This window comes from Nicotiana sylvestris, chromosome 11 (genome assembly GCF_000393655.2).
Source record: "Nicotiana sylvestris chromosome 11, ASM39365v2, whole genome shotgun sequence".
NCBI classification, from domain to species: Eukaryota; Viridiplantae; Streptophyta; class Magnoliopsida; order Solanales; family Solanaceae; genus Nicotiana; species Nicotiana sylvestris.
Window position 1 is genome coordinate 122540423 of NC_091067.1, and position 72089 is coordinate 122612511.

Below are 72089 nucleotides of genomic sequence, written 5' to 3' on the forward strand. Positions count from 1 at the left end.
CCCTGGAACTTTTACGGCAAACAAGAAGAGAAAGGCTGCCTCTTCTGTTCGTATGGTGACTCCTCTTACAAGAGGAAGAGCTACAAGGAGTCAGAAGAAGCAGAGTGAGGCTGAAATTGGAAAGGCCCTGGAACAGAGTAAAAGAAAAGTTGTTGTAAAGGGAAAGAAGAAAGTGAGTGAGCCTGTTGAGGCAACTGACATTGAGGAGATGGATTTGGTCCTTCGGGATGAAGACAAGAGAGGAGGTGGAGGATGTGACTCCAAAGACAAAGAAAAGAGAGACTTCTAAGAAGCAGTCACCTTCAAAGACTGTTGATGCAGAGCCTTCTACCTTGGCAAAAAGAACCAGGTCTGCAAGAAAGTCTAGGAAAGTGCAAATAGTAGAGGAATAGGAAAATGAAGATCAGGATAAGTTGGTCAAGTTTTGGAAAAGAACTATCTTGAAGGGTAAACTCCTCAGGGACTTGCAGGAGGAATGCATGGTGATGCTGCTGGAAAAAGTACAACTATAGGGTTGGAAGGACATGGTCCTTTAGATGGATGGAAAGCTTTCTAGAACTGAGATTATGGAGTTGATGGCAAACTGTAAGATAAAAAATGGCCGAGTCACCAGTGTGGTGAAAGGGGTGACTGTAAGCTTTGATGCCAAGGAATTGGGAGAGATTCTGGGAGTACCTGCTGAAGGGTATAATGATTACAAAAAGTTAAAATGATCAAGCCTAGAAAACCTCCCCACCTCACTTGTCATTACAAGGAAGTTTGCTGACAATGAGGAAGAGATTCAGCCCAAGGCTATTTACAAAAGTGAGATGAGGCATGCCTACAAAGTGTTGTTTGAATTTATTAACAAGGTCGTGTTGCCCAGGCAGGAAAGAAGGCACATTGCCACCTTCATGGACAGTCATTATGGAATGCCTAGATAGTGGGAGGCATATCAATTGGCATGGGTTTATCATCCAGCTTCTTGATAGGGTTCTAACTGGAACCAAAACGCAATCCATACCCTATGATTTCATTCTCACGGTTGTACTTGCTCGCTTTTACGGCTGTACTTGCTCTCTTCAAGGTACCCTTGAAGAAATGGGATGTTAGTACAAGCAAAGATCACTTTGGGGCCAACACCTTGACTGCATGTGACTATGAAGTCCACACTTCTCCCAAAGAACCTGGTTCATCCAAGAAGGTGCCTATGAACAACAAAGAGAGAGCCTTGGTGCAAGATAATAGGGCTAAGGATGCTGAGATTGAGAGGCTGAAGAAGAGGCTGGCTGAAGTAGACACTGAGAGGGATACTCTCAGGGCTGATATTGCAAAGGAGAATGAGAAGAATGAAGGTATTCTTCATGATATGTTAAATCTACTTCAGGCCAGAAACCGAGAACCTGGTCCTTCCCAGCCTTGAAACCTTCCTAGCCTAGTTAGACAAACCAATGACCCAGATGTAATTTTTTTGTTCTTTTTGCTCATGATCAAGTATCTTTATTTTAATTTATGCTTTGTTGATGACTAGTATCAATGATAATCAAATGTTTCTTTGCTCTAACTGTTTGTTGATGCTTTTTAGATTGCTAATATCATTAGATTGATAAATGATGCTTGACTTCATGATTGCATTTGAAGTATCCCAAGTCGCCATGAGTGATATCTGTTAAAATCTAGTTATCTAACATAATTATGCAACTTTTAGATGATGCCAAAAGGGGGAAGATAGGTTGTGCTTTTTACTTTGGACTGTGATGTTTATAACCTAATGAACCTGGTCCTTGATGATTTGTGACTTTAAAATGAAAAGTGTTCTAACATTGTGTTGGTGTTGAGCTGAGTTGAAACAGGTCTTATGCTTATGAAAAGCACAGAGTTAGTCATCATCAAAAAGGGAGAATGTGTCGGCCTAAGTAAAGTTTGTTTTGAAGATTGACAAAGGAACTTAAGCATGAACCAGGTCCATACACAATGTACACAGACACGACAGATTCGAGCACAAGGAATGCACGTAAATGAGATAAGCTTAAGTGGTTATATCTGATATCTCCTGAACGAAAAGGTTGCATAAGTGATAAGGAGAAGGACTCCTTACTCGAAGAGAACACTATCCTAGATAAGGAAGGAGTTAGAAGTTGAAGATAACTAGAACTCTTCCACCAATGAAGAGTAAAGCATTAGACTTCTAGTTATTTCCTACTCTACTAACTCTATAGTTTTCAGGATGTTCTTATTTTACAGGTACAGACAAACGCTTAAGTTAAACGAGAGTTGAGAGAAAAATAGCAACATATTTTGCAAGCAATACAAGTGTAATTCAAGTGTGCGAACCTGAAGCTACATGAACCAGATAGAAGAACTAGTTCCAAATGTCTATCTTTTATTCTAGTTTCAGTGTAGTAGGGCTTTTGAATTGTACCTTTCAGCTTTATCTAAAAATAATTGTACTAGGTACTTTGAGTGTAGTATTCAAATTAGAGTTAACTTGAAGTTGTCGCAATAGCTAGAGGCTGGTTGCCACAAAGGGTTAGAGGTAATCCTTAGGTTTACAAAGAGTTTTGTAAATGTTGTTTTTGGCTCAGTGATTTAGTGAAGTGTTGGAAAAAATACTACTGGGTAGTAGGTCGTGATTTTTTTTACCTTTTGAGCCAAGTGTTTGCCATGTAAAAATACTTGTGTTCTTTACTTAATACCAATCTAGGTATTACATTTCTAAATACCAAATACCATACCTAATACCAATTTTTTTAAGAACTTAAATCAAATATCATACCAGATACCGAAATATCAAATGTCAAATATCACAATTTTCGGTTTCGATATAATAATTTGATATTTACCATGCACAGCCTGAATGAGAACTATAAGATAATGACTTAGTTGGATAATTTAGGTTCATACAACGGAGTGTCTTCCTCCCGTCAAAAGAGACCTTAAAATGGCTTCACAAACTATACTATCATAGGTCAATAGATGTCCCCCATCTGGAACTTCATGATATTGAATCCAAGTTAACCTTTCTGCTACGTGCCTTTATAGTTTCAAATTTATAAATTTATCTTCACAGCCTTGCCAAATATGAACACAAGTCTGACCATTTTCAAGAAAAGGATTGGTAATTAGCTCCAAAGGATCAAAATCCCACCGACTAAAAGCCACAAGGAAATCACTGCAAAGGTTGTCGAAAATACTTTTATTCCTTAGTTTTTCCTGTACATGGCAAGTAATTAAGAGCGGAAGTCAGTAACTGTATTATTTTTAGCTAATTCACTTTCTTTTTAGGCTTCATGAAATAGAGGGCTTAAAATGGCTTCACAAACTATACTAATACTTGTACTCCACTACATTATTGACCCCACTTTGTACTTTTCTAAGTCAAACATCAATTCACACACATTGAAACCTTCGGCACATGCATATACTACACAAGATTGACACTATTTTCTTATTAGTACGTTTCAAAAAGATTATTATTTTTTAATATTTTATTAATAGAAAGCATTTGTAGCCACAGAAATGCTATGGTAGATTTAATCCTAATCTTATATATATTTGTTAAGATTAGAGATCGAGCAACAATGGTGAATCTATGTTATTACAGAAAGAAAATGAGAGAAGAACTTTGGGGAAATTTTCTGTATTCAACAATAATCCTCCGTCCTTGTCTAGAATGTTTCCATGCCTATATATACAATGGGCCTTGCATTTTTTTCTACTACAAAAGAATATAGGAAATAATTACAATGGGTTGTGGCTCAATACACTACTGACCAATAAACTACAAATGTATTACAACCAAAAATTAAATGTCCAAATGTATCATGTAACTCCAATACCCCCCTCAAGTTGGAGGGTGGGCACACTCCCAACTTTCTGGATAATAGGCGATGCTGCAAACCTGTCAATGACTTAGTAAAAATATCAGCCATTTGTGAAGAGGTGGGAACACGAGATAGAGAAATAAGTCCATTAGCCAACTTGGTGCGTATGAAGTAACAATCTACTTCGATATGTTTAGTACGCTCATGAAAAACAGGATTTTTGGCTATATGAATGGCAGCTTGGCTGTCACACAATAGTGGAATAGGAGTAGTAAAAGGCACACCCACATCATCCAACAAACGAACAAGCCAAGATAACTCTGCAACCACCTTACTCATGGCGCGATATTCAGCTTCAGCGGAAGATAAAGAAATAATTGGCTGCTTTTTAGACTTTCAACTAATGAGACTACCCCCTAAATGAATACAAAATCCAGAAACAGACCTTCTGGAAGTAGGGCAAGTAGCCCAATCACTGTCACAGCTATCCAACAAGGAGAAATTAGAAGAATTGTCAAGAAAGGCCGCATGATCAAGCGTACCCTTCAAATATCTCAAAACATATAGAGCACCAGACATGTATGGAATTCTAGAAGCCTGGAGGAACTGGCTAAGGTGATGGACAGTGAAGCATAGATCAGGACTAGTGTGAGTTAAATAATTCAACTTCCCAACTAAACTCCTATATTTATCAGGTTCGGGCAACAAATCCCCAACATCAGCATGTAGTTTAAGTGAAATGTCTAAAGGAGCAACAACCTCAAAAACATCAGAATGATGATATTCAGTAAGCAAATTATTTATGAACTTTTTTTGATGCAAAATAATGCCTGAGGAATGATGAATAACCTCAATACCCAAAAAGAGTCCCAAATCCTTAATTCTGAATTGGGTATCCAAAAATGACTTAAGAGCTGAAATCTCAGACAAATCATTTCTAGTAAGGATGATGTCATCCACATAAACAGCAAGAAAAACAGTAGAAGATGGAGACTTCTTAACAAATAATGAATAGTCATTCAATGAGTGAATATACCCTCTAAAGCAAAGAGTTTGTGATAACTTTGCATACCACTATCGAGAAGCATGTCTAAGACCATAAAGGGATTTCTGAAGTTTGCATACCAAGGGGGCAGAACTAGAAGAAGTTGAGGGAACAGAAAGCCCTGGGGGAATTTTCATATAGACCTCTTCATTTAGGTCACCATGCAGGAAGGCATTGTTAACGTCTAGTTGAAATAAAGGCCAGTCTTTCTTAAGTGCAACAACAATCAAGCATCTGACAGTGCACATCTTGACAACAGGTGAGAAGGTTTCATTGAAATCAATCCCTTGTACCTGAGTGTCCCCTCTAACTACCAATCTAGCCTTAAACCGTTCCACACTACCATTTGCTTTATATTTAATTTTATACACCTATTTACAACCTATGGGTTTCTTGCCAAAGGGTAATTCAACAATCTGCCAAGTCTTATTTGCCTCCAAGGCTTCAAACTTTTTGGCCATAGCTTCTTGCCAAGTGGGGCTGACAGCAGCCTAAGTGTAAGAATGAGGTTCTATTGGTGCATGTTGTGTAGCAGAAAAGAATGAAGGATGGAAGAGGAAAGGGAAGATGGGAGTTGTACAACATAGTCCTTCAAGTGAGATGGTATATGGTGGGTTCTAAAACTTTTTCTAATCACAAGATATGGATGAGGTTGAGGTTCTGAATCATGTATTGGGAAGGTGGGATGAACAAAATCATGTCCAGGTGGTGAAGAAGGATTAGGAGCAGGTGAGTCAGATGGGATGGAGACAGTTGGAGAGGAAGGTCCAGGTGAATTGGAACTATGCAAATCAAAATGTGTATCAAAGGAGTACATGGAAAAGGATGAAGTTGGAGTAGAAGAAGAAGAAGAAGAAGAAGAAGAAGAAGAAGAAGAAGTAGAGTGTATCAATTGATAGGGGAATACAGATCCATGAAAAATGACATCTCTGGGGTACAAAACTGACTTTGTATTTAAGTTGAAGAGTTTGTAACCCTTTTTAGCATAGAGATATCCAATGAACACATAAGGAGAAGCTATTGGCTGAAACTTGTCCCTATTACATTTAGGTACAGTAGCATAACATAGACATCCAAAAGGTTTTAGGTGAGAGTAAGAAGGTGGACTACCATAAAAAAGTTCAAATGGTGTCTTGTTGTGTAAAACTGAAGAGAGAAACCTATTGATAAGGTAAGTTGCTGTTAAAATACAATCACCCAAAATTTGGTAGTAAGTTTGGATTGAAACAATAAGGCTCTTGAAGTTTAAAGTAGATGCTTGTGTTTTCTTTCTACCACCCCGTTCTATTGTGGGGTGTGAGGGCAAGTTATTTGGTGGATTATTCCAGTGTCAGAAAAGAACTGAAGAGCTGAATTAGAAGATCCAAGCTCTAAGGCATTATCACTTCTAATGACTTTTATAGGAAGTTGAAATTGTGTTCTAACCAATGCTATAAATGCTTTAATTAAGCTAAAAGCATAACTTTTGGAGTGCAGCAAATGTGTCTAGGTTGCCCTAGTGTAATCATCAACTATGGTCATAAAGTATCCCAGAATATGATTGAGTGTGGTAGGAATCCCAAGTATCTACATGTATAAGCTAAAACAGTGCAGTAGAATGAGTAGAGCTGTTTGTAAATGACAGTCTGGGTTGTCTTGCTAAAGGGAAAATAGGACAAATAAAGGACTGATTTGTTAATAAAGAAGAAGAAATAGAAGGTATATTTTTTATTTGCGCAAAAGGAACATGACCTAGTCTATGGTGACAAAGAACATCATTTTTATTTATATGTTGGTTACTATTACAATTTGGTAATGAAACAGGATCATGAAGAGAATTCAGAACATCTACATGTGCATTCAAAGGAAAATCATGTACTTCAGCTATTGTATTAAAACTAGAAGCAGATGAATCAGAAACAACATAAAGAGGAATAGAGTGTTTAGTGTTGTCCATGACATTTTGGGAAACAGATTCAGGAGAAGTAGGTGTGTTGAAGTAAAATTTGTATAGTCCATTGTTCATTCTACCAAGCTCCAGAAGTTTCTTCATAGAATGGGCCTGTAGAAGTATACAAGAAGTGAATATGAATAAATCATAACATATGAATTGATCAATTAGTTTACTTACTAAAATCAAATTATAGTGGAAAGTAGGTGTGTATAAAACATGATGAAGAGTGAAGGAAAGTAACAAAGTAAGAGATCCCGTACAAGTGACCTTCACTTTGTAACCATTAGGCAAAGAAACTAGATAAGGGATAGGTAGAGGAGTAATATGAAAAGAAGGTTTTTATTTGAAGTCATATGGTCAGTGGCCCCAGAATCCACTATCCATATCCTTCCAGCTACATTAGTCAACATGCGCACATTAGAAGTACCATTCAGACACACCGGTAAGGAAGAAGAACTACCAGCAAAGTTTGTAGAACCTATGATGACAGGTTGAGATGATGACTCATTGAGACCAGATTGTTGAAGGAGGCTCATCAGTTGAGTATACTGTTCTTTGGTTAAACCAGGTATTAATGAATCCTCAGCATGTGAAGGAGTATGATCAGAAGCACCAGGAGGCTGCCCTTCAACAGTAGCAGCAGTACCAAACTTTTCACCTCTTGTAAACTTAAAATTCTGAGGAAACCCATGCAACTTGTAACATTTTTCAATTACATGGCCAGGCTTCTTGCAGTACTTGCAAAACAGTGAAGCCTTGCTGTGATCAGGAATGACCCTTTGATTATACTGATCAAATTTCAATTTCTGAGGATATTGTTGCTGAGAAGAAAATTGAGGAGAAAACTTATTGGAATTTGCATGGAAAGAGGCTGATTCAGAATAATCTTGTGGATTTGGAAGGACTTGTCTTTGTTTCTCAATCTTTTAGGAGTATATTGTAAACATTATCAAGGGAAGGCAAAGGGTGCATCATTAATATATTGCTTCTAACTCCTACATAGACTTCATTTAGGACCATTAGAAACTGATGAACTTTATCTTCTTCCTTTTCTTTCTGGAGACCTTCTTTAGCAACACAAGCACAAGCATTAGCATGACTACTGCGCATAATCTCCAGTTCATCCCAAAGTTTTTTAAGCTTATTAAAGTAAGAAGCAATATCTAGGAATCCTTGATAAGTGGAGGAGAGCTCTCTTTTAATCTCAAAAACTTTAGTTCCACTAATAGTCCCATATCTATTGTTTAATTATTTCCAAATACTCTCAGCTGTTTCTGAGAATTATACACTCTCAGCAATGTCTGGGTATAATGAATTGGTCAACCATGATATAACCATGTTGTTACACCTATCCCATTGTCTATATTGAGGAGAGGTTTCAGCAAGTTTAATGCACGGGCCATCTATGAACCCTGTTTTGTTTTTAGCAGACAGAGAAACTATCATATTCTGCTTCTATCCCCCAAAACCTGTCCAAGAGAACGGAACACTAACAAGAGACACTCCCGGCACATCGGAAGGAAGTAAAAATAAAGGACTAGTAGGTTCAGGAATGTAAGGACCAGTATTTGAACTGGAATCACCCATGATTGTCAACAAAAATGCTAAGAAACAACTGATCTCCAAAAAATCTTAAAACAGAATCAGCGAATATAAAAAAATAGGAAAAAGTGTACCAAACTTCTTCGCGTTTTGAAGAAGTAAAAGGCCTTGAAGATAAAACGCACAAAATTGCTGAGAACTGAAAACCCTAGCTTCGAAGAAAATCCTCCAAAAACTCAGATTGAAGAAAGAATAGCACAAATTGACGTCGATGATATTCCAATGAAAGCGAGCAAAGAAACCTGTAGAAGAGAGAAAAAATCGAAGGTCTGACCGCTAATACCATATGAAGAAAGTTCAGTAGCTAATGAAATGAGATCTCCAAAATCAACACAGCTAAGATTATGTGGTGAAGGATCGACGATTTCATGGCTCTGATACCATGTTATGATCAGAGATCGAGCAACAATAGTGAATCTATGTTAGGGTTTACAGAGAGAAAATGAGAGAAGAACTTTGGGGCAAATTTCTGTATTCAATAATAATCCTCCGTCCTTGTCTAGAATGTTCCCATGCCTATATATACAATGGGCATTGCCTTATTTTCTACTACAAAAGAATACAGGGAAATAATTACAATGGGTCGTGGCCCAATACACTACTGACCAATAAACTACAAATGTATTACAACCAAAAATTAAATGTCCAAATTTATCATGTAACTCCAATATTAATAAATAAATAAATAATCGGACGTGCATTTTTCTAATATCTGATTTCTAACTATAGCTTTTTATGTATCTATGACCACTTTGGTACTAAAAGTTGATAAAATTCAACCATCAGGAGCACACATTTTGGAACAAAGAAAAGTAACAGCATTAAACTTGAATTAACTTTACCGGGGTAAAAAATTGAAATTCTGGTGCATTATTCTTCAGAAGCTCTAAATCCTTTGCATAATAGTAGGTAGGTTTCGAGTCATTTGTAGAGGGAGAAGAGGATGATTTTCGAATCACCCACCAATGTAGTAATGTCGTAGGAACATTTCTAGCAAGCCATGTCATCCACCCATAATCTTTCTTCCTTTGATCATCCTCTGTCAGATTTTCAGAAATGGATGGCCATTGGTAATTCACAATGGGGACAACAAACGCTACGCCTGCTATCTTGTAACCTTATAAAGATCAAAATGAAAACAAATTAAAAGAAAAAAAAATTGGTTAAAGATAAAATCAAGGGCCCGGGGTAGCAGTATCCAAGGGTATGGCTTAGTGGTAAATGAAGCGAGTGAAAATCATGAAAAATTAGAGTCCATGTCTCAAAATAGTCAAGGCACGTATAAGCTACCCCGTGTACCGTTATTAAGAAATCAAAGGGAACAATATAACAAAACTCCCAGCTTTTAGGATCAATGTACAAACAGTAGAGCACATAGGAATAGTCACAAAACAAACTAAAGATTAATTAAGAATTAATGCAAAAAATTTGATCTTACCTGAGGGGGATGTGTTTGATACAACTCCAAGTTGGGTAAGATCCCATGGAGTTACTAATAATATAGAATTTTGATCCTAAATGTAAGTGATCAGTCAATTCCTCAATGTCAGATGCTTCACTCCTTAGGGATCGTTTCGGATTTGGATCACTTTCCCCATATCCAGCTCTATCATATTGAACTATATATATCCCCATCTTGTTCATCATTTCCTGTTCATTATTTCAAGAATCAACAACTACATTGTAACTCGTCGTTCAAAACATATTAGACTTGTTAAAACTAATTTCGTATTGGGCTAGTTTTGGTTTTGTTTCGTATTTGAACCTATTGATCCTAAATCTTAAATTTGCCTATGACTCCAGCCAGCCAGTGGCTGAGCCACCTTATAGCAAGGAATGTCAACTAACACCCCTTCGCGGAAAAGATACATTGTGTAGGTAGGTAACTTTTTTTATATATCGATATATACTATATATTGACTCTCCTTGATCTTTTTGTATAGTTACTCTTATATATTTTTTGACACCCCTTAATGAAAAATCCTGGCTCTGTTGCGACCAGCCAGGAGTAAAGGAACAAAGATGATTAGTTAAATTATGGAGGAAGATACCTACCTGTGGTGCAAGAAAACCCGATTCTTTTGAGCTGTTGAAGCCATGAACAAATATAATTCTGTAATTAGACTTCTCCTTGGGAACACCTGTCTCTTTGTAAGCTAAGTTTCTTCCATCACTAAGTCTGATCTTAGTTGAATATGTGAATTCAGGCTTATCCATTCTGGTTAAGGAAATTTTTTGGAGAGAAAAGATTGATGTTAAATTTAGCTGTGTATTCTTCTTTCTTGGGATCTACACACAGTTCTTAATTACTTCTAACTGAAAAAAGAAAGAAGAATTTCTTCGTCAACTCTTCCTTTTCAAACTTTAAGTAACCTTTCCGATGAGATTCTATTAACGTGTAGATCAATCAAAATCAATTTTTAAAATAATATACATAAAAGAGAAGTAGCTGATTTTCTTTGAAGTTGGAAAAGAATAAACTAAGCTCGCATTTGGCTATAAAATTTGGGAGCTTTATTTCAAATTTTGTTTTCAAATATCTGTTTGTTATAGATTTTTACCTCTTTTTAGCAGATTTTAAAAACAAAATCTTCAAATCCCAAAAATAGCTCTAGAGTAGTTTTTGAAGTTTTCTACTCACAAAACTTCAAAGTTTTTTCAAGTAAAATGCATGTACAAACACAATTTCAACTTTCAATCAAAAACCATTTTGAAGATTTCATTCATTGTTCGTCTCAACATGGATGAAGTTGTTTGTTCTTTGCAGTCATATGTATAACTTGATTTGAATCCTTCTTCAATTGTATTAGGTTTTTGAGTTGTAATTTCGCTCTGTTGAGAAGTATAAATGTTTAAACCTGTGAAACTTTTATACTTTCAAGTCAAAGGTGACTTGAAAGTGTGTGACAATCATGGGATCATTAGAGCAAAGGCTTAGGGTTAAGTCTTAGATTGCAAGTGTTGTAATCTGAATCTTTTTTGGCTCATGTGTTTTAGTGCGGTTTAGAGTTAAATCCTACGTGATAGATTGTGGTTTTTGCTATCTTTTGAGTTAGGTGATATTTTATGTAAATATTTCTGTGTTTTTGGTTTATCCACATCTTAGTTTACTGCACTTAAACTGCATAAAGTTAAAGAATGAAGCTCTTAATGCAAACTTTGGGAACACTCAAATTAACATTAGTGTAGCAAAAAGAAATTACATATTATTGGTAATAAAAATAGCTTATCACCTAGTAATATGAGCTATGAAAGAATCCATCTCTATTGGACAATCCCCTCCTTCCATCATGGACTGTCTGACTTTTTTACCCAGTTCGATCACTCTCACCCTCATCTTATTTCCTTCGGGCGAATCCATCAATTTTCTTACAGTAGTCTCAATAATTGTAGATGTAATTAACTCATCGCGTCGTTCCCAATCCTTTACAGGGATGCCAATTTTGAGCACCTTTGTGACAAGCATTGAGATCCTCGGATGGTCAAAAAGCATGGGCCATGTAGCTAATGGAACTCTCGTGGTAATGCTCTCTACGATAGAATTCCACCCAGAGTGACTCAGGAAGCCTCATATCGATGAGTGTCCTAAGATTTCCAATTGGGGTGCCTAATATTTCACCACAATTCCTCTTCCTTCTACTCTCTCTTCGTAACCTTGGGGAATTTGGACTTGTTCATCTTCTCTTAAGAAAGCATCTCTAACTACCCAAATGAACTTTTGTTGACTCTTTTCCAACCCTATAGCCAGCTCTTTCATTTGCTCAGTAGATAATGAACTTGTTGTTCCAAATGAAACATATATATATTACCGAGTTTGGTTCTTGTTTATCTAGCCATTTCAAACACGTGTGACGATTAATGTTTTGATCATCGTTTTTTGACTCTTGCTCAACAGGATGTAATGGACCAATAGCCCATTGTTTGCCCCTTCCTAGTAACCTATTGAACTTTGCAAGAAGATCAAGATAAGGTCCCTCAACAGCCTTGCACGTAGCGTATAGGTTTCCAGAGCAAAAATTGTTATGCCTATATTGCATTTTAATGAAATCAAGAAACTGAAGTATGAAACTATTTTCAAGGGATGGAAGATCGTCGAGAAATTTACACCCATTTGGGAGTAGAAATCTCCCAACAAATGAAGGGAGATGGAGTCGTGTTGGCCCAAGAACAGGTGAAGTTTTGAAGTATGACAAATGAACTCAGTCATGGACTAGGTCCATCATGTGAAGCACAGTCATAATTAACCTATACATGTGAGATGCACGTCAAGGAGATAAGTCTCACTGATCAAGCAGCAATATCTCCCGATCTAATCGAAAAGGTTGCATATTGGATAAGGGGAGAAAATCTCCTTATATGAAGAGAATACAATCCGGATAAAGAGAGTGTTAGAGTTTGATATCGTCAAGGACTCAACTACGATAGAAGAACAGAAATTGAATCACAATCAAACTCTAATTACTAACTTATTAAATGACAGTGATTGATCTCTTTTACATAGATTGCACATACGCCGAAGTCAAACTAAATTGAAAGCAAAAAAGCAAGGCGGTTTTGCAAGTAGTTTATGTGAGATTTGAGTGTGCACTCCTGAAGCTACTTGAACGAGATAGAAGAACCAGTTCTATTGTGTTTTTTCTTATTCTAGTTCAATTGTAGTAGGTGATTTAATGTTGTACCTTTCCATATTTCATAGAAGCAATTGAATTAGGTACTCTGAGAGTTCAAGTTATAGGCTAACTTGAAGTTGTCGCAACAGTTAGAGGCTGGTTGTTACAACGGGATTAGAGGTAATCCTTAGGTTTATAAAGAGATTTGTAAATGCTGTTATGGCTCAGTGATTTAGTGAAGTATTGGGGAAAATCCTACTGAGTAGTAGGTCGTGATTTTTTCACCTTTTGAGTCGGGTGTTTTCCACGTAAAAATCTTTGTGTTCTTTATTTTATGTACTTTTAATTCCGCAAACAGTAGTAGTTAGAATACCTAGAAGAACCTAGTTCTTCTAGATCGAAAATTGGGCACCACACAAATCACCCCCCCCTTGTGTGGTATTGACGCTTAAAACATTAATTGGTATATGAGCAGGTTATCCTTGAAGAGGCTAATACCTTAGGAAAATATCAACATGAGTGCACCACCTGGGAACTGGGAAGGGCAATCCACTGCTAGGCCTCCACTTTTCAATGGTCAGTACTATTCTTGGTGGAAGAACAGGATGAGGGATCACATCATAGGAGAAGACTATGAGCTCTGGGACATAGTCAATGATGGTCCTCTAGCAACTACAAAGAAGAATGTTGAAGGAGTGGATGTGCCTAAGACAAGGGCTGACTGCACTGCTGAAGACCTGAAGAAGTGGGAGAAAAATGCCAAGGCCAAGAAATGGCTTGTGTGTAGACTAGGTCCAGATGAGTGCAGTAGAATTCAAATATGTACTACTGCTAAGGAAATCTGGGACACTCTGCAAGTGGCTTATGAAGGAACACCTCAAGTGAAGAGGTCCAGAGGAACACTGTTGTACTCCCAGCATGAGAACTTCACCATGAAGGAAGGAGAAACCATCCAAGAGATGTATACAAGGTTCACCACACTGACAAATGAACTTACATCTCTTGGAAGGATTATTCTCTAAGAAGACAAAGTTGAGAAGATTTTTGACCAGGGTTCTGTCAGTCTCTTGGGAAAGCAAAATTACTGCTATTCAGGAATCAAAGAACATTGCTACCCTCAAGCAGGATGAACTAATAGGAAACCTTACTACCTATGAATTGAGAAGGCACACCATGAAAATGGATGCACCCAAGAAGGAAAGAAGCCTGGCTCTCAGAATTGCTGAAGGTTCAGATCTGGAGGATGATGAAATGGATATGATTACTAGAAATTTCAAAAATTACTTGATGAGAGGAAAGAGTTCTTCAAGAGGTGCAACCTTCAACAAACCAAGAGCTCTTGAGAAATAGACCAATGATGGCTGCTACAAGTGTGGTAAGACTGATCACATGATTAAGAACTGCCCTCAATGGGAAATTGAGTGGAAGAAGGAAAGGGCTGAATGAAGGAACAGAAAGAAGGAACGGGTTCAACCAAAAAGGAACAAAGGATCAACAAATGCTATGGTTGTTGCTTAGAGAGAAACATCAGATGAGGAATCAGAAGATGAAGTTGGAGATGAATAAGCTCTTATGGCCATAAGAGAATCAGATGATGATAAAGAGGTAAGTATTCTTCATCTCAAATACAAGATTAAATTCCTGTCTAAAGAAAGGTTGTCTAAGCTATTGCAGGATTTCATTGATGAGTTTGAGATAATTAACAATGAAAATGAAAAGCTGTCTAGGGAATGTATGATCCTAAAAGCCAAGTGCAAAAATCTAGAGTCTATGGCTAATGAGAGTGAAAGTGAAAATACTGAGTTGAAGAACCAGGTTCTTGAACTTGACACTAGTGTCCTAGAACTTAGGTCTGAGAACTTAAAATTGAAACTAGGAACAGGAAAGAAGATAGTTGATCACACTCATCTCACCCTAGAAGAAAACTTAGGAAAAATGAAGGATGAGCTATACAGGAAAGATGAGCAGATAAGAGTACTACAAGAAGATCTAGGGAAGGTAAAACATAAACTAGACAGAACTTGAAAATGGAGCAAGGTTTCTTATGCACTCTCCTGGCTACACGAACATCACAGTAGCAACAAAAGAGGACTTGGTTATGGAACTCAAGCACCTAAGTGAGATCCTAAAAGCAAGTACCTCACTCTTCCTGAAAATAAAATTTGCACACATTGTGGCAAGACTGGCCATTACAAAAATGAATGTAATGCAAAAGAAAAGGCTAGTCAAAAGAACAAAACCTTTGTTCAAGAAAAAATAGGCTGCCTGGGTGGACTAGAAGGAATCTGATTTATCCCTTTGCCCATAGAAAGGGACCCAAACTAGTTTGGGTTCCTAAGACTAACCCCTGATTTCTTTTTGCAGGTCCAAGTGAAGGCAAGCAGCCAAATATGGTACATGGATAGTGGCTGCTTAAAACATATGACTGGAAGCAAGAACCAGTTCCTTTCACTTAAGAACTTAAAGGGAGACAATGTCTCCTTTGGAAATGGGAAGAAATGTGAGATCATTGGGATTGGAAAGGTAGGTAAGACAGACTCTCACTCCATTGAGAATGTCTACTTGATAGATGGATTGAAATATAGCCTTATCAATGTGTCACAACTGTGTGACAGAGATAACCTTGTAGCATTCACCTCTACTAATGCTTTGTGATTAATCTTACCACTAACAAGATTGTTTTGCAGGGAAAAAGAGTTAACAATATTTACATTGTAGATTTGTCCACTCTCTCAAAAAATGAACTAACCTACCTAAGTGTGCTGGATAATGATCCCCTCCTGTGGAACAAAAGACTTGGTCATGGCAGTCTGAATCAGCTAAACAAATTGGTCTCTAAGGACTTCGTGATAGGGTTACCTAACATCAAGTTCAAGGAAGACAAAGTTTGTGAGGCTTGTTCAAGGGGGAAGCAGGTAAGATCATCCTTCAAAAGCAAGAAAATGGTAAGCACAACCAAGTCGTTGGAACTGGTCCATATGGATCTATGTGGTCCAATGAGAACCATGAGTAGAGGTGGAAAGAAGTATGTAATGGTACTTGTTGATGACTATTCTAGATTTACCTGGGTACTGTTTCTAACATCTAAAGATGAAGCATTTGACATGTTTACTGCCTTTGTTCGAAAAACTCAGAAACAATTAGGAAATCAACTTGCATCAATTAGGTCTGATCACGGAACTGAATTTGAGAATGCTAAATTTGCTGAATTATGTGATGAAAATGGCATAGATCATAACTTCTCTGCCCCTAGGACACCTCAACAAAATGGAGTAGTTGAAAGAAAGAATAGGACTCTTGAAGACATGGTTAGGACTATGCTTCTTTCTAGTAAATTGCCCCATAGCTTCTGGGCAGAGGCTGTAAACACTGCATGTTACATTATCAATAGATGCATGACTAGACCTCTTATAGAGAAGACTCCCTATGAGTTACTTAAAGGGAGAAAACCAAATATATCCCATTTTAGGGCATTTGGTTGCAAGTGTTTTGTGCACAATAATGGAAAAGACTCCCTAGGTAATTTTGATCCCAGAAGTGATGAGGGAGTATTCTTGGGATATTCTTCACATAGCAAAGCATATAAAGTGTTCAATAAAATAAATTTGTGTGTAGAAGAAAGTGTACATGTAGTATTTGATGAAACTAACATTCTTTTTGAGAGACAGGAACACGAAGATGAAGCCATTGGATTGGTAAAGGATTTGACTAAAGCCTCAGCACAAGTCAAAGTGGCACCAAAAGAAGGAACAGGTGATGGAACAGGTTTTTCCATCAAGGGCAACCTGACAAGGGGAACTAGTCAAGGAGGAATTGAAATAAATCCCCTAAAAGAACTTGTTCATGACCCTGTTCCTCAGCAACAGAACATGGGAGAAAAATCTAACAGAAACCAGTTGGTTGTAAAACCTCACAAGTATCAAAGTTCTTATCCTATTGAGAACATTATCATTGATCAAACATCTGGAGTAAATACTAGATAACAATTAAAGAATTTGTGTGCTTTTGATGCCTTTTTATCTCTTACTGAGCCTAAAAATATTGTTGAGGCTTTGCAAGATGCAGATTGGGTAATTGCAATGCAAGATGAACTCAATTAGTTTGAGAGAAGTCAAGTTTGGCATCTAGTTCCAAGACCCAAGGACAGATCAGTCATTGGTACAAAATGGGTCTTCAGAAACAAACTCGATGAAGATGGAACAGTTACAAGAAACAAGGCAAGACTGGTAGTCCAAGGTTACAGCTAAGAGGAGGGCATAGACTATGATGAGACCTTTGCTCCAGTTGCAAGACTAGAGGCAATCAGACTCTTCATAGTCTTTGCAGCACACATGGAATTCACTCTTCATCAAATGGATGTCAAAAGTGCCTTCCTGAATGGCTACCTGAAAGAAGAAGTGTTTGTGAAACAACCTCCAGGGTTTGAGAGCAAGGAATATCCTGAGCATGTGTACAAGTTAGACAAGGCTCTCCATGGATTCAAGTAGGGCCCAAGAGCATGGTATGAACGATTGTCCAAATTTTTGCTGGAGCATGGTTACAAAAGAGGTAAAATTGATAGTACCTTAATCTTGAGGGAAAAAGGTAAGGATCTCCCTTTTGTACAAATATATGTTGATGACAATCTTTGGGGCCACTACTGATAAGCTAGGTAAGGACTTTGCAAAATTAATGGGGAGTGAGTTTGAAATAAGCATGATGGGTGAGCTTAACTTTTTCTTAGGCTTACAGATCAAACAAAGTCCAAATGGAATCATAATCCATCAGCAAAAGTATGCAAAGGAGCTAATCAAAAAGTTTAAAATGGAAGAATCTAAAGAAATAGACACACCCATTGCAACTTCCACTAAATTAGATATTGATGAACCTGGTTCATCAGTTGATCAAAAGTTGTATAGGGTATGATTGGTTCACTCTTGTATCTTACTACTAGTTTTGTGTTCGCTTTCAGGCAAATCCTAAAGAGTCTCACCTGATTGTTGTCAAAAGGATACTAAGATACTTAAAAGGCACCACTGATCTGTGTTTTTGGTATCCCAAAGGTAGCTGATAAGTTAGAATTTTAAAGTGTTTATGTCCCTACTTGCCTATGCTTCGAGTATAAATTGATACAAAAATAGTCCCAAAATGCTCACAAGTTGTGCTTAATTGTAGGGTTGATTGACAAAGTGACGAGATGTCAAAAATCGACTCAAAAAAGGAGTGAAACCTGCTCAAGTATCAAAGAGGTTCAGATACTGGACATTTTTCCATCCTAAGGTCACGCGGTCGCGGTAGGATTCATGCGGCCCGCAGAGAAGCTTCGCGGCTGCACTTCTTCTCTGTGTGGTCCGCGTTCATAGGGTTCAGCAAAGGGGCATTTGTCCTCATGCGGTCCGAGGTCACGTCTGCACGGACCGCGCCAGTTATCGCGGCCGCGGTACACTCCCACGCAGTCTGCATCCCCCAGGTCAAGTCATCAAACAACTGAAACCCAAGAGCCAGTACGGTCGCGGTCCGTTTTGTACGGCCCGCACTGACCCCACAGGGTTATTTTTGTCCAGTTTTTCCAGTTTAGTATAAATAGAACATTTTACTATTTTATTTAGGGAGGAGGTCAGATCTGAAAACAGGAGAATAGCTACGCTTGGTGTTGTAGCCATTTTTGGCATATTTTCTTCCCATTAACAATAGATTATTGTAGTTTCTTCTTAGTAATTAATTAATATGTGTAGTTCTTCATCTATTTCTTCAGTTTCTTCTTTAATTATGTGTAGCTAAACCTATTAGCTAGGGTTGTGGCTCAACCCTAGTGTGGGTAATTGATGGGTGTTGCCATCTAGGGTTAGATTGACTATGAGTGTTTGTTATTTGGGTTGATTTTATGATTTAATTTAGAATTTGTGGTTGCAAACACTGATTCAAGCTTTGTGGGTTTAACTCTTCTTGAGAAAGAGAGTTTATGACCTCAAAATTGACCCAACAAGGAATTGGGATGGACTCATGAGAAATGATAGTCCCAATTAACGGGTTAAATCTCGAGAGAGTAATCACCCTACTTGAACCCTAGTTGCTTGGTCTAATTTGCCAACCCAATTGGTCTCGAGAGAGTCAATTGGGTAAAATCATTCTCTCTACCGAGAGGTGTGAGAGTGGCTAAAATTTGTGCAACGGTTATAACATAACTCCCAAACAAGTCAATCGAACCTAAGTAACATCTACCTGTCAATTAGCCACCAAGGTAATGCCACAACCCTAGTGCTCTTCCTTCCCATTAATTACAACTTAGCAATATTCTCCTAGCATAATCTAGCTTTAATCCGTAGTTTTATAATATTAGTTATAAATACAAAAACTCACAAGATGATTGAAGTGACATTAGAAGCACAACCACAACTCTAGGCTAGACAGAAAATACAACTCCACTACTAGCTCCTTGTGGAAATTGGATCCCGGGCCTCTATTCGGGTAAAAGCTATTGCGATCCGCTCTTCCTACCATAGTGTAGTGTCGAGTCGGCAGCGATCAACTTTTTGGCGCCGTTGCCGGGGAGCTTATGGTGTTGATTATCTATTTAGTTAGTTTTGTGTTGTACTTCTCTTTCCTTCTTGTTTACTAATTTCATTTGTGTCGATCAATCAGGTACAATGGCTCTTAATGCAAATGACCCTCTCGGCAATGTGATAGCGGGGGAGGAGGTAGAAGATCTAGAACCAGATGAGGTCTTATCTCAACTTCCACGGAGAGGCCGACATGTCAATGTAAATGCAAATGAGAACAACAATATTCTAGACCCTTCTCCGCCACCACCGAGAGTGGCTCCCAGAGTTTTACCAAATTAAGGATACGCCAGTGCTATTGTTACTCCCCGAATCTGGGCGGGGAACTTCCAAATCACAAATGTTATGCTGACCTTGCTCGAGAAAAGAGGGTATTTCACGGGTGCCTCCGATTAAAATGCCTACAAACACTTGAAGGGGTTCGTGGATACATGCTGGGGTAGCAAGAAGACCAACGTGTCCGAGGATGCATTGAGGTTGAGGCTTTTCCCGTTCTCTCTTCGGGGTAAAGCATTGGATTGGTTAGAAAGGCTCCCCAATCATTCTATTACAACATGGGATGAATTGGCGAACAAATTTATTTCCAAGTTCTTTTCTCCAAGTCACATGGAAGCTCTTCGGGATGAAATTCTAGCTTTCAAGCAAGAGTCAACGGAACCTTTGCACGAGATATGGGAAAGATATAGAACAATGGTTAAAGAGTGCCCTAATAACAACATGACCGAGGCTATGATTCAGCAAACCTTTTATCGGGACATCAACACCACGAATCAATGCATTCTGAACCAATTGGCTGGAGGGAACTTTATGAAACTTTCTTACCAAGAGGCATGTGATGTACTTGATGAAATGGTCGACACCTCTTCGGCATGGCAAAGCCAAGCAAATGTGCCCCAAGGTGACCCCACGGTCATCTATTTGCACAAGGAATTGCACGATCATGGCCAATCCATCGCCGAGCTTACAATAACTATGAATCAATTAGCAAAGGCGCAATTGCAACAAGTCTAAAACCCGCGCCAAGTCAATGCAATGGAAGGTGTTTCTATGTTGAAAAGGAGACAAAGAGGAAAACAACCTCAAGGTAATTGTGAACAATATGACAACAACAATGATGGTGGTGGTTATTCAAATGAGTGATATGATGATCAAAGTGAAGAGGTCCAATATGTCAACAACTACCAAGGGAATAGAGGTAACTCGTCCAACCAACAATGGCGTCCTCAAGGAAATTGGGGCAATCAACAACAAGGCGGAGGTAATTGGAATAACAACAACCAAAACAACAATTGGGGTAATCAAAGCAACCAAGGAAATTGGAATGGGAGTAACAATAATTGGGGCAACAACAACAATCAAGGTGGGTGGAACAATAGCGGGAACCAAGGCAACCGGGGGCAAGTCTTTCAAAGGCCCCCCCATGTACCAACAACCGAACAATCCACCCCCATTTCCTTCTTAAGGTTCGAGTTCATCCGGAAGTGATATGGGGAGAATTGAAAGCATGTTCGAGCAAATGATGAAAAAGAACCAAGATTTCGAGGCCCAATTAGCTTCTCATAACACATCCATCCGGAATTTAGAGGTGCAATTAGGCCAAATCTCTCAAGCATTGAATACTCGTCCCAAGGGTGAGCTACCAAGTGACATGGTGGTGAATCCGAAGGGTGGGAATAATAATCATGTGATGGCGATTACAACAAGAAGTGGGAGAGGCGGTGATGTGAATGCCTCAATACAAAAGCAAGTTATGGATGAAGATGTTGAGTTGCGGGATGATGATGTACCTTTGATTGTTGATGATGTGGTTAATCAAAATGCAAACAATGATATGTGGATTGATATTAATGATGAGGCCGAGGTAGAGACTCAAGATGTCGTGAACCCATCTAGGGAACACGTGATTGACATGCCCGAACCGGTTGTACAAAAGCCAAGGCACCTTTGCCTAGGCCACCTCCACCTTATCCTCAATGGTTAGCAAAGAAAAAGAGTGACAATCAATTCAAAAAATTCATTGACATGATTAAGAGCCTCACAATCAATGTCCATTTGGTTGAGGCACTTAAGCAAATGCTGGGGTATGCGAAGTTCATGAAAGATCTGGTTACAAAGAAAAGGTCGATGGAGTGTGAAATAATTAAGATGACCCATCAACTGAGTGTCATAGTGCATTCAATGGCACCCAAGCTTGAGGATCTCGGAGCTTTTACTATCCTTTGTACCATCGGAAGTGCGGATTTTGCAAAGGCCCTTTGTGACTTGGGGGCTAGTATTAATTTGATGTCGTACATGGTCTTCAAGACTTTGGAAATTGGGCAACCTCGACCTACCTCAATAAGACTTCAAATGGCAGATCGATCGATGAAGCGACCCTTGGGCATAATCGATGATGTTCTTGTCCGTGTTGATAAATTCATATTACCGGCCGACTTTGTCATATTAGATTGTGAGGTGGATTTTGAAGTGCCGATTATTATTGGAAGACCTTTCCTAGCTACGGGGAAGGCATTAGTTGATGTTGAAGCGGGTGAGTTGACATTCCGAGTGGTAGATAAGAAGGTGGTATTCCATGTTTGCAAATCAATGATACAACCAAATAGCACGGAGGTGTGTTCTTTTGTGGACATTGTCATAGCCGTGATAGTGGATGACACAAGTTCCATGATCAATGTTGAAGAGCCTCTTGAGGTCGTGGTTCTTAACATAGATGTCAATGATGATGCTAGTAGAGTGGAGTGCGTGAATGCATTGCATGGTATGGGTTCATATTCTTATGAGCTTAGAAGTCTATCTTTGGATCTTGAAAATCGCAAAACTCTACCAACAAAGCCATCGATTGAGGAGCCACCAGTGTTGGAGTTGAAGCCACTTCCTCCACACCTCAGGTATGAATTCTTGGGTTCAAATTCTGCTTTACCTGTCATTCTTTCTTCTTTCCTTACTAACATGCAGGTTAAGGCCACCATGGCAGTTTTTCAAAGGCAAAAGAGGGCAATCGGATGGACTCTAGCTGATATTCGGGGTATAAGCCCTGCCTGTTGCATGTATAAAATCATATTGGAGGAGGATGCGAGGCCTTCACTTGAGCATCAAAGAAGACTAAATGAGGTTATGCAAGAAGTAGTAAAGAAAGAGGTTATAAAGTGGCTTGATGCAGGTGTGGTTTATCCCATTTCTGACAGTTCATGGACTTCTCCAGTGCAATGTGTACCGAAAAAAGGTGGAATGACTGTGGTGACCAACGACAACAATGAGTTTATTCCGACTCGGATAGTGACGGGTTGGAGAGTTTGCATGGATTACCGGAAGCTGAACAAGGTGACTAGAAAAGATCATTTCTCATTGCCTTTCCTTGACCAAATGCTTGATCGTCTTGCGGGCCGGGCTTTCTATTATTTTTTGGATGGTTACTCGGGGTACAATCAAATTCTCATTTCCCTGGAGGACCAAGAGAAGACGATTTTCACATGTCCTTATGGCACATTCGCTTTCTCCAAAATGCCATTTGGATTATGTAATGCTCCGGCGACCTTCCAACGTTGCATAATGGCTATTTTCACCGACATGGTGGAGGATATCTTGGAGATATTCATGGATGATTTTAGCGTGGTTGGGGATTCTTTTGAGGAGTGCTTGGTAAACTTGGATAGAGTGTTGGCCCGGTGTGAAGATACCAACCTTGTTCTAAACTGGGAAAAGTGCCATTTTATGGTAAAAGAGGGTATAGTGTTGGGTCACAAGATCTCGAAGCGAGGAATTGAAGTTGATAAGGCCAAGATCGAGGTTATTTCAAGGCTTCCTCCCCCTACTTCTGTGAAAGGAGTGAGGAGTTTTCTTGGGCACGCGGGTTTCTACCGGAGGTTCATCAAAGATTTTTCTAAGGTAGTTAACCTGTTGTGTAAATTGATAGAGAAAGATGCCAAGTTTGTTTTTGATAAGAAATACATGGAGGCTTTTGAGCTCCTTAAACAAAAGTTGACCACTACCCCCATCATCACCGCACAAATTGGAGCTTACCATTCGAGCTCATGTGCGACGCGAGTGACGTTGCGGTGGGGGCAGTTTTAGGCCAAAGGTTTAACAAGATGTTCCACTTGGTGTACTACTCAAGCAAGACCATAAATGAGGCTCAAAGGAACTACACAGTCACTGAAAAGGAGTTGTTGGCTATTGTTTTTGCTATGGAAAAGTTCCGTCCTTACCTTATGGGGGCTAAAGTTATTGTGCACACCGACCATGCCGCCCTTAGGTATTTTATGACCAAGAAAGATTCAAAGGCAAGATTGATGAGATGGGTTCTTCTCCTTCAAGAGTTTGATTTAGAAATTGTTGACCGGAAGGGTAGCGAGAATCAAGTGGCAGACCACTTGTCCCGTTTGGTGGAGGGGAGGCCCTGTGACGGCCTTGAGATCAATGATACATTTCCTAACGAGAAACTTATTGCGGTGTCAATGAGTGGAATACCGTGGTTCGCCGATATTGCAAACTATCTGGTTACCGGAATCATCCCGTGTGAGCTCTCTTCTAACCAAAGGAAGAAGCTCAAACGGGATAGCTTGGATTATTATTGGGACGAGCCCTATTTGTTTAAGATTTGCACCGATGGTGTGATTCGACGATGTGTCCCGGAAGAGGAGCAATTGGGTATTTTGTAAGCTTGCCACTCCTCACCCTATGGTGGCCATCATGGTGGGGCGAGAACGGCTTCTAAAGTGCTTAGTTGCGGATTTTATTGGCCTACTTTGTTTAAAGATGTCGGTGATGTGGTCAAAATATGTGATGAATGCCAACGAGCCGGTGGAATTTCAAAAAGGGATGAAATGCCCCTCAATACAATTCTCGAGGTAGACATTTTTTATGTTTGGGGCATCGACTTCATGGGTCCTTTCGTGAGCTCTTGTGGAAACACTTACATTCTGATGGCGGTAGATTATGTCTCCAAGTGGGTTGAAGTCATGGCTTTGCCCAACAATGAAGGCCGAAGTGTTGTGACATTTCTTAAAAAGAGTATCTTCACGAGGTTTGGCACTCCCCGTGTTATCATTAGTGATGGGGGATCTCACTTTTGTAACAAAGATTTTGATTCATTGCTAGCCAAGTATGGAGTTAATCACAAAGTAACCACCCCCTATCATCCTCAAGCTAGCAGTCAAGTGGAAGTCTCCAACCGAGAAATTAAGAGTATCTTGTCTAAAACTGTAAATGCAAATAGGACCGATTGGTCGAAAAAATTGGATGATGCTCTTTGGGCCTATCGGACAGCTCTTACAAGACTCCGATTGGTATGTCCCCATACCGGTTGGTGTTTGGGAAAGCTTGCCATTTTCCGGTGGAATTGGAGCACAAGGCCATGTGGGCCTTGAGGAAGTTGAACTTAGAATGGGGTGTTGCTGCAAATCTGAGGGTTGAACAACTTAATGAGCTCGATGAGTTTAGATTCCATGCATACTCCAGCTCGTCCTTGTATAAGGACAAAATGAAGTACCTTCACGACAAATATGCTCGGGGAAAGGAGTTCAAAGTTGGGGATATGGTTCTCTTGTTTAATTCCCGGTTACGTCTATTTCCGGGTAAGCTCAAGTCAAAGTGGAGTGGGCCATTTGAAGTTGTGTTCGTGACCCCGTTTGGTGCTCTTGATCTTAAAAACAAAAATGGAGAAGTCTTCAGAGTCAATGGTCACCGGGTCAAGCATTATCTCGGAAAGTTCGATGGCAGCCACGTAGTGGCGCTTCTTCATCTAAAGTGATGTGGTGGTAACATGCGTTGTGCCGCGACGTTAAATCAGGCGCTTCTTGGGAGGCAACCCATGTGTAGCTTAGGATTTTTGAGCTAACTATTTATGAGATGTTGTAGGGATTGTGTTGAAACAGTGCAAAACAAAGTTGGTAAATGGCATAGTCTCTGAAGATTGCCAGCGCGGCCGCGGTGCATTTTGTGCGGTCCGCACTGGCATGAGTCAAAATGGGGACTCTCTCAAGTTCTTAATCGCGGCCACGGTCAAGTTAGTGTGGTCCGTGGTGGACTGACGCGGCCGCAGTACATGCCTGTGCGGTCCGCGTAGGCTTCATCACGAGGGGTCACACAAATAAACCCAGCACGGTCCGGGGTTACTTTTGTGCGGCCGTGCTGGTAGGTGAGTACGGGTCCTACTGGGCTCTATAAATAGAGACCAAGGGTCTCATTTTACCCTTTTTGAAAATTGGAAACCCAGAACCCTAATTTTACTGTTCATCCCCGTCCAAAACTGAGATTCTTGCTTGTGTGGATATATTACATTCATTCTCCATAATCCTGGTAACATTTCATGCATTTTTGATTATTACTCTTTTATTTTTATTTTTATCTTAATTGCTTGCCAGTAGTCTGAAACTTCTTTGCCTTTACAGTTGTCTTCGAATTGTTAGTCTAGGGTAGCTTCCATGCTAGTTTCAATACTAAGGATTGTGTACATGAGTAGGGACAAGTAGGGGTAAAAATTTAAACAAAAAATAGAACAAAAGCATGCAATCCCTAGTTTACTCACTAAACCTAACCCAGTGCGGCCCGCGGTCACCTTAGCGCGGTCCGCGCTATGCTTCCACGCGGTCCGCGATGCTTGAATGACTGAGAAATCACTTATGTCCAGCGTGGCCGTGGTAACGTTTGTGCGGTCCGCGCTGGCCCACCGCGGCTGCAACCCCATTTTGTGCAGACCGCGGTGTGAGATTCAGAGAAGACCCTTCCTAGGGTTTTGATCAGTGCGGCCCATGGTCGCTGTAGCGCGGTCCGCGGTGCCTCCAACGCGTCCGCATTCCTAATGGCATAGTCTGTGGAGCCTGGTTCTGCAGCAGTGTCTGCAACTTTCATTTTGCTTCTACAATTTTAATTCAGTCACATGTTTCACTGCCTGTGTTTCAACTAACAATATTAGATGTGTTTGTTTGCAGACAATGGTAAAATAACGAGGAAGAGGTGCTAAACAACCCGGCCGAGGTGACTCCTCCTGGGGAGGAAAAGGGAAACAAGTTAAACTCACTTCCCGACCTAAACTGAAAACAAGGAAACAAATTGCTATAGACGACCAATCGGGGAGTGAGTACGTACCATCCCAGGACCTCTCTTCTGATTCAGGGCCAGCTACTGTAGTCCCGGCTTCACATACCGCCCAAGCCCCACAACGTATACATTCTGAGTCATCTGATGGCTCAGCAGCAGGCAGTGGTGAATACTCCACCTCCCCCACATCTTTAGTATCTGGGGAGAGTGCAGAAGGCGGGACTAATAGTAATAATGAGGTACCGAGAAGTGGGGTGCCCCAGGTTGGGGGTGTTGAGAGAACTAGAAAACCTGAAGTTTAGGAAGTTCGGTTTGTCAGCCAGGTGGCGTTCCACAAATTTAGAGAATGGTGGCCGGCACAGAAGTTGATACTAGAGCGGAGCTTTATTGACAAAGACTTTCTACCCCTAAACCCCAATGTGCATAAACAGTTCCAGGCTCGAGCAGGTTGGGAGTTCTTTAAAGACAATTGTTTGAAGGCAAATGAGCATATGGTCAAGGAGTTTTACAGCAATGTGGCCCATATCATGAAAGGCACTAAAGTGACGAAAGTGAGAAACAAAAATGTGGTTTTCACCAGGAAGGCGTTGAATGAGTATTTGGGGTTCATTGACGAAGATGAGTCCTTGTACAATGAAAAGTTAGCAATGGGTGAGGAGGTTCGTCCGTGGTTAGCTTCGTACCTGGCAATCCCGGGTACGGTTCCAGAATGGCTACAAGTAGGGACCAAAATACTTCGGAGAACTTTCAACTTTGAGGCTAGAGGGTGGTTGACCTTTGTATGGAGTCGGCTCGACCCGACCACTCATGATCAGACTATTCCACTTGCCCGGGCAGTTCTTATTGCTTCTATTATGGCAGGTTACCCTATCAATGTGGGAAATATGATGTCCCGCACCATTTCTGCAGTCGGGGTTGAGCATGACCGGAACTACCCTTTTCCCAGCACCCTTACTATGTATTTCCGGGACTTGGAGGTGGAGAAGAGACCGTTTAACATCAAGGTAAAACCTGTGGCTCCATTTTCCTGGTACAGTTTGAAGGGGCCAGACAACCCCAAAGACAAAGGTTACAAGCCGCCTTCCTCCACTCCAGCTGGCCAGTCTGAGGAGCCAGTGGCGGTAGTGTCTTCGGTTGATCCCCCCACAGAGCCTTCCACCATGCCTACGGTCACCACTGATGATGATTTGCCTCCACGACCCTCCTCCTTTGTTGTCCCCAGTACTTCAGTTGACACGGGGGTCCCTTCTTCCCAGACTCATCCTTTCACGGCCCAGCAGTTGAGCCGGACACTAGCCAGTTTGAACAACTGGATGTCAGCTGCGACATCCAAGTTATCTACATTGTCTGCTATAGTTGAGGCCCATTCAGCACCTTCCACTACTCAGTTTCTTCAGTCCATTGAGGACACACTGCAGAAGCTCCTGGAAAATCAGGAGAAGATTATGAGGACTCAGGACGCCTTGACTATGTCGGTAGATTCACATAGCAAGGCTTTGAGGGATTTTTCCAAGGAGCACAAGAAGATGAGGAAGTTAAGGGCATCCAAGGAGTCGGTGAGAGTGCTACGGACTGATGTGGACAGGCTATTGGCAGACCAGATGCCTTTAGACTTGTTATTCGGGGATCCAGCCCCAGCAGCAGCACCAGTGCCACAGCCACAGCAGGAGCAGGAGCAGGCACCCAAGCCCCCAAGGAATAAGAGGAAGCTACCCAATTTAGTTGGTGCAGTTATTGAGCTACCAGACCCACAAGAGACCCCCTCTAGTGATGCACCTATCAGTCAGTCGGTTCAGGAGCAGGCCCTAGTCCCAACAGCTGAGCAGCAGGAGATCGGAAACCAGTTTGAGGTTCTCATACATACAGAGGACTTGGGGACCACTGATGATCCAATACAGACGGACCAGGCCTAGGGAGATCCTATATCCTTTATGTTGTTTTGATATTTATTTGATAGTTGGCATTGGGACAATGTCAGCTTTTACTCGTGGGGGTGCGCCCTACCTTTTCTGGATGACTGTATATATATAGATTCTTAGTTTATTTTTATTGATTTTGTGTTTTTTTTTACTTTGGGTTGTATATAACTTTACATTTCTGTATATATTCATCCCCCATTGTATATTCTACTCCCCTATTGTACATATTCATTCCATTTTCTATTTTTGCTAAATTTTCATTTTTAGCTTTGCAGTTAGGCTCGTAGCCGCTTGTTTTGATTTTGGCGTTTCCAATAAGCCCTTGGTTTTCTTAATGCCACGGTTCTTTCAAAGGGTGGAGTATTGTGCGAACCGGGTGGCTCTTCCCAATGATAGATGGCGTGACAACCTTCTTAAGGGTTTGAGTCCGTTTCTTTGATTTTTCTTTTGTTTTTGATAAGCGTAGTTAAAAGTACCTCAAGCAAGGTTTCACTTGGTCCTAACACATTTGCCTTTGATCCTATGGTCAAAGACATAATGTTGTGTTCAGGACGGTGAAAGTCGTGGCTTTGAAACTCTTGCGTTGACCAAACGATCATCGTGTGGTCTTTTTGGACCATTGTGTGTTTAAATCATAACTAAGGTCGTTGTGGGCCCTCGACTCGATGTCTTTAGCAAATCCTTAGCGTGTGTGGTGAGGAATTGAAATTTGAGTCCAAGTCCCGAGCCAATGGTCTAGAACTTGCCCTGAATGTCTGTTAAGGTGAAATCCTAGGTGAAATTTGACTTGAGAAATGATTATAGGCTCTCCTTGATCCAAATGCTAAGTTGAAAAATTTTATAACCTCCCAATGAAATAATCCCTAGTTAATCCTTTTGAGCCTTAAACCTGTTTCTTTCAAGAACCAATGCTACAAGTCTATACCCGTTCTAAATGATTACCCTCTCTTGGCACCCAAATCTTCCCTTGAGTAATGGCAAAAATCTAAGTTTGGGGGAGAGACAAGAAAGGAAGCAAAGCAGTAAGGTACAAAAGAAAGAAAAGAAGGCAATGAAAAAGCAAGAAAAGAAAAAGGACAAAAAGAAAGTCCCATGTGAACAAGAATAAAAAGGGATTCAAAAAAAAAGTGTGGAGAAAGTAGAAAAACGAGAAATGCTTTGAATTGTATAAGAGAGAGTGACAATGTGTCTCTCTAACCCCTTGTGAAGAAGTGAAATCCTCAAAAAGAGCCAAGAAAGTTGTGCCGAAATGAATCAAAAGAAGTGCTTAAGGGAAGATTGAACCCACGTGAATAAAAACATGTCCTACCCTTGCCTAAAAGCCTTCAAAATGACTCCACAAAAGCCCTATTTGATCTCAAGTTGAAGGGAGCCTACATTAGTGGATACTTACATAAGTGGCAAGCATATGGTACTTAGAGCCGGACTTGTGACCTTCCTTTTTGAGAGAGATGAGTAAAATTTCATTTTCTTCGATTTGTGTGTCAATATTTAAAAGGTGAGGTTCGCTTAGGGAGATTTGAGAATATAAGAGTTTGGGTTCCACAATGACCAAAGTAAGTGAGAAAAGCTCTTTGATGAAATGTGTCAACTCTTGATGCTCTTGTGTCACACTTGATCCATAGTTTTCAAAGTTTTAAATGTGTTAATGATGCATTCGTATTGAGGGCAATTGTTAGTCCCAATTGATACTTGCTGAGGTTATTTTAGGATAGCTGGAATCACTGGGATGTTCTTTTAAGGGGCGGATCTTATTTTGTTTGCTTGAGGACAAGCAAAGGTTTAAGTTTGGGGGAGTTGATAAGTTAGGATTTTAAAGTGTTTATGTCCCAACTTGCCTATGCTTTGAGTATAAATTGATACAAAAACAGTCCCAAAATGCTCACAAGTTGTGCTTGATTGCAGGATTGATTGACAAAGTGACGAGATGTCAAAAATCGGCTCAAAAAAGGAGTGAAACCTGCTCAAGTATCAAAGACCAAGAGAAGTGAATAAAAAGGGGGCCTAGTGCGGACCTCGTAACAATGACCGCGGCCGCACTAGGAGGTTCAGAGACTGGACATTTTTCGAGCATAAGGTCACGCGGCCACGGTAGGATTCATGCAGCCCGCGGAGAAGCTTCGCGGCCGCACTCCTTCTCTGTGCGATCTGCATTTATAGGGTTCAGCAAAGGGGCATTTGTCCTCATGCGTTCTGCGGTCACGTCTGCGCGGACCGCGCCAGTTTACTTCACGGCCGCGGTACACTCCCACGCGTTCCGTACCCCCAAGTTCAAGTCATCAAACAACTGAAACCCAAGAGCCAGTGCGGCCGCGGTCAATTTTGTGTGGCCCGCACTAACCCCACAGGGGTATTTTTGTCCCGTTTTTTTAGTCTAGTATAAATAGAACATTTTACTATTTTTTTTAGGGAGGAGGTCAGATCTGAGAACGGGAGAATAGCTACGCTTGGTGTTGTAGCCATTTTTGGCATATTTGCTTCCCATTAACAATAGATTATTGTAGTTTCTTCTTAGTAATTAATTAATATGTGTAGTTCTTCATCTATTTCTTCAGTTTCTTCTTTAATTATGTGTAGCTAAACCCATTAGCTAGGGTTGTGGCACAACCCTAGTGTGGGTAATTGATGGGTGTTTCCATCTAGGGTTAGATTGACTATGGGTGTTTGTTATTTGGGTTGATTTTATGATTTAATTTAGAATTGGTAGTTGCAAACACTGATTCAAGCTTTGTGGGTTTAACTCTTCTTAAGAAAGAGAGTTTATGACCTCAAAGTTGACCCACAAGGAATTGGGATGGACTCATGAGAAATGATAGTCCCAATTAACGGGTTAAATCTCGAGAGAGTAATCACCCTACTTGAACCCTAGTTGTTTGGTCTAATTTGCCAACCCAATTGGTCTCGAGAGAGTCAATCGGGTAAAATCATTCTCTCTACCGAGAGGTGTGAGAGTGGCTAAAATTTGTGCAACGGTTATAACATAACTCCCAAACAAGTCAATCAAACCTAAGTAACATCTACCTGTCAATTAGCCACCAAGGTAATGCCACAACCCTAGTGCTCTTCCTTCTCATTAATTACAACTTAGCAATATTCTCCTAGCATAATCTAGCTTTAATCCGTAGTTTTATAATATTAGTTATAAATACAAAAACTCAAAAGATGATTGAAGTGACATTTGAAGCACAACCACAACTCTAGGCTAGACAGAAAATACAACTCCACTACTAGCTCCTTGTGAAAATTCGATCCCGAACCTCTATTCGGGTAAAAGCTATTGCGATCCGCTCTTCCTACCATAGTGTAGTGTCGAGTCGGCAGTGATCAGTAGCAATTTCAATTTAGTAGGATATGTTGATGCTGATTATGTAGGTTTTCTAGTGGATAGGAAGAGCACCTTAGGTATGGCATACTTCCTTGGTTCATGTCTTGTGTCATGGGCTACTAAAAAGCAAAATCTCGTGGCCTTGTCAACTGCTGAAGCTGAATATGTTGTTGTTACTTCTTGTTGTGCTCAATTGCTATGGATCAAATAGTAGCTGGTAGATTTTGGTATAGAAGTAGGTTGCATTCCTATATTCTGATAACGCTAGTGCTATAAGTATGACAAAGAACCATGTTCATCATAAAAGGACTAAGAACATAGATGTTAGGCACCATTTCTTAAGAGACAACTATGAGAAAGATCTGATCTCCATAGAATTATGTACTACTGATAAGAAAATTGTTGACATCTTCACTAAAGCACTGAGTGGAGAAAACTTTGAGAGGAACAGGTTGGAATTAGGGATGATTAAGATCGCGTAATAGGTCCAGCTCAGAAAAAAATGAAAAAATAATTTTTGGCTAGGAATTCTAACATTGTGTAAATATCTAGATTAATTCTTACTCAGTCTCATATTTTAATTAGTATACTCCTGTGACATGTGTATATATGACTCACTGATCTCTTACAAAAAAATTTCTATTATGGCTTGAGTCATGTTCAAGAGAATTCTAAATGAAGAACGTGGTTCATCAATATGAGTTCATATGAAAGATCAGGTATGGTTTTAATACTTTGCACAATTAGAAATATTAACAATTCAATCATGAGCAAAAGTTCTATACTTGCCAAATTCCTAGAAAATACGATCCGTTGAAGCATTGAACCAGTTTCGCCCATTTAGAACTCTAAAACCGTAATTTTTGCCTAATATCTAGGGAAGCCAAATAATCATTAAAAGTCTGGAATTACAGATTGATTAGACTTCTATTTGACCCCTGAAAAACTATCGTTACTCAATAAATGTCTAATTATCTTTAAATACACACCACATCTCTAATCTTCTTCATTATTCTAAAACGGTCAAAAATTCTCTTCTTCAACTCTAATTGCTCTCTTCTCCAAAATTCCCAAATTAACTCAAGAAACAAACAAAAATGTCTAACCCACAAGATCATCCTGTTCTCCTCCACCACTATCACCCTCAAATTCATCCTCATCTACTCCTCCTAGTGAATCCCCAAAACCTAGGTTTCGAAGGCAGAAAATGTTGGCTCGAAAAACTATAGTATCTGAGGCTCTGAGAAAGGTTTTAAATGAAAGGTTGAAAGCTAGCCAAGTGAAAGATAGCCCAGCTCCAAATTCTGATTCCAGTTCTGAGTCTGAATCCTTTCAATCTGCGACTGAGGGGGAAGGACATGGGTCTTCTGACTCTGAGAAGACTCAAGAATTCCCTACTGAGGTAAGTTCATCTGTTGTTGAAAACTTTGAAACTAGGTTTTTTCTGGTTGGACCCATTATGGATGTTAAGTTGGCTGAGATGAGTAGGAGTGGAGGTAAAAAGAAGTCTGAAAAAAGAAAAAGAGAGAGAGGGTGCATGTGGTGAAGAAAGGGGAAATAGGAAGGGATCAGTTCTTGCTATATATGGGGTTGCACAAGAGAGGTTAGAATAGAGTGGCATGAAGTCAGGGAGAAATGGGTCTGGGGAGACTACTGAGGGGTTGGTTCATTTGAGCAAAAGGAGAGATGAACTCGTTTCATCTACTAAAGAGACCCTAGCTGATCTACTGAGAAAGATTGGGACAAGTTATGACCCAAAGAAACGCAAAGCTACCACACCAAGAGCCCCAAATGTTCCCAACCATCCAAGAAAAGAAAAACTTCATCCCCAAAACCTACTGCCTCTTTAATGCCTAAGGGAAAATCCACAAGAAGCAGGGTATAACAAAGTGAAGCTGGCTTACAAAAGGCTCTAGAAGAAAGCAAGAAAAGGAAAATGGAGAAGGTAAAGGGAAAGGTTGCAGAATCCTCTGAGGTTGTAGAGGAAGAGGAGATGGAACTGGTCCATCAAGAAAGGGGTACAACAGTGGAGGTTCCTACACCCAAACATAAAAAGTCCAAGACTTCTTCCAAGAAGTTTTCTTCTGTACCTGTGTCTGATGCACCCTCACTAGCCAAGAGGACAAGATCTACAGTGAAAGCTAAGCAAGCAAAATTTTCAGATGATGAATAGTGGAGTGGAAAAGAAAAAGAAGAGGAATCTGAGAAGGACCAGGACAAGTTTGCCATCTTTGGCAGAAGAAAAATTTTGAAAGGTAGATTGTTGAAGGACCTGGTAGAACTAGGGATGATGAGGTTGGTTTACTCTTTAACTGCTCAAGCTTGGAAGGACATGGTCCTTCAGATGGATGGGAGACTAGCCAGAGATGAACTAATTGAGTTCATGGCAAATGTTGATGTTAAGGATGGGGTTGTCAGTAGCTTGGTGAAGGGAGTCCCCAGTGCAATTTGATGCTACGAAATTGGGAGAAATTCTGGATATACCCTCTGAAGGGTTTGATGACTACACTAGGCAAAGGTGGCCATGCCTGGACTCCCTACCTACTGCTCTTGAGATCACCAAGAGGTTCTGTGATTCAGAGGATGTGAATGAAGCCAGGGTTGTGCAGAAAAGTGAGATGAGGGCTGAACACAAGGTTGTGTTTGAGTTTGTCAACAAGTGCCTACTTCCCAGACAAGAGAGAAGACATACTGCAAATTACATGGACCTAGTTCTTATGGAGTGCCTTGAGAGAGGAAAGCAGATCAACTGGCCTACTTTCATTGTAAAATTGCTAGACAGGGTCATCAATGGCTCCAAGGCTCATGCTACTCCATATGGCTTCATACTGACCACTGTTCTGGACAGGCTGAACGTGCCTTTGAGGAAATGGGAAATGGCATCAAGCAAGGAACATTTTGGCATTAAGACTCTTCTGGCTTGTGAATATCTAGTCAATGCCATCCCAGTTGAACCTGGTTCATCTCTGAAGACACCCATCAACAGCAAGGTTAGGACTTTGGTTCAGGAATGTGGAACTAAGGATGCTGAAATTGCTAGGCTCAAGGCTCGTGTGGCTGAATTGGAAACTGAGAGGGATGGACTTAAAACTGAGCTAGCAAGAGAAAAGGAGAAAAGTGATGGAATCCTTCAGGATATACTGAACCTTCTCCAAACTCAACCCTCTAGTTCCTCCAAGCCTTAAGTCTCCTAGTACTTGTCTTCTGAACCTGTCTAGTAACCCCAGTGAACCCCAGTGACCCGGATTAGGGATTTTTCTATTTTTGCTCATGTTTTGAAAGTTTTTCTTTCTTTTTGTGGACTGTTAATGGCAACATATCATGATCAATGACAACAACTGTTTCTCTTGTTCTATGATGATTCTGACCTTAATATTTTAAATATGTTTGTTGATTATTGATAATTGCACCATGTTTTCACTTGCAGTTGCCCCAGTAGCCATGAGTACTTTTTAAAATCTGGGATTCACATTAAGTATGCAACTTTTCGATGATGCCAAAAGGGGGAAGATATTGTGCTTTACTCATTATTCTGAATAAGTGATATTTATAACCTAATTAACCTGGTCCTTGATGAGAAGTAAATTTTCTAAGTCTAGTGTTGATGGTTAAGCTGAGTTCTTACAGGTCTTTTAATCAGTAAAAAGCACAGAGTTTGTCATCATCAAAAATGGGGAATTTGTTGGCCCAAGAACAGGTGAACTTTTGAAGAATGACAAATGAACTCAGTCATGGACCAGGTCCATCATGTGAAGCACAGTCATGATCAACCTATACATGTAAGATGCACGTGAAGGAGATAAGTCACACTGATCAAGTAGCAATATCTCCTAATCTGATCGAAAAGGTTGCATATTGGATAAGGGAAGAAAGTCTCCTTATATGAAGAGAACACAATCCGGATAAAGAGAGTGTTAGAGTTTGATATCTTCAAGGACTCAACTACGATAGAAGATCAAAAATTGAATCCCAATCAAAATCTGATTACTAACCTATTAAATGACAGTGATTGATCTCTTTTACATGGACTGCACATATGCAAAAGTCAAACTAAATTGAAAGCAAAAGAGCAAAGCGGTTTTGCAAGCAGTTTATGTGAGATTTGAGTATGCACTCCTGAAGCTACTTGAATGAGATAGAAGAACCAGTTCTATTGTGTGTTTTCTTATTCTAGTTCAATTGTAGTAGGTGGTTTAATGTTGTACCTTTCCAGCTTTCATAGAAGCAATTGTATTAGGTACTTTGAGAGTTCAAGTTAAGGCTAACTTGAAGTTGTCGCAACAGTTAGAGGCTGGTTGCTACAACGGGATTAAAGGTAATCCTTAGGTTTATAAAGAGTTTTGTAAATGCTGTTTTGGCTTAGTGATTTAGTGAAGTGTTGGGGAAAATCCTACTGGGTAGTAGGTCATGGTTTTTTCACCTTTTGAGCCAGTTGTTTTCCACGTAAAAATCTCTGTGTTCTTTATTTTATGTACTTTTAATTCCGCAAACAGTAGTAGTTAGAACACCTAGAAGAACCTGGTTCTTCTAGATCGAAAATTGGATACGACACAAATCATCCCCTTGTGTGGTATAGACGCTGAAAACATCAAGTCGTCTCAGTGCAACTTCCCAATATGTGGAACTAACCATAAAAGCAGATGAGGGATTAAAACAATAGGCCTCCGCATTTGGTATAGAAATTATGGCTTCAACAGCACAAGCCATTAGAGAGTCATAAATGACCACCACTCTACGCGTTTTTCTGGCAACCTCTAGTAAGAATGCACCTACAGGCTCGCGCAACATAAGGTACTCATCAAGTATGGGTAGTACAAAGTGTGACTCGGTTTGATGAGAAGATGTATTTGAAAAATATTGAGAGAATTCATGAGATGGCGGATTTGGGAATTCTTGGAAATGGATGTTAGAAGTGGTAAGAGGATCCCAACCATGAACACGAAGTTTAACCTGCTTAATTTTGTCGCTAAAGCAAACATAATAGATTGGTAAATTGTAGGGAGAAACAAGACGAGAGAGATGAAGGAGTTGACTGAGATATGTCCTTGTGCTGGAAAAGGTACCATCACCACAACAACATCTCCATTTTTAATGTCATTTTCACTATGGTTTAAAGATGAAGCAATGTTGATAGCCATTTTAAGAAAGTTTGGTGGAGTAGATACTTGCTATAATATGAATATTTGATGTAGCTGTTTTTGAGAAAACATATTACTCGACAAGAGGAAGCCAACCCCTATAAATACAGTTACCCGATCAATAAAGATAACATAAGAAAAGAAAAACACCATTAACAAAAGCTCATGTAAAATTCTCAGACTCATGCTGTTGTTAAATTGGAAGGATAGAAAACTAAAGGAACTGATGATCTCCTTTTCGTTTTTCTATTTTTTTATTTTGATAGTTTAGTTGAGTCTGAATTAGAAGGGAGCCTTGGAGGCTCGGGTAAAGTTGTTATCATGTGACCAGGTGGTTACAAGTTCGAACCGTGAAAATAGTCTCTTGCATAAATGCAGGGTAAGGTTGCGTACAATAGAGCCAGGATTTCATTAAAAGGGGTCAAAATATAAAGAAATAAACTCACCAAGAAGTCAAAGGGTGTCACAACATAATATATATATACATATTTTAAAAAAATTACCTAACTACACAGTGTAATTTTCTTATTAAGGAGTGTCAGACGACACCCTTTGAATGCATGTGGCTCCGCCATTGCGTGCCGTGGGGAGTATGCAAAACATCCAAGAGAATTGAACTGCAAATAACCCCATGTTGAAGAAATATAAACTGCAAAGTATAGTTGGTGGCAATTTTTTGTTGTGTTGTTCTGTGATAGTGGTTGCCATAATGATTTACTCTTAATTTCGCTCAGCCAGAATTTTTAGCAACACTATAAATTTTAAGATATACTTCAAATTAAATGTTAATAGCTAGTAAGTCACTTTTTTAAAACCTTTAACTAATAATAGTTTTACATAATTATCTATTTTACATGTATAGATATTGTACAATAATAGTCAACTAAAACAGGTTGCTGATCCCGTAAACTCCTAGAACACGTGATATTTTTCCATTTTTAAGATATCAAACCCGATGACCAATGAAAAGAAAATCCTATAGCCAACTAATCCTTCATCTAAAGATTTCTTTCAAAAGCATCATTAGACGCAAAAAGAGATCCTATTCAGCTTCCAAAATCTCTGGATTCCTACGCTATGATAATATCATAGAAAGAAAACATGACTAGTAGATAACTATTTTATTATTCTAGAAGTCGATCAATTCTTTCACTACTAGTAAACTGTCTAAAACCGTCCAGAAATACCGACCGAAAGCGATTGGAAATCTGAAAAAACCGATCTATTTCCGACCGACTTTAATCGGTCGAAAATATGTTGGTCGGTAAAAATAGCGACCGAAGTCGGTCGCACTTTTCAACCGATTTCGGTTGGTAAATTAATTTTCACAAACGACCCAAAAAGAAAAAATCTGAAAATAGAGACCGAAGTCGGTCGGTATTTTCTGACCGAATTCGGTCAGTATTTTTAATTATGCAATTAAAAAATATATCGTCTGGGACTCGAACCAGGGTCTGTACTGTGGCATGATACTATTCTACCAGTGGACAATTGGTACATTTTTTTTAAGACTTTCTTTTAATTTATTTGTACTCCTTAATTTTATTTTCGTGCGAAAAAATCCAATCGATTTCAGTCTGTTTTATTAAAAATATAAAATTACCGACCGAAGTCGGCCGATTTTTTAAAATGACTGACTGAAATAACCGACCGATTTCGATAAGTTTTTTGAATATTGATTTTAATTTATTTTATATGAAAAACCGACTGATTTCGGTCGGTTTCTTAAAAAATAAATTTCGTGGGATTCTAAAATAGTTTCCCGCATTTTTGCACCGACATTGATCGGTTTTTTGGTCGGTTGGCCGCGGTCGATTTTGACCGAATTTCTAGTAGTGATTTGATCTCGTTCGGGCTTGAAAATGCTTCCTCTTTCAATTCCAGAAGTTACAGAGCCTAATTTTTATTCATTGTTATCTATATCGAACTTATATGTTCCAAATGATGCGAGTCAATCTTTTAATTCAGTAAAACGGATACAAAACGGTCTTCTCATTCGAGTTATCTCCAAGCCATCGTCGGGAAGGGATTCTTCTTTTGTTGCTCTTTTCTAATGGTGCAAATACATACCCGGATCCAGGGCCGGAGCCACAGTTTTAGTTGCGGGTTAGGCCTAACCCACTAGTTTTTTTTTTCAAACCCTGTATTTGTATTAAGAAATCCAATAAACATGTACAAATTATTAATTTAGAACCCAGTAACTTAAAAGGATTATAATCTCGAACCCATAAAGTTCAAATCCTACCTCCGCCTATGCTGGCCGAATCAGCCTGGTTCTTCCCATCCCCAGCTGGGGCCCATTCATCGAGACAATTAAAATTACATAAGTTACCATCCGAACTATGGCCCAAATCCCGCTTACACACTTTCTGTGGACCATAATAACCTTACACATGCAACCTTTCTAAAGTGTGCCTAGTACACACCTTCTTTGACCAGGTCTAAGCGTGTGTAATATAAACTAGACCAAGCGCGTGGACACTATTTCAAGACAATTTCTGTCTTTAATAAACGGTCAAAAACACATTCCAATGACCCTTTTTAAAATATTAAAAGGGTCTTAACCCATTTCTATCTATACTAACCCGATTTTCATCTTCTTCTTCCTCCTTGAAAGCTCTAAAATGAAGAAATTTTATCTTCTTGAAGCCAAAATTTATTCCTCTTCTTAAAGCTCGAAGCCAATATTACAATCTTTTTCTATTTCTTCCTTATCTTTTTTGACATAAGGGTTAAATTTCGAGGGCTCAATTTTAAGGTCTGGGAAAATGCATAATCTGAGAAAAATTTGATATTGTGGTGAAGAAGCTGTGGTGATACAGTCATGGAGTGTTGATAATCCTGGTCGTCGATTTTACGGATGTCCATTTTATTAGGTAAATATCAATTGTACTTTTCTAATCGATTTTATATTCCGTAATAATTTTCTCTCTTCAATTTTTCAGAGGGACAGACGATCGGCATGTAATTTCTTTATGTGGTTTGACCCCCCCAACTCCAGAGCACTTGAAAATGGTGATTTTGGGGCTGTTGAAGAAGAAGAGGGCATTTGATGCATTGTTGAAGGAAAATAGAAACCATAGAAATTGGAAGAGATTGTGTGTACTGATTTTAATTGCAATTGTGTTGAAGTTGATTGTGTTAGGTAGTTCTAAAGATTGTTATATAATGTAAGAAAATGAATGAAGTATTTTGGTAGATTTTGTATCCCTTTGTTAGAAATGAATGAAATTTTTTGGCAATTGTTAATGTTGTTTTGTTTGAGTTTGTTGTTGTGTGAGTTGAATGATTTTTTTTGGCAATTGTTAATATTGTTTCGTTTGACTTTGTTGCTGTGTGAGCTGATAGTGCAGTTAAAACACACCTCAAATTGTGACTGATAAAACACTGAAACACAGTCAAATAGTGGCTGATATACAGCTCAAATGCTGAAATTTTTCAGAAATAACAGCATACAAAAATGACAGCACAAATGCTTAACAACATACCAAAATAACAGCATTCATACAACACTAAAGACACATCTGCCCAGAAATTATCAAACAATACTAAAAATATATTTCATCATAGAGTAAAGGTGTTCATTACAGTCACCTAATAGCAGCAGCCTGCCTTAACAAAAATATACGCTGCCCAGTTTTACACCATACCAAAATAACAGCAGGCTGCCTTAACAAAATAACAACACTAACAGCAAACCTAAATAGCAGTTCCGAATTAACCTAACAGCAGCTCCAAAATAAATTATAGTTCCAAAGGGAAACTACAGCAGTTCTAAAATAAATTAACAGTGACAATAACAGAATTCAGTGGTTGTTCTGGGATGGCTGGGATGATGACCTTGCTTGACTTAAATTGGATTGAGATGAGGCAGTTCTGGAACGAGTTGCAGCAGTTCTTTCAAGTTGTCTTCTAGTAATGGCTGGTCTACCATTCCATTTTACACCACTTCTTGGCTTGTATGCTCACTCCAGAATATCTGTCGAGGACCTATTTTCACCACCATGAAAGACCACTCTTGGCCTACCTCCACCAGACTGCCAAAAACAGAAAATATTCAGTAAAGTTGTTAAAGCAAACAAGATATAAAATTAACTTTGAACTACTTACTGAAAAACTTGTGAACCCACTGCTTGATTGAAATAGTCCAAACCCAGAACTTCCCCTACCACTGCCAGTTCCTCTTCCTCTACTAGCAGTAGTTCCTCTACCTCTACCAGCAGCAGCAGGGGCAGAAGTAGTTGGAGTTCCTGTTCCTCTTGCTATGCCTATTCCCCTTCCTCCACATCTTTGGATATATGAAGCATTTGCTGGAGTAGAATCTGCAGGCCTTGCTTTCTTAGGGCAGCTCCTCTTGGTGTGTCCATATCCACCACAGTTTGAACATGTCATCTCCATACCCCATTGAAAGCTTTCCAGAAGTAGGATGTTCAGTTTCTTCTCTTCTTCTCTTCTTCTTTGGTCTGCCATGCATCTTTTTAATTGGTGGATTGGTAGATGTTGGACACATCTGCAGGTTTGACATAGGCTAGATGAATGTTGAATATGCCTTCAGATAGGTGGATTTGTGGTACCAGTGAGATATGTAGTTAATTGGGTCAAGGTTCTTGAAATGCATAGCAGCAATGGCATGAGCACAAGGGATACCCTTCAGCATCCATGACCTGCATGTACAAGTTTGAGCTTGCATATTCACACAATGCTTCAGCACCACTCTTAATGAGGTATCCTCAACCTCATAGCCATATTCACCATTCCACTTGATTGTACACCTCATAGATTGGGCCATGTTATCCTGATACACCTTCATAGAAATTGGGGATATATCACATACCCATGTATCTGCAAACTCCCTCAACTTTCCTATTCTCTCCATTATCTTCACTCTAATTTCCTCCAATATTGTGATAATTGTCTTGTGCCGAGCAGCAAATATCCAAGCATTAAATGTCTCGCACATATTGTTGTCAATTATATCACATTTCCTGTCACAGTTGAAGTATGCTCTGCACCAGGTTTCCTTGTTATACCTCAAGAGGCTCTCACATATCCCATTCCCAAGCATATTCAAACTGTCCAGGTGAAAATTCAGTTCTGCCACATATGATACTCTAGCACACCTCCAGAACTTATTTCTCCTCTCTAATCCTCTCCAATCTTTGGACCAGTTTGCTAATATATGTCTGGCACACCACCTATTTTCACTTTTAGGCAACACTTCTGATACAACTTTAAGCAATCCCTTAAATATAAAAAGAATTAAATTAGTTTCCAACAGAAACAGAAACAGAAATTAGAAAAAATAAATATTGACAGAAAACAGAAACAGAAGAATCTATTCACCTTTTGCATATCAAACATGATAGTAAGATCCCTTCCATATTGAAGCTCTAAGTCATGAGTCACACACTTCAGAAATCATGTCCAAGTGAAACTGTTCTCAACCTCTACAATGGCCCAAGCTATAGGAAACATCTGATTATTTCCATCCTTTGATACTGCTACAAGAAGTTGAACCTTACAAATGCCTTTTAGAAAACAACCATCAAGGCCAATTATCCTTCTGCAACCTTCAGACCGTCCCTTTTTCATAGCATAGAAGCAAACATAAAATGAATTGAAGACAAGCTTGCCTTCACCTTGATCTTCTACCTTCACAACACAAGTTGTACCTGGATTTGTCTGTAATAGAATATCTCTATAATCATAGAGTCTCTTGAACTCAGCATGCACATCACCTATTATCTCCTTTAGAATTTTTGCTCTAGCTCTATGTACTGTATACCTACAAACATACATGTCCAGTTCATCCTTAATGAGTTTCTTTAGCTCCCAAACTTTCATATTTGGTTGACACACAATCTTATCCATGTAATGCTTTGCTAGGTATCTGGAGTTGCAAAACTTGTTTTTATTTATTTTGTAACACTTGTGGACAGGGCAATACCTTTTTACCTTAAAATTGTTGGATCTGCCATCTTTTCTTGCAGCTAAGATCCATGGACATTTTGGATGCATGCATCTTACCCTCACCCTACCAGGTTCATTAATATACTTTTCAATTTGAACTCCTTTCTGAATTGCATACTTACTAACAACAAACCTAAATTGTTCAACACTCAAAAAAATCATCCCCAACTCCCAGGTTATTTTCTTGACAGTTGGATCAAATATCAGGGCTTTCTTCCTCCACTTGGCAGCCATTTTCTCCTTATGTTCTTCATCAAATTCATCTTCAGCATCTGAAGACCCAAAGTAAGGCTCATCTATCCCTACTAAGCCTGTGTACCTATCTTGCTTGCTACCAGTTCCTAATTCATCAAAACCAATATCAACTCCTGCATCACCTATGTTAATATCACCTCTATCCTTTGGCCTTTCACTCTTTTTCCTCTTATACTTTCTCAGTTCATCCCTATACTCTATGAATTCTTCATGAACATCAGATCCATAATCCTTATCATCAGGAACATGTTAATTTACTCCATCACTCTCATCACTATCACTATTGTCAAAGTCTGAACATTCTCATTGTCCCTCACCTTCACTATTATCAAAGTCGGATTCACTATCTACTCTACTCTCTTGTTCTCTTAAAGGTGCAGGGGAAGGAGCAGGTTTAGGAGAAGGGGAAGGGGAAGGGGAAGGGGTAGGTTCATGAGCAGGGCAGATTCAGATTCAGATTCACAATCTTCCTCTTCTTCTAAGACAGTTGTGCTCTTAAAAGCTCCACTATTAGACCCACCAACCCCTTTACTAGCCTCATTTATGTCAACAACACATAAAGGGGCAGCATGAGTCACATAAATATCTAAGGTATTCCCATCTTCCAATTCATTACAAATGTCTAAAATATCCTTGTCTATGAGAATATTTACAAATTTATCTGTCCGATCCATTGGACAAATATACAACTCAGCCACATTTTGAAAGTCATAGATCCTAGTGTAGTTCATCAGTTCAATAAGAGACAGTAAATCCACATCTACATCTAAAGTTAATGTTTGACTACCACCCACATAACGAGCAAAGTTACGAGGTACCACCTGAGGGTAATGATTTTAAAAGACATTATCTGCAAATAAACAAGGGACAAATAAATGGACTTTTCACATGCAACAATTGAAAATAAAGAACTACAAATGAAATATAAAAGTGAAGACAAAGACAAGAGCATATCACATTGTTCAAAGCAATGCTATTACAATAATCAGTTAAACTCTAACTTTAGACACGGTTTGCAAACACAAGACAAATCTTTTTTATAAAAAAAAAAACTATCTGTAAAGGCAACAAGACGACAACTTCACAGTCATATCGACAATGACAAAAGATTCCCCTTTTAAAAAGTTCGATAACCCTAAGCAAAATAGAAGAAATTTCAAAAAAAACCCTAGGTTCAGCCCCACCCACTACTAAAATAAACAGGTAATGCAAGGAGAAGAAAATTACTAACCTATTAACTGCATAAATCCACCGGAAATCCACGATGAAAGCGTAGCTTGAGATGGTCGCCGGAATCACCTTTACAGTAGCTCCTTCTAGATGTATCGGATTTTGAGTACTGACTTGGGTAAGTTTGGTTTTAACGCTTTTACCTTGTGGGTCGGGTAGGGTCAGTTAGGGTCGGGTTAGTTATTATAAGGTAATGGGTTAAAATTATGTAAATTCAAACGCGTGACATACACGGATGTCCTATTAACAGGATCTGGTCAAAGGAGATGGGTACTAAATACACTTTAGAAAGATTTCTTGTGTAAGGTTATTATCGTTCATAGAAAGTGTGTAAGGAGGATTTGGACCAAAGGTTGGGTGGTTAACTATGTATTAAGCCTATGATATTATCCCATTATCCTACGGAAAGTACCTCATTGACTATTGAAATGGCAAATAAAGAAGATTGCCAATTCCGCAAAAATTCTCTTAGAACATGTGTAACATGAAAGAAAAAGTTGCGGAGAAGAGTAAGATTTAAGGAGGAGAAAGACTTTAATATCTCAATGCCTAAGACTTAAATTTTCTCTTTTTTCTTCAACCCACGTCAAGAACACCAAGAACAAGTAAAGGATATAAAATTAGTAATTAAAGTCGAAAATTATAAGAACTTAACTAAATAATTAGCTAACGTACTTTGTAACTCAACAATGAATCACTAATTCTAGGATAGAAGGAAAGTAAAGATAAATTAATTATAGAATCCAATTAATTAATAATAAACCCCAAGAATAATCAAAAAAACTTGAAGTACAACTATTTAGCATTCAAATATAAGATTTTATCCGAGGGAATTAATAATAGAAATGAACTCATACATGACTAACTGACATGAGGCAACCCAACTATCCAAGAGATCATCAGTTTGAGGGGATAATCACAGGCAGAATATATAATGTGGCTGAAAAGGCAAGATTCTATACTCAAGCAGAAGGCCAGAGTCAGAAATAACAAAACAATGTGACATTTTATGTGACATTATTTTGTAATTTGTTTATTCAACAAGAATAATATTTTTATATATTTAGAGGTAATTTAACTTTAAATATCTCATTTTATCCTTAATAATATGTTTATAGCCACAGAAAACTCATGACATACTTAGGACCATAAATTCCAAAAATATTTCTTGATTTTTTAAACTTCATGTGCCAGTCGAACTACACCATATAAATCAAAACGAGAGGGAGTAGTATTTAATGTTTTACTATAAAATTGATTTTTTTTAAAAAGTGTTAAGGTTAATTGATTCTTAAATATTTAGATAAGATTATACCACAATCAAAGGACTTATTTGTAATTCACGAGTATTGCCTTCTATAGGGGGTGGCAAAATGGTTAAAGAAAAATAGTTATATACTCATATTATCCATTAAAAATGAGTTGGATAATGAAATTTTTTAAAAACGGGTCAAATATAGATATGAGCTATATTATCCACCTAGAAAATCGGTAACCAATGGATAACTAATGTGTTTAACTTTTATATTTTCAAAGCATCAAATTAGGTATTCCTCAAGTTTGGGAGACTAGGAATTCTCTCAAAGTGATTATATTCAAGACGTCATAGATAATATGGATATCCATATTATCCGGAGAAATTTAAAAATAGTCAGATACAAGTGGTCATTCAAAAATAGCCACAGTTTCAAAAGTCATCGAAATTTAGCACTTTTTATGTAAAGATAAATCTGAACGAAAACACTATTCAAAATCCGAAAAATACAGCAGCATAATATACTGGAACTCCAGTATAATCACCCCAATATATTATACTACTGGACCGGTCTCTGTTGCAGCAAAATAGTGGTTATTTTTCAATGACTTGGCAAATGCTAACTATTTTTGAATGACCAGTCCGAAAACTAGCTAGCCCGTGCTATTTTGACATATTATCCGCCGGTGAGCCCGTTTTTTATCCGTATTAAATATGGGTTGAGTCGGATAATTTATCCATTTTTGCATTACCCGTTTTCGACCTGCCCATATCCGACCCGGCTCGTCCGTTTGTCACCCTAGTCTTCTATATATATCATGAATGGAGTTAGTTGTCTACTATATCGGGATCAAGTTTTAGATTCTTGAAATTACCCCTTTCACTTCCTTCACCAAATTAAAACGAGGCCCATCTTCCCCTTCTAAGGCTAGTCGTTTGCTGATTTATCAAACAATTCCAAGGAGATTATGAGCATGAAATACAAAGAGTTAATTTCAACCCTCCCCAAAAGAGAAGGCCCCCATACTTCTATTGATTACTATCAATACAAAGGCTTTTGGTTCCCTTCAATCTTCTTAGAAGCAACTTTATCTATACAAGAAAACTTCAATGCTCAACCCTCTGATATTTTCCTATGTGGTCTTCCAAAAACTGGTACCACTTGGCTTAAAGCTTTGGTCTTTTCTATTATAACTAGGGATATTTTTGTTGACTCTACAAATCCTTTACTTGCTAAAGTTCCCCACGAATGTATACCAACAATGGAAATTAATTCTACCAAAAAACTTACTTTTCAAGATACCGAGTTGCCATTGTTGCCCACACATCTTCCTTACATATGCTTACCACCATCTATATTAGAGTCCAAATGTAAGATCATTTACATATGTAGAAAACCTAAAGACACCTTTGTTTCAACATGGCATTACAAACAAAGGCTTAAAGAAAACATTTCTGAAATTAGAAACAATTCCACTACACTGGAACAAGAATTCAAGTGGTTTCTTGAAGATAAATTAGCTTATGGACCTTACTGGGACCATGTCTATGAATTCTGGAAAGCAAGCAGAGATACACCAGAAAAAGTGATGTTCATACAATACGAAGATTTGAAAAGGGACACGTTGTGGTATTTGAAGAAGTTGGCAGAGTTTATCGGGAAACCCTTCTCTGAGGAGGAAGAAAAGCAATGTGTAGCTAGCTGAACAAATAGTGGCTAACTGCCATTTCGGAAGTTTGAGCAATTTAGAGGTGAATAAGAGTGGCTGCCATTGTTGGTTTTTTTTTTTTATGTATTTAATTAATATATTAAATACTTAAAAGATGGTGAATGAGAAATGGAGGGAAATGAAATTTTTGAGTAAAAATTTTAAGTTCCCCCTTGGTAAATGGACATTGTCCCATATTGGAAGAGAATAGGTTTTTTATGGGTATATAAGCAATTGCTTTTCTTCTAGCTCTTAAAGAGTTGAGAAGAAGGCAAGCCTCGCGCCGTCGTCGTCGTCGTCACCGCTCGCTCGGCTCGACTTCGGCATCGGATTTGGTCAATTGATTGATTAACTTTTTGGACCAAATCCAATCCGTTTTTCTGTTTTGGTAACAGAAAATTAACTACCCTCTTCAATTTTCCCTCTTTATTTTTCCTCTTTATTGTTGAGTAAATAGCCATTTATGTAATGGCATTTATGCTGTAGCCATTTTGCAGAAACAGTCATTCTGAAGAGTTGCACCTCTTCAGATTTCAGCCCAACTTTAGCTATAAATACAACACCATTCTGCTCAGAATTTCACTACGATTTTCTGAGTTTCTCCTCCTTCTGTATATTTTTAGAATCAAACAAAGCAATAGTAAGTGTGATTTGCTACTGAACTTTGTGTTCGCTGAAACACTGGGGTTTGAAGTACCACTATACCAGTGTGTAATTCGTTCTATCCTGGGAGGAAATAAACCATAACCTTGGGTACTAGGAGGGGATTAAAATTCTTAAGGAAACACTGTGAATTCAGTGGGCTCGGATTGGTTTTCTATCATTTTTGTTTATATTCATTTATATTTCCAGAATTATTTTACAAATACAGTATACTAACAAGCTTAAGGAATTTAATATATTTTCTGTATTTGTACTTACTGTTTTTGGAGAGTAAAACCTTTGTGGTTTTGTATTCTATTAGAGATTAAAATTTACGTGATTTTCACGTTTGTGTCATTCTTTTACAGAAATGACTAATGATAACGGAAACCAAGTTATTCCGATGGTGACTGCCAATGCCTCAACGAGCCGAACAACACCGGCAGCATTGGCACCGGCGGAGAAGCCTGAAAAATTTTCCGGGGTTGATTTCAAGCACTGACAGCAAAAGATGTTCTTCTATTTGACTACTTTAAGTCTCCAGAAGTTCATCAAGGAAGATGTTCCTATGTTATCCGATGAAACTCTAGAAAATGAACGCTTTCTCGTGACTGAGGCGTGGAAGCATTCAGATATTTTGTGCAAGAATTATATTCTATGTGGGCTGGAGGATGCTTTGTATAACGTCTACAGTGGCGTGGAAACGTCAAAACAACTGTGGACTGCGCTTGAAAAGAAATACAAAACCGAAGATGTCGGATTAAAGAAGTTCGTTGCTGCAAAGTTTTTGGACTACAAAATGGTAGATAGCAAGTCTGTTATTACCCAAGTCCAGGAATTGCAAGTGAATATTCATGATCTCCTTGCTGAAGGTATAAATCAAATTAATTGATGTTGAAAGTATTAATCTTAGTATTTTTACTAACAGAAATTTCATTGAAGGTCTTGTCATCAATGAAGCATTCCAAGTAGCAGCAATGATTGAGAAGTTGCCTCTTTTGTGGAAGGACTTCAAAAACTACTTGAAACACAAACGCAAGGAGATGTCCCTTGAAGATATCATTGTTCGGTTGAGAATCGAAGAGGACAACAAAGCTGCTGAAAAGAGAGGCCGTGAGAACTCAACAATAATGGGAGCAAATATTGTTGAAGAGAATAAAAAGAGGAAGAAGGCTTCTGGACCGAAATACAGCCCAAGCAAGAAGCGGTTCATTGGAAACTGCTACAACTGTGGAAACATCAGACACAAATCTACGGAGTGTCGTGCTCCGTAGAAAGACAAGAAGAAGGGTCAAGCAAACATGGTTAAAAAGCATGATGATGTTGATGACTTATTGTGAGCATGTGATTTTTGCTTCACGGAAAAACTACTTCAAAAGAAATCAAAAATGAAACAAATTTCATCTGTACACAATTTTGGGAATTTGCGTGACATTTTGATAAAGGTTTTGTCCGTAATGCTCGCCTCTCTATAGTTAAAAATACAAAGATACGTGTTGCAGGCATTTAGGAATAAATGATACATTTAGGAATTAATTAACCGTAATCGGGTTATAAAAGCGAAAATCACAAAAATATGCATTTTTATTCTATTTGTTGTCATGGTGATTTTATTAAAGGTCTTAAATCATATGATAATTGTTGTTAAGTGTTAATTAATAGTTGTATAATTTAATTTTGGGTTTTAGGAATTTTTGTTTAATTATAGGGAAAGGAAATACCGGATTTGGGCCAAAAATTCAAATGAAAATCAGGCCCAATCCGCTGCACTGACCCAGTCCGATCACCTGACCCTTCAGATGCACCAAACGGTGCCGTTTTGGCTCCTCAAATCAGAGTCGTTGATCTGTTGCAATCAAACGGTCCAATGCAGCCCCTGCTAAGTCGAAACGACGCCGTTTTAGGCAAGTTGATCTGAGTCGTTCACCTACATGGATACAACGGTCCCTGGCTTCCCTCGTGACCCGACCCACTCCCTTCTTAAACCGACCCCCCACTTAACCAAACGACACCGTATGGATAAGCTCCCCTAATCCTGGCCATGGATCTTGATTGATCCAGCGGCCAGGATTACACCATCTACCCCATATATAAGCCCAACCTGCCACCCCACGCCCCAAACCAGACCCCCCCTTTCACACACTATTCACCTTCGTCCCCAGAGCCCCCCCTCTCTCAAACCCTAGCCGTCTTAGGTTTCCCCCACCATAAACCCGGCCACCCGGCCACCCGGACTCCGATGGCCACCAAAACAACACCCCTGATGCACCCAACCACCCTGAACACGAATCCACCAACCGTGTACCTCGAATCACCCTGCAACTTCTCGAATCTTCAATCGAAGATTCGAGCAATAAACAGATCTACACCCACCGACCCCAAACTCACACCACAACACCTCCTGACCTTCCTCACCCCCTGAATGACCTTGGTTCCGTTCGAGTCTGACCAGGACTGAACAAATCCCAAATCAGACCCCCAAGAACCCTAGAACTCAGATTTATGGGGTCTGTCCAAATCAACAAAAGATAGGGGTCTAATAGACTTTAACCGAGGTGTTTTCAGTTGAGAACACTTCGATTAAAGTCCATTCGACCCCAAAAATGGTCGAGTTCGAGTTCGAGCCTGAGGCAGTTTTAATTTCAAATCCCTGAGGTAATTTTCCCTTTTCTTTTATTCTCTTGTGGATTCTATCTGTCTTTCATGTTTGGTGGTTTGTTTCTGATTTTTCTGTCAAATCTGTGAACCCTGGGATAGTGTTTAGTTTGTTTTAATGTTTTATTTGATTGCCTACTGTATATTATAGCTTGTATAGTCGTTCAAATAAGTGTCGTCAATTAATTTGTTTAAAATCAGAGGATACATGATAATGTTCATTGATGTTCTCCATGTATACACCCGTTCAGCATCTACTATGCTAACTTGTAATGAACTCGTTGAATATGTTCAGTTTTTGTCTTTGAACTAGATTGCTCGTTCATTCAGTAATCCCCTGTTCTTCATAGTTGACCATGGAAACCTGATTGCCACTGTTTCATCATTTTTTGCTCCCTGTTGTTTGTTTGATTTAAGTTGATCAGGATTGGTTCCCCAATTTGATCAACTTATTTCACTTGATTGACACCCCTTTGTAATCTGATTTTAAGTTGAACTTAGGCTGAGTATTGGATATAGATGTAGAAATCTAGGAGATCAATCAGAAATCAGTGTTAAGCTTATATAGTTGGTAAGTTCAGACAAGTAAGTCTTATGGTAGTACAGTAATATGCAAGGGTTAAGGGGTAATTCTTGGAATTTAGTAACATACTAACAGGCTGTTAAGGATGGGGTCTGCTTAGGGGTCACTCATTAAGCTTATTTTAATGACAATGGGGAACAAAACAACAAGACATGGGAATTAAGTGAGTATTATAATACACCCATGACTTTTGATTAAAACAAATAGGACAAGCATGGGGGACAACATAGTAGGGATCAATAAAGGACACTTAGGCATGAGAATCAAAGGGGTATGGGCAGAAAAAGCTGAAGGGATCAAGGCAGCCTGGGGGCTTGCCATTTCTGGCCTATTAATAGGCTGATTTTTAGAGAAACAAGGGCTGGTTTTTCTTTTGGCTAAAAAATCTTAAGAGACCAGAGAGAAAAGAAGAGGATAAAAACTGGAAATTTAACTTTAATAGGGGGAGTAGGCTAGAGGTTCCTACACTAAAGTTCAGTGGTTTTGATATTTAAGAAGGAAAAATCTGCTTCATTTTACTGTTAAAAATCAGTATTTACCTCGGTTACTGTGGCATTGAGAGCTGTGGGAATTTTTCTGGAAATCTGTGGGTCTATCTTCTGTTGCAAACTCAAGTTTTTTTTGGGTCATTTGGTGTTGCTGCATGGTATTTTCTGAAGCTGTTGTTGGGTATTGATCTATTTGCTGGGCTGTTTTTGGTTACTGCTGTTTGCTGAATCTGCTATTGTGCTATTGCAACTGCAGCTGACTTCTTTTTCTACTCTATTTCTGTTCCTCTATCAGGTACACGACTTTATCCTGTTTGTTGTAAGCCGAAAAATGTGAAGCATGAATTCATGTGAAAGTTGAAGTTGAAATGGAAACCAGAAAAAGCAAATTTGTTTTGTTTAAAACCTGTTGTTACTGTTTTATTTAGTTCCTTAAGGCATTGCTGAATCTGTAATTTGTAAAAATATAGTTTCATCATTCTAGTTGTTTGTAAGGGATTGCATAAAACTGCTAGGTGTTAGATCGTGTATTGGAGTAATGTAGTTTAGCTCGTATTCAATCAGAACTTGGCCATGTAATGAATGTTGGATATAACTTCCGATAATTTGCAAAATAGCACTTGCGGTTTGATCCCGGAAATGGCTAGTAGGTTGTTAACTAATCTCGGATTGTAGCATGATTGTTTGAGTCCTCGGTCAACTAGATCTTAGCATTAATCTTACCCTCGATTGTTACTCAAAAGGTATTGCAACACTTTAAGGAAAAAGAAGCATAGTTGTAAGTCTAAGATTGTTAGCTAAGGTAACGAGCAAGAGTAGGCTCGCGTGATGTGGTGAGTTAGCAATTTCCGGTGGCTCGAATCATGCCAGGATTCCAGTGCATTTTACTCTGTAACGACATTTCGGAACTAATCGAATTTGCAGAAGTTATTAAAGGGCCCGGACTTTTCAAGCATGTGAAACTAATTAGGACTTTATTATTTTCATATTTAGAGACAAATTTAATAGAAAACCTTAGCCACTTCTAGGATTGCCCTTTTAATAATAAGAATGAGATGAGCCTCGCCGAATAAAAATGCAAAAATTGCGGGGCCCTCAATAAATATTTGCTTTAAAATTGCTTAGATTCCGGAACGGGTCATTTAGCAAATTTCACGGCCCTACCCAAAATAATGATACGTTAGTCGCTTTAGGCGCGTATTTAATAAATTACATTCTTAAACTCGGGTGCACATTTATGTGACCCAAATCCAAATCTCAACGGAGTCAAAATACGTCTTTAATCACGGATACATTGACTGTAACGTGACTCGAGATGTATTTTCACAACGTTGCAAATTCGCCCACTAATAATAATAATAATAATAACAATAATAATAACAATAATAATAATAATAATAATAATAATAATAATAATAATAATAAATAATAATAATAACGAATGAGACGAGCCTCGATAAACGAGAATACTCGAAGTGCGGGGCCCTCAACGGATAGTTGTTTCGGGTACTTAGATTCCGGGACGGGCCGTTTAGCAAATTTCACGGCCCTACCCAAAATAATGACACGTTAGTCGCTTTAGGCGCGTATTTAATAATGTTATGTTCTTAAACTCGGGTGCACATTTATGTGACCCAAATCCCAATCTCAACAGAGTTAGAATATGCCAACAATCACGGGTGCATTGAATGTGACGTGGTTCGAGATGTGTTTCCACGATGTTGCAATTCTTGATAAAAAATAACAGTAAATGATAAAAGCGGTTAAAAGTTAAAATTCGCACATAGGTTCAACATGTATAAAATCAGATAATTAAGTCGAATATGACAGTTGAGCGACCGTGCTAGAACCACGGAACTCGGGAATGCCTAACACCTTCTCCCGAGTTAGCAGAATTCCTTATCCGGATTTCTGGTTCGCAGACTGTAATACAGAGTCATTCTTTTCCTCGATTCGGGATTAAATTGGTGACTTGGGACACCCTAAATCTCCCAAGTGGCGACTCTAAAATAAATAAACAAATCCCGTTTCGATTGTCCTTTAATTGGAAAAAACTCCTTCACCCCTCGCGGGGGCGGAAAAAGGAGGTCTGACAGCTCTGGCGACTCTGCTGGGGAAGGGGAACCCAGAACCACTGGTTCAGGGTTAGAAATTCGAGCTTAGAATAATTGTTCTATTCGGCTTTGTTTATTATCTGATATTTTTATGAGATATGTGCTTCCTGTGCAAAATGATGTGTGTTACCGCTTTGATATTATTTGACTGTATATATAAATTGTGCCGAAACCCTTCTCTTCTTACCTTCGAGGATGCAGCTCACTGGTTTGAGACTCCCTATTCTGTTAGTGGCATGCCCAAGTAGAAAGAGGCTCGGATAAGTTACAAAGCCGGACGATCCCGCGGGTCCCCGGTACGTAGCCCCCTCCTCAACTCGAGTTGTCCGCTCGGGTAAGCCAGGTCTAGAACAAAGCCTAGTTTGAAACTTAGTAAAACATAACTTCATGTCGGATCCCTAGTAGGAAAACGCTTATTTGCATCATGTTGCATCTGACTTAGGGGGCTCAACACAGGGGTTGGGCCCGTCTAGGAATAGCAACCTGGAACAAAAAGACCATCTTGTTGCATCTTGTCTTTTGGCGCATTTAATTTGCTTCGAATTTGCATGTTGACCTGTGGGTGAAAACGGGAATTTTGAAAAAAATTATGAGTTGCTCATTTAAGAAAAACCAATGTCCAAATAATGTGAAAACGCTGCCAAAATTTTGATTTTTGAGGAAAGAGAATTGGATTCGTGATTTAGCTAATTTTTCTTACCCGAACTACGTCGGTTTGATTCTCACCGGATGTGAGATACGTAGGCAACCCTTATCGGGTCCAACTTCCTATTTTTGCAAATATAGTATATATAATAAAAAAATAAGAAATAATATATATACATATATTGCTTCTCTCATAAAAGAGTCGGGTGATGCCATTTTGCGGAAATAGCTGAATGTTCCCGAAAGGGACACCGGAAGGCTGTCTTTGCACAAACGGCCGCTTTTGGTCATTTTTCTTACCTTTTTGCCGGTTAAAACTCCACTGCCTTAAAATCTTCATCCCTGAAGAGCTGAAAGGCCGTATTGGGAAAGTCAGTCTTTCTTTTCTCAAAAATTAAGGAAAACGGGAAAAATAGTTTTGGAGTCAAAATAAAGATTTCTTGCTTTCGTCTAAATCACCTTAATAAATGTGCAGAATGAGCACGAGTAAGAGTTCGTCGGGGGCCATTATAAATAGAGTCCCTTTGGGCTTACGCATGTGGTGGAACGACTTGGAAGAATCAGGGCGAGATACAGTCAAAATATACTTAGGAAACTTGGTTGGATTGCTGGATATCGATCCGCGAGGGGACATTATAAGGGCTTTAATTTCATTCTGGGACTCGGCACACAATGTATTTTATTTCTCAGACTTTGAGCTCACCCCGACGCTAGAGGAGCTGGCAGGGTACATCGGATGTCCTAAAATCCCTATGAGAGAGCAGCATCTTATTACACCAAGGACCGTGACCATACACAGGTTCCTAGACACCGTAAAGATCCGCAGAACTGTACACAACCCAGAGTTGTCAGAAGGGTTTTGTAGTTTGGCATTTCTGTACGACAGGTATGGTCATCTTGGAGGGTTCAACAATCCCGAGAGTAAGATCTGCAGTGGGGAAAGCCGGCCGAAATGGGAAAGACATAGGTGTATTGCTTTTATGATAGCCTTTCTGGGTTTTCTGGTGTTCCCTAGAAAGGATGGGAAAATTAACATACAAATTGCTGGGGTCATCAGCACTTTGCTCAAGCAAGACAACAGCACTCTGGCACCGATGATAATAGCGGACATTTTCCGCGCACTCACTGTTTGCAAAACCGGAGGAGGTTTCTTTGAGGGATGCAATATACTACTGCAAATGTGGATGATAGAGCATCTATGTCATCGCCCTCAGTTTCTGAAATATGGGTCATCACAAAAGACTTGTATAGAAGAGTTTTCCACCAGGGTCGACGTGTTCAGCCTGCCAGAAGGGGTCGCCGAATGGGTCACTCTGCTGCGCTCCGTCTCAGCAAACCAGATAGAATGGGCATTTGGGTGGCTACCCATAGATGAGGTCATACACATGTCAGTCGTCGAGTCTCATTTGTTGTTGATGGGTCTCCAAAGTATCCAGCCTTATGCGCCAAACAGAGTATTGAGGCAGTTGGGGCGATGTCAAATAGTACCGAAGGAAGAGGATCTCAGTAGCCAGGTGGTCGAAATCGGGCCTGGTGGGCAGTTCCCTGAAGCAGTCGTTCGGAGAATCTGGAATGAATGTCAAACCTTGAAAGTAGATACTTGTGTACAAGATCGGGCCAAGGGCGAAGTGTCGCCAAAATACCTCACGTGGTACAGAAGAGAGCTTGAGCACCAGAGACCAACTAAGAGAGCTCACGTCCAAGACTTTGCAGAATCGTCGCATGCACAATGTGGTTGGTTAGCCAAAGAGAAAGAATATCGAGTCGAGATTGGCAAACTAAAACAGCAACTTGAGGGGCTTAAATATCAAAACAGCTTGCAAATTGATGCTGATACAGGGGAGAAAAGCAAGTTGACTCAAGAAAACAAGGCCCTAAGAGCCCGAATCCGCCAAGACAGAAAGAATGCCAGCGACCAACAAAGAAATCGATCTAATGAGAGGTTGATAGAAGAGCTGAGGAGTCAGGTCAGCAAAAGCCGAGAGGACTTGGAGAGATCTGAAGCTTGCATAGCAAGAATGAGGGTCAGATGGGCAGAAGTTACAATGGCCCGGAGGAAGCATCTGCAACAAGTCATAAGGGATTCTGAAATGAGCATCGGGATATTAAGGAAAACAAACTCCACTCTTCAGGAGCGGATCTTCAAACAAGGCCGAGATGTCCGAGCTGACAGAAGGCGCTGTTATGATGTGATGACCAGAATGGAAAAACAAATGGAAAGGTTCCAGGATCGACTCGCCGACAATGCTCAAGCACTGGGACTAAAAAACCGGCGGATAGAGCAATTGTTCAGGGAAAGGGACAACATCCGAGATAGGATTGACGAGATTGGGCACTACATTTACAGGAGATGCTTGGCCTGTGAGCAGATACCTCGTGATACCCTACTCGCCTCCGTCATGGGCTATGTTCACCGGATCATGAATGAGTTGAAAAGCTTACAAAGAGGTCTCACACCAAAGCCCGCGGAAAGGTCGAACGATGCCTCGCGAGCCCCTAAGTTGAAATCTTTAGTGTATCCCTAGTTCGAGTCTTGTTTATTGGCTTTATAGGTCCGTTATCTTCCCTTATGTTGTTTTTGTTTCTCTTATCGAGTCGGATTAAGAATTTTGGAATATGTACTAGTGTTGTTCTTTGTTTAAGATAAGTAGTTTGTAATAGCAAATTTTGGTGATAAATGAAATGATTCCAAAAGAATTTTGCGTCTTTACTTTATGGCCGAACTACGCCCGATCTGATTCACGCGGGGACGTAATACGTAGGCAATCCACATAAGATTCGACCGCCACTAAAAAGAAAGAAAAGAAAAAAAAAGAGAAAGAAAGAAAAGGAAAAGAAAAAAAGGGGAAAAGAAAGAAGGAAGGGAATAATAGAGAGAAAAATAGGGGTTCCCAAAACACTTTAAAGGCACAAATAAAGCAAGTCGGGATGACGCATGCGTTTGAAGCAAAACATGTTAGAAACGGTTAACTGCTTAGGAGCATTGCATCCCCAATGTGTTGTTATCAAATCTGTTAAAACTCTAACGCTAACAAGTTTGTTGTTTTCCCAAATACCAGACAGTTAGTTGTTAAAGCGTTCTGGCAACACACCCTTATCAAACCAGATCCAAAGGACCGGTACCAACAAGCATGACTACTTCAGAAAATAGTACCGAGGAAGAAAGGCCGGTAAGCCAGTTGTTAAAAGAAGCGATGGAGAAGATAGAAAGAATGGGATTGGAGATGAATGTGATGCAGTTAGCCTTGGCTAAAGTACAAAAGAGCCCGGAACCACCAGGGCATATGCCGGAATACCCTCACTCTGACCCTTCAACAAGCCTCCCGAATCACCGCTATTATCAGGAGAGAAGCCCCCATGATTCCCAAGCTCCACCACCCCATCAACCTCTCCCAACACCAAATGTTCCCACTTTTATGGGACCCACACCAGCCACACTGCAAAGATCAACTAGTGAGTCGTTGTTTCAGGCTCACGATGTGCAATACTATCCCCCTGAACCCACATTCAATGCACCAGAACCTCATACCTATAATCCACACTTAGGGGTCCCGACAGAGATTGAAAAACCAGTTAAGGGGCCAGAGCAGGATGAGGTAATGAGGAAGTTCAAAATCCTAGAGCAATCCTTCAGGAGCCTGCATGGATTGAGCAACCAGGTCAGCGTGGCCTACAAGTATCTATGCCCTTTCCCGGACGTCCAACTTCCGGCTGGTTTCAAGATGCCTAAGTTTGATTTATATGAAGGGCACGGTGATCCCATGGCACATTTGCGGGGCTTTTGTAGCAAAATGAGAGGGGCAGGCGGCAAAGATGAGCTACTAATAGCTTATTTCGGTCAAAGCTTGAGTGGATCGGCATTGGAATGGTATACCAGGCAGGATTCCAGCAGATGGTACACTTGGGATGACCTTGAGCAAGCTTTCGCGGGTCACTTTCAATACAATCTCGAGATAGTCCCCGATCGTCTCACATTGTTGAGGACCGAAAAAAAAGCCTGGGGAAAGCTTTCGTGAGTTTGGTTTCCGCTGGAGAGAACAGGCAGCCAGGGTTGATCCTCCCATGAGAGAGGGAGAAATGGTGGACTACTTCCTGCAAACGCTGGATCCAACTTACTTTGGTCACTTGGTGACGACGGTTGGAAAATCCTTCAATGAAGTAGTAAAAATAGGGGTTATGATCGAGGAGGGGCTGAGGTCTGATAAAATCCTGAATTACTCAGCACTCAAGGCAACGACCCAGGCTATTCAGAGCGGCACGGGAGGTGCGCTAGAAAGGAGGAAGAAAGAAGAAGTCGCCACAGTTGAGGCAGGCAGTTGGTCCAGGTCCGGAAAACCATACCACAACCAACCCAGACCCCACAGGCCAAATTATCCATACAGCTTGCCACAACACTACTATCCACCTCAAGAACCACACTTCTCTGTGCACCAAGCCCAAACATACACTCAACCTCCGGTTCGTCCGCAATGGCGCGCGCCGGCTCCCCGAAACATATATGCACCACCACAAAACACCTACCCTCCACCCCAAAACACCTATCCTCCACCAAGGGCATACAGAAACCCTCTAGGGGCGGGCTTTCAGGAAATCAAGCTGCTAGAAATGACAGGCTACAGAGACATAGAGCTTTTACTGAGTTGGGAGAAACCTACACCGCCTTGTTCCACAAATTGAGGCAATTAGGTTTGGTGAGTCCTGTCGAGACTAGAGGACCAAATCCCGCACCCCAAAATTTGGACTGATCAATAAGTTGTGAGTACTGCTCGGGAATGCTGGGGCATGATGCCGAAAAGTGTTGGAAGTTGAGGCATGCAATATAGGATCTTATTGATGCCGACAAGATCGAAGTCCAGACGTCGGAGGCACCCAACATCAACCAGAACTCATTGCTAGTACACCACGAAGCTCACATGATCGAGTTGGTATACGAGGGAGGAGAGCCAAAGAAACCCTCACAGACAGTGATGACAATCCAAGCCGCTCCGAAAGAAGAATCGACCGGTGGGGAAGTAGGGGTGCAGTTGAGGAGGGAAGATATCAAGCCAGTGGTAATACTAGGGAAAAATCCATCCACCGCAACAAAGAAATCAGAGCCAGCCAAATTGGTGGTGTCAGGGACATCATCACCACCCGCGGTTGTTGTAAAAAGGGTCTACAGGGGGCTGGTCACCATAAAGCCGGTAGTCCAATTACCACAGATTGATAGCAAGGTCGTGCCTTGGAAGTATGAAAAGGCAGTGGTAATATACAAGGGAAAGCAAGTGGTGGAAGATAATTGTGAGGCGCAGGGACTGACTCGATCATGACGGTGTTTTACTCCAGTGGAGTTGAGAAGATCCAACCCAGCTGTGACAAAGAAACTTGTGTCAGAAGAAGAAGCTGAGGAATTCTTGAAAAAGATGAAAGTGCAGGATTACTCCGTAGTCGAACAGTTGAAGAAAACACCGGCCCAGATCTCGCTGTTATCATTACTGATCCATTCAGATGAACATCGTCGGGCCCTGATGAAGATACTGAATGAAGCTCATGTGCCCAATGAAATTTCAATAAACCACCTTGAAACGATTGCCAACAAAATTTTTGAGGTGAACAGGGTAACATTCTCTGATGATGATCTGCCAGTGGAAGGCACGAAACATAACAAAGCTCTCTACTTGACTGTCAAATGTTAAAATTCGGTAGTTACTCGAGCACTGGTGGATAACGGCTCAAGTGCCAATATTTGTCCACTATCCACCCTGAATCAGCTGAAGATCGACCACGGTAAAATCCATAAGAACAATATTTGCGTCCGAGGATTTGACGAAAATGGAACAGCCACCATGGGGGATATTATACTTGAGTTGACCATCGGTCCGGTCCAGTTTATCATGGAGTTCCAGGTATTAGATGCCGCGGTATCTTATAACCTTCTGTTGGGACGACCATGGATCCACGCGGCTAAAGCAGTGCCATCCACCTTGCATCAAATGGTCAAGTTTGAATGGGACAGACAAGAGGTCGTACTGCACGGCGAGGACATTGCGTGCACCATGGGAGGCGCCATTGTGCCCTTCATAGAGACCAATGATGACAAAGGTCCCTGGGTTTACCAGATTTTCGATGCAGTGTCGGCAAACAAGATTCCCGAGGGTGAGATCATTCAGCACCCTAGGGTAGCTTCCGCAACGGTCATGATGGTTTCAGAAATGCTGGGTAATGGGTTTGTGCCGGGAAAAGGCCTGGGGGCTGAGCTTCAGGGGATTGTCCAACTTGTCTCCTTGCCCAAGAATTTGGAGACCTTTGGACTGGGTTCAAACGACTGCGGCAGATGTAAAGCGAGCGCGGAAAATGAAGAAGAGAGTTTGGTTTCTTCCCAAACCAATACTGCATCTCTCAATATCCTTTATTAGAGCAAGTGCCAAGGGGTCACCGGTCCCGAAAATTCTCGGACCATTGATTGGGATAGACGGGGATTTGAATCAAAGCTTCGAAAGGCTGTTCGTTGATGTCAATATGGTAGAAGTTGGAGAGGGTTCCAGCAGAGCAGACATACAGTTTGTGGGGCCTGAAGCCAAAACCAACAATTGGACGGTTACCCCCCTCCCTATCCGGGGGAGTCCTGGTAGTAGGCTTTGATTTTTCTTTCTTGTTTTTCGGATTATTCCAGGGTGTAATCCAAATCTCATTTTATTTTGTACAAGTGTGAACCCTGTTATCCAGCATTTTTAATAAAATTCTCTTTTCTTGTCTCATTTTAATTTTGTTTTGTTCTTTCCTCTTTCTGAACAGTTCTCTTTTTACTGGTTCTAACAACATGGCATGCACAACGGATCTTCGACCTAGTCTAATAAATCAATCTGACTCCGACTTAATGATACAAGAGATCGATTGTGACGATGAGTTTGAATATGACGAGGATGAAGCCTTCGAAGAAATAAACCGAGAACTGTGCCAATTTGAAGAGAAACCCAAGCCTAATCTGAACGACACCGAGGCTGTAAATCTAGGGGATGCAGACAATGTCAGAGAAACCAAAATCAGCATCCACATTGAGCCAAACGTCAGGGAGGAATTAATCAAAACCCTCATGGAGTTTAAAGATGTCTTTGCATGGTCATATGAAGATATGCCGGGATTAAGCACCGATCTAGTGGTTCACAAATTGCCCACTGACCCGGCATACCCTCCGGTCAGGCAAAAACTGAGGAAGTTTAAAACAGAGATGAGTGTGAAGATCAAAGAAGAGGGGACTAAGCAGCTGCAGGCGAAGGTTATTCGGGTCACTCGATATCCCGATTGGTTGGCCAATGTGGTACCAGTGCCGAAGAAGGATGGGAAAATCAGGGTATGCGTCGACTACCGAAATCTCAACAAAGCAAGTCCTAAGGATAATTTTCCATTGCCCAACATCCATATCCTGATCGATAATTGCGCTGGGCGCGAGATCGGATCCTTTGTGGACTGCTATGCAGGATATCATCAGATCTTAATGGATGAAGAAGATGCGGAAAAAACAGCTTTCATTACACCATGGGGAACTTACTGCTACCGGGTAATGCCATTCGGACTGAAGAATGCTAGGGCAACGTACATGTGAGCAATGACTACTGTGTTTCACGACATGATACACAAATAAATTGAAGTGTACGTAGATGATGTGATCATAAAGTCTTGGCGTCAGGAAGACCATGTAGCAGACCTAAGGAGATTCTTTCAAAGACTTCGAAGGTATGATATTAAGCTCAACCCGGCCAAATGAGCCTTCGGGGTTCCATCAGGAAAGCTGTTAGGATTCATCGTCAATCGACGGGGCATTGAGTTGGACCCATCCAAGATTTGCTACCGCCAAAGAACAAAACAGAGGTAATGAGTCTATTGGGAAGACTAAATTATATCAGCAGGTTCATCGCTCAACTCACGGTGACTTGTGAACCCATATTTCGGCTGCTGAAGAAAGATGTTGCGGTAGACTGGATGGCGGAGTGTCAAGAGGCTTTCGACCAGATCAAAGGGTACCTGTCTAATCCACCTGTGTTGGTTCCACCTGAGCCAGGGAGGCCATTAATTCTTTATCTGACGGTCCTGGAGAATTCGTTTGGCTGCGTGTTGGGGCAATACGACATTACAGGAAGGAAGGAGCAGGCCATTTATTATCTTAGCAAGAAGTTCACGGTGTATGAGGTCAAGTACACTCAACTCGAGAGGACATGCTGCGCCCTAACTTGGGTGGCTCAGAAGTTGAAGCACTACTTATCCTCATATACTACTTATCTCATTTCACGTCTGGATCCATTAAAGTACATTTTCCAGAAACCTATGCCTATAGGGAGGTTAGCAAAATGGCAAATTTTGCTCACAGAGTTTGATATCATCTATGTGATAAGGACGGCCATGAAAGCCCAAGCGCTGACCGATCACTTGGTTGAGAATCCCGTTGATGAAGAATACGAGCCTCTAAGGACGTATTTCCCAGACGAGGAAGTAATGCACACAGGTGAGCTGGAATTACCCGAGGAACCAAGCTGGAAGCTTTTCTTTGATGGAGCTGCGAACGCAAAAGGGGTTGGAATAGGAGCAGTACTCATTTCTGAAACAGGACGTCATTATCCTGTTACAGCTCAGCTACGCTTCTATTGTACCAACAACATGGCAGAGTATGAAGCATGTATTTTGGGTCTGCGACTAGCTGCAGACATAGATGTCCAGGACGTTTTGGTCTTGGGAGACTCGGACCTACTGGTACATCAGATTCAGGGTGAGTAGGAAACACGGGATTTGAAACTCATACCATATCGACAATGTTTGCACGATCTGAGCAAGCGATTTCGATCAGTGGAATTCAGACATATCCCGAGAGTTCATAATGAGGTTGCTGATGCATTGGCCACTTTAGCATCAACGTTACACCACCCCGACAAAATGTATGTTGACCCATTGCACATTCAGGTTCGCGATCAGCATACTTATTACAGCGTGGTAGAAGAGGAAGTAGATGGCGAGCCATGGTTTTATGACATAAAGGAGTACCTCAAGATGGGGATATATCCGGAGCAGGCCACTGGGGACCAAAAAAGAGCCCTTCGGCGTTTGTCAAATGGTTTCTTCCTCAGTGGATGAGTGTTGTACAGAAGAACCCCAGACTTGGGATTGCTAAGATGTATAGACGCCGGTCAAGCCACGACAGTTATGGCAGAGGTGCATGCTGGAGTTTGTGGGCCACATATGAGCGGATATGTATTGGCAAAGAAGATTCTTCGAGCAGGGTACTATTGGCTCACTATGGAGCATGACTGTATCACTTTCGTGAGGAAATGCCATCAGTGTCAGATACATGGAGATCTGATTCATTCTCCGCCGACAGAATTGCATACAATGTCAGCACCATGGCCATTTGTCGCATGGGGCATGGATGTCATTGGGCCTACTGAGCCGGCAGCGACCAACGGCCACAGGTTCATTCTGGTGACCATCGACTACTTCACCAAGTGGGTTGAAGCTAAAACTTTCAAGTCGGTAACCAATAAGGCAGTGGTGGATTTTGTTCATTCCCATATCATCTACAGATTTGGGATCCCAAAAGTGATCATCACGGATAACGGTGCCAATCTTAACAACAACTTGATGAGAGAGGTATGCCAACAGTTTAAGATTACACACCGCAATTCCACCCCATACCGTCCCAAGGCGAATGGGGCAGTTGAAGCAGCCAATAAGAACATCAAGAAGATACTGAGGAAGATGGTAGAAGGATCTAGACAATGGCATGAGAAATTGCCCTTTGCTTTGTTGGGTTATTGCACTACAGTCCGGACTTCCATAGGTGCAACTCCTTATTTGTTGGTATACGGAACTGAAGCAGTGATACCAGCAGAGGTCGAAATTTCGTCCCTCCACATTGTCGCTGAAGCCGGGATTGACGACGATGAATGGATCAAAGCTCAACTGGAGCAGCTAAACTTAATAGATGAAAAAAGATTGGCAGTAGTGTATCATGGCCAGTTGTACCAGAAAAGAATGGCGAGGGAATATAATAAGAAGGTGCGCCCCAGAAAATTTGAAGTAGGGCAGCAAGTATTGAAACGGATCCTCCCACATCAGATCGAAGCAAAAGGCAAGTTTGCCCCAAATTGGCAAGGTCCTTATGTCGTGACCAGAGTGTTGTCCAACGGCGCTTTATGTCTAGCAGATATCGAAGGAAGATGCGTCGACATGGCTATCAATTCTGATGCAGTCAAAAGATACTATGCGTAATTTCTTTGATTATGATAGTTATTGGTTCGTTTGCTTGTACTCGGTGCTTATTGGATAATGAAATGACGGAGGCAATTCTTTCTTCTATCCAAATACTTTTAACCTGTGTTTCCCCCCTTTGAGCCTTAGTTATCCTTTCATACCCCTCTTTTGGAATCATTACGGAAAAAATATATATAAAAAAAAGAGAAAATAAAAGAGAAACAAAGACAAGATAAAGGTCACAAGAAAATAGAGGAGGTAGGAACTACGTTTGACCTGATTCCTCAAAGTGGATACGTAGGCGCCTCACGGCTCGGTCATAGTGCACCGTAGTGTGCATAGTGTGCATAATGTGCATAGCTCAACATAGTGTAAATATAAAAATTCCCCAAGCAAGAAAACTGGGGCAGGAGTTATGTTTTTGAATCTCCAAAAAGGGTTTGATTCCAAGAGTTGTAACATTTCACCCATCAAAGTTACGTTAAATATTTGACAGCCTTTCCCTTTTTAACCCACACAAAACCAACATCGATGTCCAAAAAGACCTCCCGATCAATATCCGAGAGGTGCCAAGTCAGGCCAATGGAAGCCGAGAATAATACGTTGATCCCCAGCAAAGAAGAGGGTCATAAACTGGAAATGAATTGATGGCCGAAAAGAATCTCCGAAAGAGAGATTCATATCGGCAACACTCCAATCCCCCATTGAAAGATAAAATGAGAGAGTCTTAATCGGTAAAAACCTTCACAGGCACCATAAGGTGACGAGAGCTGAGAGAAAAGAGAGAGTCTTATTAGTGAAAACCCCTCGAAGGGCACTATAAGGCGACAAGACAGATTGGCAAAAAAGATCCGCATTTGCGAAGAGGTGGGCACCTATTCATCCCCAGCAAATAAGGCCATCAGGAAGATTGATTGATACAAATAGACTGGGTCGGGTAATCCGTAATGCACGACATGATCGTAGGGACCAGTCATACCATCCAGATAAGTTCTTTCCTTTTCTTCTCCCCCAACATTTGTTCAGAAAGATTTTTCTCTTTTCTAGTTTCTTTTTCATTTCTTTGTCTAAAAAGACTTTTCCGGAAATTTGTTTTGAGAAGGACTTTTCAGAGTATACTACCAAGGGCCAGAACGGTACAAAGCAAAATGCGAAAGCCACAGGCCAAAGCCAAGGCAATAGGACAAAAGGCGTTTGTCGCAAAATCAAACGACAAACTGGCCTGGAAAATTAAGGAGAACATGGAGAAAGGCGGAAAATGATGGTTGAAGGACTTGTGGGTCAAGTTCCAAGAAGATCCCCAGCAAGAACTGCGATAGATCACGGACCAAGGTCCGAGATGGTAATACACCACAGAAAGGGGGAAGGAGGAAGAGAGAATTAATCCACCGGCTGGGATAAAATAAACTTTTAAGGGAGTAGTTTTGGAGTTGAAAGGGACTCCCACAACTTGTTTTGAAACAAAAGAGCGGGGAAGGGATAAATGGAAAACCATCCCCAGCAGAAATACCATCCCCAGCAGACATATCATCCCCAGCAAGCAACTTCATCCCCAACCAGTTTTGGGAGCGCAGAGCAAGAGAAAGGGAAAGGGATAAATGGAAAATCATCCCCCAGCAGGAGTGACACGATCACTCACCATGTTAAAACTAACAAAATTTTCTTTGATTCTACAGGAAAATAAAGGATGATGATGACAGAAAGACGCGCCACAAGGAAGGTCACCAAGACCGGGGCAGAAAATTTTTGCCATTGTCAAAAACTTTCTCGGAGGAACAAGGAAACAAATTCAAAATTTTATGTCTTAGTTAAACAAGCGCCCACCTGTTTAATGCGGGAATACATTTCTGTTTTCATTTCATGTTCTAGGTCACCCACCAGTATAATGCGGGCATACGTTTCATACATTTCATTTCATATTCTAGGTCGCCCACCAGTATAATGCGGGAATACATTTTCTGTTTTTCATTTCATGTTCTAGGTCGCCCACCAGTATAATGCGGGAATATATTTTCTGTTTTTCATTTCATGTTCTAGGTCACCCACCAGTATAATGCGGGCATATGTTTCATACATTTCATTTCATGTTCTAGGTCGCCCACCAGTATAATGCGGGAATATATTTTCTGTTTTTCATTTCATATTCTAGGTCGCCCACCAGTATAATGCGGGAATACATTTTCTGTTTTTCATTTCATGTTCTAGGTCGCCCACCAGTATAGTGCGGGCATACGTTTCTATTTTTCATTTCACGTTCTAGGTCACCCACCAGTATAATGCGGGAATACATTTTCTATTTTTCATTTCATGTTCTAGGTCGCCCACCAGTATAATGCGGGAATACATTTTCTATTTTTCATTTCATGTTCTAGGTCGCCCACCAGTATAATGCGGGCATACGTTTCTGCTTTTCATTTCATGTTCTAGGTCACCCACCAGTATAATGCGGGAATACATTTTTTATTTTTCGTTTCATGTTCTAGGTCGCCCACCAGTATAATGCGGGTATACGTTTCTGTTTTTCATTTCATGTTCTAGGTCACCCACCAGTATAATGTGGGAATACATTTTCTGTTTTTCATTTCATGTTCTAGGTCGCCCACCAGTATAATGAGGGTACACATTTCTGTCTTTACATTTCATGTCCTAGGTCGCCCACCAGTATAATGAGGGTATGCATTTCTGTTTTCATTTCCTGTCCTAGGTCACCCACCAGTATAATGAGGGTACACATTTCTGTCTTTACATTTCATGTTCTAGGTCGCCCACCAGTGTAATGAGGGTACACATTTCTGTCTTTGCATTTCATGTTCTAGGTCGCCCGCCTGTATAACGAAAGGAATAATTTTCAGTCTCATACTGCAGATCTTGAAATCAGTAACCCACCGGAAGGCAGAAGGTTACGACAAGAATCCCCAGCAGGAAACAATAAAAAACAGCACCAGAAAGCAGAAGGTTGCAGCAAAAGGGCCCAGCACAAATTCAAGCGCATGAGTCAAAAGGAAGAAAGGACGCATCTTGAAAGAAGCGGCCTGTGAACATTAAATTATGCTCAGCACAACAAGTCTGATGAAGAAAGCCATATCCCCAGCGGACCAAGCAAAATGATGAAACCGGTATTCAGAAAAGTAAAAGGCCAGTGTCATCCCCAAGTTCTCGGAAGAAAAGCACCGGAGGAAGCACGAGCCGGCAAGAAAGCAAGGCAACAAGAACAAGTTTGAAGGCAGATGAGATCTCATGATCCGTAGTCTAGCCTAGCTTCTTGATTTTTCTTTTAAGCACGGTGTAACAAGGAGATCGGTAAGCAGTAGTAATAGCATGCAACAGCAGTAACCTTGCAGTCCCATGGTAGTCCCAGCTACCAAAATTTCCCGAACTATATTAACCTGATTCCCCTTTAGCCAGGGATATGTAGGAAACCTTTGAAGCAAAGGTTCGGTTAAATCTTTTCCAGAAAATGCTTCACACGGAGTATTCCAGCGGGCAAAAATCGCTCGTATCCGCTCACTTTATCTTTGCACGAAAACTCTTTATGTTTTCGGGCAAAGAGGGGCAGCTGTGAGCATGTGATTTTTGCTTCACGAAAAAACTACTCCAAAAGAAATCAAAAATGAAACAAATTTCATCTGTGCACAATTTTGGGAATTTGTGTGACATTTTGATAAAGGTTTTGTCCGTAATGCTCGCCTCACTATAGTTAAAAATTCAAAGATACGTGTTGCAGGCATTTAGGAATAAATGATACATTTAGGAATTAATTAACCGTAATCAGGTTATAAAAGCGAAAATCACAAAAATATGCATTTTTATTCTATTTGTTGTCATGGTGATTTTATTAAAGGTCTTAAATCGTATGATAATTGTTGTTAAGTGTTAATTAATAGTTGTATAATTTAATTTTGGGTTTTAGGAATTTTTGTTTAATTATAGGGAAAGGAAATACCGGATTTGGGCCAAAAATTCAAATGAAAATCAGGCCCAATCCGCTGCACTGACCCAGTCCGATCACCTACCCTTCAGATGCACCAAACGGTGCTGTTTTGGCTCCTCAAATCAGAGTCGTTGATCTGTTGCAATCGAACGGTCCAATGCAACCCCTGCTAAGTCGAAACGACGCCGTTTTAGGCAAGTTGATCTGAGCCGTTCACCTACATGGATCCAACGGTCCCTGGGTTCCCTCGTGACCCGACCCACTCCCTTCTTAAACTGACCCCCCACTTAACCAAACGACACCGTATGGATAAGCTCCCCTAATCCTGGCCATTGATCTTGATTGATCCAGCGGCCAGGATTACACTATCCACCCCATATATAAGCCCAACCTGCCACCCCACGCCCCAAACCAGACCCTCCATTTCACACACTATTCACCTTCACCCCAGAGCCCCCCCCCCCTCTCAAACCCTAGCCGCCTTAGGTTTCCCCCACCATAAACCCGGCCACCCGGACTCCGATGGCCACCAAAACAACACCCCTGATGCACCCAACCACCCTGAACACGAATCCACCAACCGTTTACCTCGAATCACCCTGCAACTTCTCGAATCTTCAATCGAAGATTCGAGCAACAAACAGATCTACACCCACCGACCCCAAACTCACACCACAACACCTCCTGACCTTCCTCACCCCCTAAATGACCTTGGTTCCGTTCGAGTCTGACCAGGACTGAACAAATCCCAAATCAGACCCCCAAGAACCCTAGAACTCAGATTTATGGGGTCTGTCCAAATCAACAAAAGATAGGGGTCTAATAGACTTTAACCGAGGTGTTCTCAGTTGAGAACACTTCGATTAAAGTACATTCGACCCCAAAAATGGTCGAGTTCGAGTTCGAGCCTGAGGCAGTTTTAATTTCAAATCCCTAAGGTAATTTTCCCTTTTCTTTTGTTCTCTTGTGGATTCTATCTGTCTTTCATGTTTGGTGGTTTGTTTCTGATTTTTCTGTCAAATTTGTGAACCCTGAGATAGTGTTTAGTTTGTTTTAATGTTTTATTTGATTGCCTGTTGTATATTATAGCTTGTATAGTCGTTCAAATAAGTGTCGTCAATTAATTTGTTTAAAATTAGAGGATACATGATAATAGTTCATTGATGTTCTCCATGTATACACCCGTTCAGCATCTGCTATGCTAACTTGTAATGAACCCGTTGAATATGTTCAGTTTTTGTCTTTGAACTAGATTGCTCGTTCATTCAGTAATCCCATGTTCTTCATAGTTGACCATGGAAACCTGATTGCCACTGTTTCATCATTTTTTGCTCCCTGTTGTTTGTTTGATTTAAGTTGATCAGGATTGATTCCCCAATTTGATCAACTTATTTCACCTGATTGACACCCCTTTGTAATCTGATTTTAAGTTGAACTTAGGCTGAGTATTGGATATAGCTGTAGAAATCTAGGAGATCAATCAGAAATTAGCGTTAAGCTTATATAGTTGGTAAGTTCAGACAAGTAAGGCTTAGGGTAGTATAGTAATATGCAAGGGTTAAGGGGTAATTCTGGGAATTTAGTAACATACTAACAGGCTGTTAAGGATGGGGTCTGCTTAGGGGTCACTCATTAAGCTTATTTTAATGACAATGGGGAACAAAACAACAAGACATGGGAATTAAGTGAGTATTATAATACACCCATGACTCTTGATTAAAACAAATAGGACAAGCATGGGGGACAACATAGTAGGGATCAATAAAGGACACTTAGGCATGGGAATCAAATGGGTATGGGCAGGAAAAGCTGAAGGGATCAAGGCAGCCTGGGGGCTTGCCATTTCTGGCCTATTAATAGGCTGATTTTTAGAGAAAAAAGGGCTGGTTTTTCTTTTGGCTAAAAAATCTTAAGAGACCAGAGAGAAAAGAAGAGGATAAAAACTGGAAATTTAACTTTAATAAGGGGAGTAGGCTAGAGGTTCCTACACTAAAGTTCGGTGGTTTTGATATTTAAGAAGGAAAAATCTGCTTCATTTTACTGTTAAAAATCAGTATTTACCTCGGTTACTGTGGCATTGAGAGCTGTGAGAATTTTTCTGGAAACCTGTGGGTCTATCTTCTGTTGCAAACTCAAGTTTTTTTTGGGTCATTTGGTGTTGCTGCATGGTATTTTCTGAAGCTGTTGTTGGGTCTTGATCTATTTGCTGGGCTGTTTTTGGTTACTGCTGTTTGCTGAATCTGCTATTGTGCTATTGCAACTGCAGCTGACTTCTTTTTCTACTCTGTTTCTATTCATTTATCAGGTACACGACTTTATCATGTTTGTTGTAAGCCGAAAAAATGTGAAGCATGAATTCATGTGAAAGTTGAAGTTGAAATGGAAACCAGAAAAAGCAAATCTGTTTTGTTTAAAACCTGTTGTTACTGTTTTATTTAGTTCCTTAAGGCATTGCTGAATCTGTAATTTGTAAAAATATAGTTTCATCATTCTAGTTGTTTGTATGGGACTGCATAAAACTGCTAGGCGTTAGATCATGTATTGGAGTAATGTAGTTTAGCTCGTATTCAATCAGAACTTGGTCATGTAATGATTAGCAAAGAACAAAGGCCAAAGCATGTCACAATTGAATTATGCTCGTGTGTTGGGATGCTTAATGTACATCATGAATTGTACACGACCAGATATAGCTTGTGCTATAAGTAAATTGAGTCGATATATGAGCAATCCAGGTCAATCTCATTGGATGGCCATGAAATGAGTTTTGGGGTATTTAGTACATACCCAGGACTTTGCTTTGCACTACAGTAAATATCCTGCGGTCATTGAGGGATGTTGTGATGCAAATTGGATCACCGGATCAACTGATTCCAAGTCCACAAGTGGATATGTATTCACCATTAGTGGATGAGCGGTATCTTGGAAGTCGTCCAAACAAACTTGTATTGCCCGCTCTACAATGGAGGCTGAGTTCATATCTTGGATAAAGCCGGTGAAGAAGATGAATGGCTTCGGAATTTCTTGGAAGATATTCCATTTTGGCCCAAACCGTTGGCACCAATATACATACATTGTGATAGTCAAGCGGTAATTGGAAGGGCTGGGAGCGTTATGTACAACGGTAAATCTCATCATATACGACGAAGACATAAAACCGTTAGACAATTACTCTCTAGAGGAATTATTACGATTGACTATGTAAAGTCAAGTGATAATATGTCGCATCCACTTACAAAAGGCCTAACTAGAGAGGTAGTTGAGAATTTATCAAGGGGAATGGGACTGTGGCCGAGACCAAGTCATAGTGGCGGTAACTCTACCTAGAAGACTGGAGATCCCAAGATCTAGGTTCAAGGAGATCAAACAAAGTCATTAATGGTGGTTCAACATTGTCAACTAAAATTTTGGTCCATTCTCGTGATGAGACAATGTTCAGTACCAA

General features: G+C 40.2%; 3 protein-coding genes and 1 pseudogene across 3 annotated transcripts; 1 reads left to right on the top strand and 3 right to left on the bottom strand.

Annotated features, from left to right (window-relative positions):
* Nucleotides 1-4199: 4199 nt before the first annotated feature.
* On the bottom strand, nucleotides 4200-5096 carry LOC104243723 (uncharacterized mitochondrial protein AtMg00810-like). The gene is made up of 2 exons (XM_070161827.1): nucleotides 4929-5096; nucleotides 4200-4796 (listed from the first exon to the last, which is right to left on the bottom strand). The coding sequence occupies exons 1-2, from the start codon at nucleotides 5094-5096 to the stop codon at nucleotides 4200-4202; spliced, it is 765 nt and encodes a 254-aa protein (XP_070017928.1).
* A 6516-nt stretch (nucleotides 5097-11612) lies between these two features.
* LOC138881592 (zeatin O-glucosyltransferase-like) lies at nucleotides 11613-36952 on the bottom strand (annotated as a pseudogene).
* A 4528-nt stretch (nucleotides 36953-41480) lies between these two features.
* Nucleotides 41481-42313, bottom strand: LOC138881593 (uncharacterized). Its single transcript, XM_070161828.1, has 2 exons — nucleotides 42296-42313; nucleotides 41481-42194 (listed from the first exon to the last, which is right to left on the bottom strand). The coding sequence occupies exons 1-2, from the start codon at nucleotides 42311-42313 to the stop codon at nucleotides 41481-41483; spliced, it is 732 nt and encodes a 243-aa protein (XP_070017929.1).
* A 4323-nt stretch (nucleotides 42314-46636) lies between these two features.
* On the top strand, nucleotides 46637-47368 carry LOC104243722 (flavonol sulfotransferase-like). Its single transcript, XM_009798967.2, has one exon. The coding sequence runs from the start codon at nucleotides 46637-46639 to the stop codon at nucleotides 47366-47368; it is 732 nt and encodes a 243-aa protein (XP_009797269.2).
* The last annotated feature ends 24721 nt before the right edge of the window (nucleotides 47369-72089 follow it).

Excerpts from the sequence above, each read along its gene's own strand:
- LOC104243723 (XM_070161827.1), bottom strand. The coding sequence starts at position 5,096 with ATGTGCACTGTCAGATGCTTGATTGTTGTTGCACTTAAGAAAGACTGG. Across the intron at positions 4,797-4,928 it reads CTTCTAGTTCTGCCCCCTTG|TCTCCATCTTCTACTGTTTT; the intron begins GTATGCAAACTT and ends TTTGTTAAGAAG.
- LOC104243722 (XM_009798967.2), top strand. The coding sequence starts at position 46,637 with ATGAAATACAAAGAGTTAATTTCAACCCTCCCCAAAAGAGAAGGCCCC.